This window comes from Pteropus medius, unplaced genomic scaffold (genome assembly GCF_902729225.1).
Source record: "Pteropus medius unplaced genomic scaffold, Ma_sr-lr_union100, whole genome shotgun sequence".
In the NCBI taxonomy this organism is placed as follows: Eukaryota; Metazoa; Chordata; class Mammalia; order Chiroptera; family Pteropodidae; genus Pteropus; species Pteropus medius.
Window position 1 is genome coordinate 9,391,743 of NW_024345601.1, and position 72,089 is coordinate 9,463,831.

At 39.8% G+C, this 72,089-nt stretch overlaps 1 long non-coding RNA gene across 1 annotated transcript; it reads right to left on the reverse strand.

Annotated features, from left to right (window-relative positions):
* Positions 1-35,520: 35,520 nt before the first annotated feature.
* Positions 35,521-52,080, reverse strand: LOC120611901 (uncharacterized). The gene is made up of 3 exons (XR_005655316.1): positions 52,069-52,080; positions 51,863-51,867; positions 35,521-35,864 (listed from the first exon to the last, which is right to left on the reverse strand). It is a non-coding gene; the product is annotated as an uncharacterized LOC120611901 (long non-coding RNA).
* Between the last annotated feature and the right edge of the window lie 20,009 nt (positions 52,081-72,089).

Genomic DNA, 72,089 nt, shown 5'->3' on the forward strand with positions numbered 1-72,089 from the left:
TACAAATTCCTTCGTACCAGGCTCAAATAATAGCCCTGTGTCTAATCAGCAGGAATGTAAAGGCCATGGGCCTGAAGATGGCCATTCAATATCAAGCCAGCCTTGAAGTTATTTTTTTTTAATTGTGGTAAGAACACTTAATATGAGATCTATCCTCTTAAATTTTTAAGTGCACAACACAGTATTGTTCATTATAGGCACACTGTTGTACAGAAGTTCTCTAGAACTTACTCATTTTGCATAACTGAAACTTTATACCCACTGAACATCAACTTCTCTCCATTCCCTGGCCCAGCTCCTGGAAATCACCATTCTATTTTCTGTTTCTCTGAGTTTGACTATTTTAGATTCCTCATATAGGCGAAATTGTGTCGTATTTGTTTTCTGTGATTGGCTTATTTCACTAAGCATAATGTCCTCTAGGTTCCGCCATGTTGTCACATATGGCAGGATTTCTTTCTTTTTAAGGCTGAGTAATATTCCATTGTATGACTATACCACATTTTCTTTATCTATTCATCTATCAATGGACATTTGGGTTATTTCCACATTGTGGCTACTGTGAATAATGATACAACGAACAGGGGGATGCAGATATCACTTTGAGATCCTGATTTCAATTTTTTTGGATATATAACCAGAATCTAAGCACATTAGATTAGAACTCATTTGTACAAAGTGATAAATGCCCCTGCTCTACCAATAGCATTGCTCTCTTATTCCCTGGCTCCCTAGAACATGTCCTGCTATATTGTTCTGTTCCTCTAGTTTCTACTTCATTCATTTACTGGTTCATTCAATTAATTAATATTTATTGAGCATCGACCAAATGCTGGTCTCTGGGCTAAGTTGGAGGTGGTATTAGAAAGCAAAATGGTAACATCATCCATTCTCTTAGCGGTTGCTGAGTAGTTATGAAACTCAAGTTCCACCTCCAGCCCAGTCCCTGTGATCCATTCCTTCTCCCAACCTCTCCAATCCTACCTGACTTTGCCTCAGTTCTCTGCTTCTTCTGACGCAAACCTTGATGGCCCTACCACCTTCCTACTCCTGTGATCATCCCATCCTCCAAATATAACCATTTCTCAGACCCTTCCCTACCTTGCCATCTTACCTTTAAAAGGACACTGGCATCTAACAGAGGTGTAGGATTAAATCTCAGCATAAAGATCATATCTTTCTCTTAGAACAGTCTGCTTCCTGAATTTAATTATAAATGAGGAAACTCCTTTGGCATAGATGCATTGTGGCTCTTTGTGCAAAGTGGAGAGCTTGGTATTAGATTTTCTTCACACATCATAACAGGGGCAAGAGGGCTCCAAGCCCGACTGTGAGAAGAAGCACTGCCCTTAATTCTCAAAGTCTCATAAATAATCAGATTCCAGGAGAAGCTGGGTAGAGAGCCTCAAAACCCATGTATCTCCTTGGCTGCCTGAACAATACCTCTTCTCACTGTGAAAAGATGGCAGCTATTAACTTACTGATGTCAAGATTACGTGTGTGTATATGTGTATGTTATTTTATGTTCCTAACACAAGTCATCAGAAGCCTAAGGATTCACAAAATCCCTTGCACCCTATGCTGTGACATCTATTGCTAGTGAATTTTTATATAGCCTCATTGTATAGCAATGGGAAAGAATCTCCAAATCCCCTGGGAAGCTTATAATAAAACCATATTCATAAATCTGCTCACTCTTTCTACTACTTTGCTTTTACCAGAATTCTTATAAATGTGCTCTCTCCAGCTTACAGTTAATAAATTAAAGGAATAAGTAACAAAGGAAAAATTAGGGCTCAATCTCAGAACACATCACAGAGACTTAAGGTGGAGACGGTTGTAAGAGTAACTTGTGCTTGCCACTGCCAAAATCTGGAATATGGTTGCAGCAGCTGTGACGGTGCGCATGGTGTTAGAAGTGGTCCTACTCCCTCCCTAGGGTCTTGATTCCCTGGGCAAAGGCTTCCAGCAATGTAAGGGAACATAACATGTGTCAGCTACCAAGTCTATGGTTTATGTTTCATATAGTCCAACTCAAGGCAAATAAATAAATATTTCGACAAAAGATACGATTGTGTGATATGTGTGAATGTCACTGAATTAAGAAAGCCATTAAATTCAATGCAGTTAGACATAAGTGAGAGAAAAGGACAGAAGAAAATAGGTTGATTCATTCTCTCTTTGGCACTTTCAGGATCTTTGCTTTTCCCTCTGTTTTATCTTCTTATACTTCTCTATGCCTCTCTTCAAATGTTTTCCTTGACTTCATCACCATTATTTTTATTTTTCTTATATAGATTCCTGAAACAGAAGTAAGAATAACATGAGTGAGAATTTGTGCACCCTTCTTTCCAGGGGAAAACCTGGGCACCAAACAATAAAGATTTTTCCCTGCCTCTTTCAGACCCCCTCCCACACCAACCTAAGAGTTTCGTATATCTCGGGGATTGCAAAAAGCTTTAGTTTATTTAAGCAGAGACAGGCAGGGCACTGTGACTAGAAATTGGTAGTAAATTACACAATTAGGGAGCAGAGCTGTTAAAAGCTCTTACTAAAAGGGACCCAAGATTATACTGTGAACAAATTAAATTGCCTGCTGCTTCCATTCTCACTGGGCGACTAGGGACATATGGTGACAAAAGATCAAGCAAATAATATTCAGTCCAGTTCCTGTTTTTAAAAAAAAAAAAAATGTTGAAAAAAACTTAGAATCCAACATAGAATTTGAAAAATTGCAATTCCCACCAATGGAGGGGAGGGAGACCTGATATCTAATGCTTTTTCAGAACATGGGGATCTGTTCTTTGGGTAACCTGCATTCCATAACCACAATCTGGCACTCTCAAAAGTGGAGAGTTACAGCCTCAAACTTCCAAATAACTAAAACCTCAAATTAATCTCTCCAAATCTTCCCTGTGAAGCTGCATTCTTACCTGGCAGTATTTTATAAGTGATATAAAGTTCAAGTGAGAGGGCCAGGTGAAACAAACATCCATTCAAGGATCAGATGACAATGGGACACCAAAGGTGGCTTTACTTGAAGATGCTCTCCAGACATTTTAATCATACTGAATTGCCAAGAAGAGCTCAGGCCAACCAACAAAATTTCCACATCATCAAATTAGATGATCTTTATGCAGGAAATTCATAAGCTAAAAAGGAGCCCAGAATGAAATCTAATCATTTAATTAAGGAGTTACATCACCTTTGCCTCCTGGATAACAGCAGAAAACTCTAGCATTGCATTCACCAAGCAAAACCGCCCAAGGGAATCTGCCAAAACTCAATGTCATGTGGACTTGTCAAGGTCGCAAAATGATATAACAATGAGAGATATAGCTGCACAGACTAGTTGGACCAGCACAATGCTAGAAGTAGGTCAACTCACAGTAATAGATGAGAGTGTCACAATACAGTTTCTAGCCAGAGCCTCCAGGAGCTGAAGAGAGCATCCCACCATCAGCCTTTTAGCCATGAATTCCTAAGGTCACACAATTCCTAAGGCTGATTTCCATGTCTGGTTCCCTTTCTGCTGCATTTTCCTCTGACCCACAGGGTGTCTTTCCAGTCTCCAGAATACAATATGGTTTCTCCAGAAGACCCCCCACCTCTACCCCACTGAGACACTTACTTAATTCTTATAAATCACTGCAGAGAAAACATAGGACAACAAACCAAATTAAATAAGTCAGCAATTTATACAGTTCTTTATACCCTATCATCATCGTCTATGATGTAATCCTAAACCCATTCTCAGTTGCTCCTCCAAAAGCTTTTTTGACTTTGTATTTTCTTTCTTTTTTCTTTTTTATTTTTTCTTTTTCTTTTTCTTTTCTTTTTTTCTTTTTTTTTTTTTTCATTTAGAAGGTCTCTAACCTGCACTGCTTCACACTCATGATTTGAGGGTGATTGTAACAATCATCATCTTTTTTTATAGCTTATTCAGGACCTGGTCCCGAGTGCCCTCTTCCTAGGGAAAGACCTAAACATGCAATCAGGATGGTACAATAAGCAATATTAATATCATGGGCTCCTCTCTGGCTCAAGAGGGTAACTGAATTTGGAGGACATCCCAGGCTGAACATACTTCTCAAAATGGCATTGAGGTCACACCCTCACATGCCAATAAAGTAAAGTACACCTTGGTTATATATAGGTAGAAATGGTTGGGATACTATATATAAGTAAAAATTCACTCTAAATTTTAGGAGCGGTCTATGTAAATCTATTACTTTTCATCATGTAACCTTACACAAACATATCTAAACCATAAAAATAATGTGAATTTACCCATAAACCCTTCCTCTGATCTAGCAATTTCACTGTTAGGTTTTATTCAAGAGAAATAAAAGCATATGCCCACAAAAAGTCTTATATAAGAGTATTTATAGCAACTTTATTCATATTAGCCAAAAACTGGAAACAATTCAAATATCCATCAATGGGAGAGCTGAGGAAGAAATTTTTGTGTATTCATACAATAGAATTTTATTCAGCAATAAAAAGAGAGAAATTTGATATGTATAACTACATAGATGAATCTCAAAAAACAAACATAATACTGGGTAAAAGAAACTAGATTAAAAAAATACACCCTATATGATTCCGTTTATATGAAATTTAATAACAAGTAAAATTTCTATAGTAATAGAAAACATAAGAGTGATTGACCAAAGGTGGGGAGAGCTGACTAGAAACAGGAGGGAGGGAGTTTCTGAGGGTGACAGAAATGTTCTATATCTTGATTGGAGTGTATGTTACATGGATAGCTACACTCTTGACCTATAGGCTTACTATCCATGCATTTTGCTCTTTGTAAACTATACTTTGATTATAAAGAAGATTTACTTAAAAACATAATTTTGGCATATCTGGAAAACATATCCCATAAACCAAATGGGATTTTATACACTCAATGTGAACTCAACTTTGTGCTGTTAAACAATAAGTTCATCATTAACTCAGTCCTTCTGAGTGTCCTTGTCACCTTCAGTTAAACTAGCAACCCAACATCTTGGCAGTAGATTTGAATATCAGGAGAAATTAGAGAATCTTGGGTGGTACCCCAGACCTTTCCTACCTATGCACACTAGCGGAAAACACACCCAGTCAAATCAATTGCAAGGAAGAGGAAAGGGACTGTGGGCAGTGTTTGGGGGATCTACAAAATATCTCCATATCGTTGAGTGCATCTGAAACACTCCCCAGATCCACAACTAAAAACCAAAAGAGAGAAAGAGCTGGAGTTAGCAGCATTCAATAAATCATTAAATACTATCAGTATAGTTGTCTGCTTGGAATGAGCACTAAACCTTGATTGAAATTTCTTCAATAAATCAGATGGAGCAAGGTGATTTTGTAATTACACATAAATAACATTTCCACCCTTATATCTTAGAAAGAAAAGTAGGATTTGAGACCTGCTGGAAATAAGACAAGCCTCAGATGACAATGCAGTAACCATGTATATGGTTCCGGCCTTAATAAGAAAAAAATAACCACAGTTTTTTGTTTGTTTGTTTGTTTGTTTTTGTTGTTGTTGTTGTTGTTTAAAGAAAGAAGTACTGTCATTGTCAGAGAAAATTCTCATATAAAGCAATGCCTCCACTCTTAGGCCTCGCCTTGGAAAGGTAAAGGGCACAGAGAAGGACAGGGATAGAGAAAAATCTAGAGAAGAGACCAACCATGTTCATCTCCATTGGCCAAATTTTGTGAGCAGGATAACCATGATGACTTTTAGTCCCAATGCAAATGAACTGAATATTTTAATTCACATGTCTTTGTCAGATCTAATTGCTCCTCAGCTTGAAAAGAGAATGTTTGTAGGAACCTCATTTCCTGCCAATGAGATAATATAGGCTTAAAATGTCTTAATTGGATGAACTGCATGGGTCTTTAACTTCTTGGTCAGGACCCAGCCACTCAATATTTTCAGGTAATAGCAAAAAAGATTTAGAATCTTAATTAAAATTATTATTTCCCTTCATATTGGATGAAAAACAGAATGCTAATCAATGAACAAATTTACTGTTTGTCCTTTGCTTAAGAATATAGACTTAATTATCTTTATGAGGTCAAGTTAGAAGCCCTAACCTATTTATGAAATAAAATTGTTTAAATTAGGATGTGAACTATTTTTCTCGAAGTTTACTGTAGCAGATGGTGTTGGTGGCCCAGAAATGATGACCTACTGCAAGCAGCAGCCAGCTCCTTGTCTGAGGGCTTTCTGCTCCCACTAACAGGGCTAGTTAGAAGTGCTGGAGAGTTAATACCTCCAGAAACCAGCCTCAGCCAGTGAAGGAGGGGTTGAAGTTGGTGGGTAACTACTCCTTCTCACCACTTAGCTGTGTTCTATAATGCCCTCTGGAGGTGCCCTGTGGTACTGATCCATGGTTGTCCATGGTGTAACTTGTCATTAACACATATTAGGCTTCCTTCCCTACTGTCTCAACTCTTCATTCCCCTCTAGGTACTTCCTGTGATCACAACCAACATAGCTGTACCCCAATCCTAATCTCAGAGTATACTTCCAAGTAAACCTAAGTTTAGATAGCCACCAACATGGTTTTGGTTAAACCCAAGCTTGGCTGCCCACATCTTGATAAATCTCTTTTTGATAGGAAAAGTAAAAAGACTTTCCCACTGATGTCTAGGAAGTATAAACTGCCTATGTAATAGACCAAAAAAGGAGAAGTCTGGACTGACATTCTGATTACAGACAGTGGGAGACTGTCTAGTTGTCTGATATTAAGATCAGAAAGACTAGGAAAATTATTTTCCTTTGCCCATGTGAAAAAAAAAAAAAAATCCCCATACCGTTAACCCTACTTAGGAACAAATGTATGGCATGCCAGCATGAAGTCAGTTGTTTACCCCATCTCAGAGTAATTTTTCAAAGCAAATCTCTGTCAGGATATTTTTTCTCATTCCTGCCTATCAGCTCTACGTGCCCATTTAATCTATCAGCATAGTCAGTGGATTCCTATCTATGACCCATCACTGGTGTTTGTGTTTGGAAGTCTTTGTGATGCCTGTGGAATTCTGACTGGATTGAATCACAATAGAACACTGGAGGTGGATTATGTAGTACTGGCACTTTATACTCACTTTCAAAGAAGAAAACAGTAACCATTCAGGGTTCTAAGAGATAGGGACATTTCAAGCAACCTGGAGGAGACCCTGTTCTCACGGTCTTTAGGCAGGGCCATGCATGTGGGAAGGAAAGTGAACTGGGAGTTAGGGGATGTAGGTGTTGTCACCCCACGCAGCAGTGGTGAGCTGTGTGACATCTGTAGGTCAACTTGACATTTTCTTGGCCTTGGTGCCCTCTTCTTGGAAATAAGAGGAAATGAACTAAAGAATTCCTCAACTCTTTAATTTTATTCTCTAAGAGTGATGCTAATTTATTATTCAAGTAAGCAATGGTGCTTTTAAAAGAAAAAAGGGAGGCTGTGATAATCTTTTAAACTTGAATGTGTCCTAGTTTATAATATTGGTTTAAAACATTGTAATTTTGTAACCTAAACTCTGTAAGAAATTTCCGTAATAGTCTTGCTGACGGAGTTCAAAAAATACCTTTCTTTCAGGAAGATAAATCCAGAAACTAAGAACATAAAATGTAAAGAAAAAAAAAAATTCAAGAATTTAAAGGATTAGAGGTTAAACAATAAAGTTAAAAAATGTCATTTTGAAAGAAAGTGTGCTCTAATCACTATGTTAGTTGGGAATAAATATAACTAATATTTTTGTAGCCCCAGACACTAGCAGTGGAGGCAAGAAAAGTTTGGAGTGGAGGTGGGGCTTTTGGCTTATACCTAATCTCTGGCCTCCTTATTCTTCTTGTGAATAGACACATTCTTAGGTTTCTTATTTGTTTGTAAAATTGCTTTTGAAATCAACTACAAGACACATACCCTAAACCTTATCCCACCCTTCGTTTCTCCACAGTTTGCTGTATCTGCAACTCTTCAATATAAAAATTCTAAACATATAATTACCTCAACCATCAAAGATAGATGTTATGTTCTTTTTATTATTACATATATAATAATGCTCATTGCAATATAAAACAATAAAAGATGTGTAAAATATAATAACTGTCTAACTTTAGGCTTGATGTTTTTTGAAAGGCATTTATGTTATATAAAAGTCTTTTATTTCTATGAAGTGATACACATCTATCTTTTACTGGACAAATTTATATAGATATTTCTCTAGAATTTCCACTAATTTTTCTTCTTTACATTTGTATATTTGATAAACTTGAGACTTATTTTTGTATGGTAATAAAATATGGATCTAGGTTTATTTTCTTCTATAGATAACCAGTTATCAAATAAAGCATCTTTTCCTAGTGAATTGAAATGCCACCTTTGCTGTAGATCTAGTTTCCATTTGTACATGGTTCTACTTCTCAACTATTTTGTCCACTGATCTATTTGCCTGCTCTAGTAGTAATAGGTTTCAATTACAGTGGCTGTGGTAAGCTAAAAAACGGCCCTCCAAAAATAGCCACACTTTAATCCTTAGAATTTGTAAATGTCACCTTTGGGGGGAAAAAAGACCTTTGCAAATATGATTCAGTTAAGAATGTGGAGATGAGGAAATTATCCTGAATTAACAGGATGGACCCTACATGTCTATCATAGGTGTCTTTATAAGAGAAGACAGAGAAGGAAGTCACAAAGAAAGAAAGTACTGTGATCATGGAGGCAGAGACAGGAGTAGTACAGCCACAAGTCAAGGAATACTGGTAGCCACCAGAAGATGGAAGAGACAAGGGCAGATTCTCCCCTAGAGTGTCCAGAGGAAGCAGAATTCTGATAGCACTTTGATTTCAGACTTCTGGCTTCCAGAATTGTGAAAGAATAAATTACGGTCGTTTTAAGCCTCCAAGTTTGTAGACTTTTATTACAGCATGTATAGGAAAATAATATAACAACATTTTACATTTTAATAAATGCCATGGAAAGTCTTTACTCATTACTCTTTTTGGCTTTCTTAATCATTTAGTCTTCCAATGGAATTTAATTATTTTGAACAGGTTCAATTCAGATTGAACTTGCATTAAATTTATATATTAAATTGGGATGGATTGGTATATATATTTTTTGATATCTGTCCTCTCATAAGGCATATGATTTTTTCTCTTTTATTTTTGTCTGATTTTATATCTTTACGCAAGATTTTGTAGTTTTTCCCATTTCTGACCTATATTTTTCTCATTTTATTTGTTCCTAAATATTTTTGTTACTATTACAAATAATAACGTCCTCTTACTTCTAACTTAATATTTCAGTTATGGAGAAAGGCTATTAACTTGGTACATTTACCCAATCCCTCTCACTCCCAATTTCCATGTTCTCTTAATGATTTTAATAGTCATTTTATATTTTCCAGTCAAGATAGTGAAGTAGGTAAATGCTGTGCTTGTCTCTTTGCATGACAGCATCAAAATTACAACTAAACTATAGAACAATCATCATTGAGAATCACCTGAAATCTAGCTGAACAGAAGTTCTATAACTAAAAATATACACAAGAAGCCACCTCTAGACTGGTAGGAGGAGCAGAGATGCAGAACAGGCTGGTCCAACACCAGCAAGTGGTGGTTAAAAATTGGGAGGGATATCTCAGCTGCAGAAGTGTCACTGGAGGAGTGTAGTGTTCCAGCCCCCAAACCAGTCTCCCCAGTCCAGGGTTCCAGTTCTGGGGAGAGAAGTCCCCACAATTTCTGGCTGTGAAAACTAGCAGAGATTGTGACTGAGTGAGATGGAGAGCAGCTGGAATCTCAGGCATTTCTCTTAAAGGACCCAAGTGTGAACTTACTCACTGATGGACTTGCTTACTCAGAGCTCCAGTGCTGGGGCAACTTGAAAGGCACCAGGGAAATACAGAGAAAAAACTGAATTGCTTGGCTTCAGGGTGAGGGCGGGAGGAGCTGCTTTCTCCTAGAAAAAAATGCTGGTAGAAGCCATCGTTCCTTTGTTGAGCCTTCTCCCCACCTAGCCTGCAGGTGCCATATCTGGGTGCCCATCAACCTGGCTAACACTGGTTGCCCTGCCCTGGTGATTCCCTGAGATCCCAAACCATCCAGCTTGTGGGCTCACCCAAGCGACATTCAGTGGCTTTTCCACATAAAGTGCCTATCTTGGCTCATGCTGTGGACTTTCCTATAAGCTCTCAAAGGTTCACAAAACCCAACAGTCTGCATCTGGTTTTGGTGTCCCCCATATCTTTTGCTAAGCAGCCCCAAGTGTGGCACTAGCAGCAGCTAGCTTCATTTCATGGCTTAGCCTCCTGAGACACCTCCAAGCCCAGCATGTGTGGCAGCTATCTGCGAATTTCTTGGTGGCTCATGCCAAGTAGCCCTGGGCAGGGTACAAGCTGCAGCAGAACTTAGCCTGTGGTGGGGCCCCTCCCAGGAGACCCTGAGGCCAGAATGCAAGATGGCCAACTTTGGCCAAGCCTGAGCACGACGCAGGTCATGCTCAAATTTGAGGACAACACACCCAAAGGGCAGACTGGAATGACACCAGACCCCTGCTAAAGCAAATCCTGTTCTATAGCATCAGACCCTGCACAACAGCTCCTCCACTGTAGTCATCGGCCAGTCCTCACAACCAATCAGCCCAAGAGTCAGTCCCTCCTATTGGCATTCAAACAGCAACCAAAGCTCAGATACAACAGGGAGGCATACACAACCTACATAAAGGGCACACCTGGAGCACCCGGTTTGGGTGACCAGGGAGACTATGCTGCTGGGTCCCACAGGGCACCTACCACATAAGGCCACTCTACTAAGACTGGGAGACATAGCAGCTCTACCTAATACATGGAAACAAACACAAGTAGGCAGCCAAAATGGGGAGACAAAGAAACAAGTCCCATATGAAAGAACAGAACAAAGCTCCAGGAAAAAAACTAAAAATGGAGGCAAGCAATCTACCAGATGCAGAGTTCAAAACACTGTTTATAAGGATGCTCATTTAGGAGAAGAGTAGATGCACACAGTGAGAACTTTAACAAGGAGATAGAAAACATTAAAATGGAAATAGAAAACATTAAAAAATCAGAAATAAGACTACAATAACTGAAATGAAGAATACATTAGAAGGAATCAAGAGCAATTTAGAAGATAAAGTAGCAGGAAACACCCAATCAGAATAGCAACAAGAAAAAAGAATCCAAAAAACTAAGGATAGTTAGGGGCCTCTGAGACAATAGCAAACACAGTAACACTCACATCACAGGAGTACCAGAGGAGAAGAAAAAGAGAGCAAGGAACTGAAAACATATTCAAAGAAATAATAATAGAAAACCTTCCCTAATCTGGTGAAGGAAATAGACATAAAAGCCCAGTAAGCACAGAATCCCAAACAAGATGAATCCAAAGAGGCTCACACCAAAGCACATCAGAATTAAAATGCCAAAGGTTAAAGACAGAGAATCTTAAAGGCAGCAACAGAAAGCAATTAGTTAGTTACCTGCAAGGGAGATCTCATAAGACTGTCAACTTATTTCTTAATAGAAACTTTGCAGGCCAGAAGGGATAGGCATGAAATAGTCAAAGTGATGAAAAGTAAGGACTACAACCAAGATTACTCTACCCAGCAAAGTTATCATTTAGCATCAAAGGACAAATAAAGAGCTTCCCAGATAAGAAAAAGCTAAAGGAGCTCATCACCACCAAACAGTACTACAAGAAATGTTGGAAAAAATATTAGAGAATATAATATATAAGTATCTTGCTATACATTTTATCTGGAGAAGCATAATCAAATAAAATGAGTCTAAATTGTATAATATTCCATCATTTTCCTATAGTCTCTAATTATCTAAATTACAGAGAGATTTTTATATTTTTAAAAGTTAGATCAAATTTGACTATAAAAATATCTGAACCTGGTGATTTTTAAAAAGATATTTGTTTTTTTTACCATCAATCTACTGTTTTTTGGCCTTACCAAATATTTTAATTCTTATTAGACTCATTTTATTTGATTATGCTTCTCCAGATAACAAAATTTGTGGCAAGATACTTATACATAATCTCTTCCAATAAATTTTTAAATTTCTCATGGATCTGTGGTTTCTCTCTTTCCTCAAGCCACATATTACACATTTTTGCCTTTTTTTTTTCAAACATGCTTGCCAATCTCTGTTATTCATCTCTTCAGTGAAACTGGGTTTTGTTTTTGTTTCCTTTCTATTATTTTTTCTAATACTATTTTTTGAGAATTTACAGTTGCATCTTTCCTCATTTCTTTTGGTTCACTTTATTTGTCCTTCTAACCTCTTAAGTAGAAATGAAAATCACTTTATAAGTAATAAAAGCAATAAAGACTTTTTGCATAATATAACTAACTACGTACCATAGTTTTTTGTACAAAATGTTTTTTTTTTTACTATTTTCAAAAACTTTGAATGGTGTGTAATGTCAGTTTAAATTCCTTATTAATTCGGTAATTATTCAGAAGAATATTTTTAGATTTCATGTAGTTCATGTTCTTTCTGTCCTTTTTATTACTGATTTTAGCTTATAACATCTAATCAGTAAATATGGTCTATGAAATCTATTTAGAATATTTTATTAAGATTTTCTTTGTGACTAAATACATGATCAATACTAGTAGTTGTTTCATCAAAATAGGGATGAATGTATATTTTCTGGTTTGCAAAGAGAAAGATCTATATTTACTATTCATAATGTCCATATCTTAACATGTTTCTACTAAATTGAGTGGAATGATTATGTTCTTCAATATATTGTTTCTTATTTTTTGTTTATTTGTTATTTGGAATTCAGAAAGCTACTTATCAACAGATGTATTATAATTGTACTTTGTCAAATTTTCTTTAAGTTTCTAGAATATTTTTCGTTTTAGTTTTTGTTTTGTATTTGGCCGATATGTTTGATGCATAATTTTTGCAACTATTATATTCTTTTGAAAACTTTTAGTATAATGTATCTTCTTTTCCTTGTTTAATGTTTTATCCTTGTATTTCATTTTGTCTGACATTAATATTCTCATCTTCACTTCATTTTGATTTGATTTCGTGGTATATTTTTTATAAACTCTTTATTATCCATATTTTATTGTCATTTGATTTTATGTATGACAATTCTAAACAGCATGTAGTTTGTTACTTTTGATTTGCACAATTTGATAATTTACTCTGAAAGAATTAAGCTGATTTATATTAATAACTGATGTAAAGTTTCTTTATCCAAATTATTTTATTGGCTCTATTGTATTGTATTGTTTTTCCTTTTCCCTGTAGTTATAAATATATAAAAGCCAATGTTGGTCTCAACTTTCTATATTTTGCACATCTTTAGATCCATGTTGTAAATCAATTCTTATTTACTCATCTTTAGATCCATGTTGTAAATCAATTCTTATTTATTAAACTGTATCCTTGAATATTTTTCTCTAGGTTTATGAAGTTTTATTTTCTAGGTATGTTTTCTCTATGCTATTCTCTAGGGCTTTGAAACTTTAAAAATAGATGGCTATTGCTGGCCTTTGCATATGATATCTTGGCTGGGTATAGAATTCCAAAATCCTAGTCCTTTTTTCTAAAATGCTTTTTAGTTAAAAGTCCAATGCTGACCTCTCTAGGTGCAAGTTCTAATCTTTTCTTCACATAAGGGCCAATTATAGTCTAAACCACCGGTAGGTGTCTTCTAGGTTTACAGGGTCACAAACTTAGAGAGTTACTCTAATGTTCACAGGCCCCAAGACAGTAAGCACAACCTCTCCCCAAGGTGTCTGCTGGATGGACCTCCCTAGGTGGCAACAAAACCTATAAACTTCAATCTGGACCTCCAGAAGAAGCCGGCCACCTCTGCCTGAGTTCCTGGGCTCTCCTTTCCCCTGGCTCCCCCGGAAAGTTCAGGAGCATGTGTGGCCTCAGATGCTCCTTCTGGCTCTCAGCCTATTTTGTTTCTATAGAGAGGAAACAGAAGAGGCTGGTGGGGGTACAGAGAGGAATTCTGATACATGGCCCCAGGCTACCATTTTTCCAGGATACTTCATATTTGTATGACTTTTGTATACATTTTCTCATTTTATCTTCATAACAACCTTCTAAGTAGAGAGAGATTCTACAACCCCATTTTACAGAGGAGGACATAAGCAACTCAGGCAGTGGTTGACTTATCCAAGGTCATATGGCTAGTGAGTCAATAGGACAGAACAGAACAAGGGTTCAAGTGTTCTGACATTTACTCCAATAATTTCATTAACCTAGGGGTTTTTCAAAAGTGCAGTTTACTTTACTCAATTCCTAAAAACATCAAACAGAATATACCATCAGAAATAGAGATGTGTGTGTGTGTGTGTGTGTGTGTGTGTGTGTAAATCTCTTAGCAGCAGAAAAGCAAATGGAATTCTCAGATATTCAATAGCTGTTCTTCTTTTTAGCCCACTATATATATATTTTGTTGTTGTTGTTGTTGTTGTTTGTTATATTCTGTATTCCCACTCAGACAGGTTTTCCATTCTATACATAAACTTGCGAGGGGTTTGCAACCCTGTATAATTCTTTTTGAATCATGATCAACTTCTTCTTGATCAAAGAGAACTGTGGAAATATCTCTTGCATCACTAGTAAGAAGATTTGTCTCAACATTTGTTCTTTTGTAAGAACTGCAAGGTAGGGGACCACTGGAGCACAGTGAAAGAGAACTTGTATCACTTCACAATGTAAGTTTTCAGCACAAACATTGTAAGTACATTGAACAATGTAAGTACACAGTCATTAAATTCTCATTATGCCAGAAGAAGTCTAATATTTTATAAAATCATACTACTACTTCTACAGAGAAGTTGAAAAAAAAATCGGTCTGAATCTGATTTAGAGCAGTGTTTCTCAAACTTCAATATGTATCAGCATCACCTGGGGGGCTGTTGAAACAGATTTCTGGAGCCCACTTCCATAGATTCTGATACAGCAGTTCCAGGGTGGCCTGAGATTCTGCATTTCTATGAAATTCCCAGGTGGTGTTGATGCTGCCACTAGGCTGACCATACTGTAAAGACCACTGGCTTTAAGGATATGCAGCTGGCCAGCTCGGAGTGGAGTAATGAATAGCTGAGGTTTGTATTCCTAGGTCTTTTTGTTCTGTTATAGTCCCTCTCATCTCCAAGCCCTGAAATCTTTTCACTTTTTACTATCCCTTAACAATGCCTGATGAAAGTGAGAATAACTGCTGAAGGTTGCACCATTTTCCAGAATGCTTTTATTTTAATAGGATTCGCTTGAATATCAAAACCCTCAAAAATTAAAACAAAAGACTCTGAAGAAACTTTTGCATTAATGGAGATTCTACCTGCTTTGCACCATCTAAACTGTTTTGTGAAGGTAACCGTATACCTCATGCGCAATTCAAGCTGAATCTTATTTGTTTCAGGAGGGCTTAGCATACTAGATAGGTAAGAAAAGGATGGAGAGAACTTATTTTTTTTTAAGTTGGATCTTCCTGAAAGTGTGCTGTCTTATGCTGTCAGCTATAGCATTGATAATGCATATTTTATAAAAGTGAAAAAGAGACTACCTTGGGATGGGGATAGGGGGAAACATGAGAAAGGGAAGTAGAAAAGTACAAATATATGCAAAAACACTCAATGTATTGCCCTCAAAATGCTCAAGTCCAAAGAGACTTCACAAAGACCTGTGAAAACCTCGGCAGGAGATCTCTTTTGTTCTGTAGAGTGAAGGTTCTAGAACAGTTTGGGTATAGGGCATAATTGAGAGATGCTGGGGTAATGATAGGGTTGTCTCCAACCGAAAATAATCAAAATTGTAACAACTATGAGGGGTCAGACCTTGGCTTTATTCTTTAGCTGGCAGAGATATCAAACCATAAGGTTAAAAGCTCTGTAATATCCGGCTGTGTCATTTTACTTTTGGCTGACCCAGAGAAAGGCCTTGGGACATCTCCCTTACTTTGGGAGTGCACCTGATTTTGATTTTGAAGGCCAAGAGCTCTTGAGAGTTCTCAAAAAAGTTCAAGGGATAGAGGTCTGGGAGATATTTGCCCCCTTTGTTCAAAGTTAATAGTCAAAACATTTCTCTCAATCAACTTGTTTTTCAAATTCTGTTGCTAGTAGCAAAATTCCTAGTTTATACCATATCATAAAAATCAACTATATATTTCACTCACCCATTGTTCTCTGAATTCCTTGAAGGTAGTAGTTGTGGCTAATTTATTTGACCCTAGTCTCTAGTAATGCAGCTGGAACCACAGAGGGGTGAATTAACCCTTCTCGTTGTGGTTCTGCTGGGCCAAGGTAGTATCCACATATTAAAGTATTTCTGATGTGTGTAAACAAGAAGGGATACACTTCTGTTTTACCTAGAAATGAGAAAATGGAAATGCGCTATATTAATAACCCTCATCTTTTGAGTGACTGTCATGTGTCAGGTACTTTGTACATATCATCTTAAAGAAATTTTGACAACTCTGTGAAGCATAAGTGATACTGCCATGTTACAGATGTAGAAACTGAGGCTTGGAGGCATGACTGGCCCAGGGATACAAAGCTAGGAAACAGAAGACCTAGGATTTGTCAACAGAGCTCTGCCATCCTTCCCTCTTACTCCATGAGGGTATGAGGACCTGGGGAAAACAGCAGAAAAACATGTCAGGGATGTCCCTCAACAGTTTTAATAACATGGCTATAATTAACAGCAGATTAAGCCAACAGCATTGAGCAAGTCGTCCCCTCCTTAACTTGAACCAGTTTATCCTAGCATCGCAGCCTTTATTCAACCCTCATTTATTAAGTACCTTCTTCATAGCAGAGATTGTACCAGAAACTGGAGAAACACCTACACCAAACAGACACTTGTCCCTACCTTTCAGGATTTCCCAATTATCAAAGGAAAAACTCATAGGTAATTTGTAAGCCTGAATGGTGTTTTTAAGTACAATAAAGTGCAGTGTATGAGTCCAGGTTTCAGAAAAACTGGGCTTCCCAAATAAAAACATAAAATGTCATATGCTCCAAATCCTTCAGATTTCTCAAGTAACATTAACAGGAGATCAGTGAGCTCTGGACAAGCCAGAGGAGTCATTCTCACCCCAACTGCATCCCCGACCAGCACATATCCTGGCTCATTCATACAATAGTCATACAGGTAAAGTTACCTGAGAAGGCAGAGATTTCTGCTATAAATTTTTGTACCCATTTACTTCTTTTGATGGTAGATCTAGATGATTGAATTAGATAGTGCTATAGTGCTCACAGATGACAGACTCCTACACTCTACAAAACTTCAAGAGTACTCACCCCCTTATGTCGGCCAGATATACAAAGGGATAACAATTGGGAACAGACCACTCACTGTCAAGGTTAATTATATTTCCTCAGTAAAAGAGGGGGGCAGGGGTGTGCTGGAGCTGGCTCACACCAGCTCGCAAGAACCAATTGTTATATTTTCAGGAATTCCAAGGGCCAGTTGTTAAACACAGTCATTGTTAAAAGTTTAATTATATAAACTTAAAGTTGAATAAATAATAAAAATAAAAGTAACAAAGACTCAAAACTCATCAGTCCCTAATTGTTTCATTACATTGTACTATCATCATGTTCTTGAGGTTACTTGCAGCTCTTGTATATGTCTGGTGGGAAACTTCCCAGCTCTGTGCTCTTTGACAGCAAGTTGATGACTTGAAATTGGCTATGGTGGGTGCATTCATGTCATGACATTCAGCCAACACTACAAAGCAGGCCTTTTGAACCCAGAGAGCCAGATGTTACACATTTACCAGCATGGCACTGGGGAAGAGATTTTTCTCCCAGAGAATCACAAGTAGTATAACTTTAACCACAGGTTAAACCAAAGCAAACACAGGCAGACAAAGCTGTGAAAAACCTGTAAAGAAGACCAATGCAGGCCAGATAACCTGAGGATGACAATAATGCCTGCAGTGTCGATATGACCAAGGGCAACCTTCTCAACCATGACACCCAGACCGGCCTGCAGTCCCTGTGGTTGAGTCCCCAGTAAAGAAACTCTGAGCTTTCCCAGATTTCCAAAGACATATTACTCAAAACAGGTTCAACACTTGCCACTAGTAGAGAAGTCCAGATGATCATTAAGACAGAAATAAACCAAACTGTCCATGAGCCAGAAATAATCCAGACACAGACTCAGTAAATGCAAAATCCCTATCATCTCAGGGATGACAGAATCACTCTGAGAGCTGAGAAAAGTGGGCCTGGATGCTAGGGCACATAAGGCAAACTTTTTTTTTTAGGATTAAATGTTTTTATTCAGTTGACAATTAGGTTTTAAGTTTTTGAAGAAATAATCTCTAGTGCAGCATTGTCCAATATATCTTTCTGCAATGACAGAAACATTTCATCCATATGCCCTACCTAGAATAGCAGTCATTTTATTGGGCTGTTTAGCACTTGAAATGTGACCAATGCAGCTTAGGTACGGAATTCTAAATTGTACTTAATTTCAGTTACTATAAATTCAACTTTACATGACCCTGTGTGGCTAGCGACTCTCATATTGGACAATGCAGCTCTAGTGAATTTGAATCTTGGAAACCGTCAGCATTCAATCAGGGTGAATATAAGTAATAAAGTTGAGATGATAATTAATAGAACATAGTGTAGTTTCTTGGTGTGACTGGGTTTACTGAAGTATATTCAGGCTCATTTGGCTGGCTATACATCTATAATTATGGATCCCCAAACGGTCTACTCTCAATACTAAATTTCTGTTAGAAATTTGCACAAGATAAAATTGGACTTTGGGCCACCCCCTGAAGGAGAAAGGCGGCCCTGTGAGGTGCCCTCCTTGGCTAGCGTAATAGAAGAAAAAACATAGACTTGGCTGCAGGGAGTGAATCCTCATGCTTATCTTGGGGCGCTTCCATGTTAACTTTTAAAATAACTGAGATGATTTTTGAGACTAAGTGGAGCTTTATTTGTAATAAAGCGTAACTGGGATTGCAGAACAAAGAAGGCTGTACTTATGTTACTTCCATTATTAAATGAGAGTTTGCAATTTTGATTGTAACTTTTTTTTTTTTTTGAAGAGCTGGTATCTTCATGCTCTTGTTTATTTCTCTGTAGTCATATCTATTAAGGTATAAATTATATACAATAAAGTTCACCTTTTTTGACATATAGTTCAATGAGTATTGACAAGCACATACAATTATGTAACTACCACCAGGATCAAGACGTAGAACAGTTCTATGCAATAAACAATTCCCTCATGTCCCTTTGTAGTCAATCCCTCAGCCTACCCCCAAGCAACTATTGATCTTTTTTCTTTTTTCTGTCTCTGTGGTTCTGCCTTTTCCAGAAAGTCATATAAATGGAATCATACAGTATCTAGCTTTTTAGTATGATGTCTTTCACTTAGAATAATGCATTTAAGAGTAAAATTTTCAATTTTGCTTTTTTTTTTTTTACAACCTAGCTAACAGTTGCTGGGCACTATGACAAGCGATATACTAGGTATGCCCAATAACATTGAGAACAGGTCATCTCAGAGGAAGAAAAATTTGACTCGCGTCAAAGAAGAAGACAAGCATCCACTGCTAGGGTAAGAAAAGAACCTTACAAGTAGAGGGCCCATGGCCCAAAGGTGAGGAGGCATTAAAACAAGTGAGTGTCCTACCTAAAAGAAGTTACTAAATAGCAAAGGGTCCTATGCTTTAGTCTAGAGACCAAGGCAAATCTAAACCTGCAACTCTTTAAGACTCAAGTGAAAGAAACACATCCATCTAAAAACTGGTAGCTCTGAACCCAAGTAAAAATAATGCTTCCTTCTAAAAAGCTAAGTTTCTAACTACATCCCACATACATCCTCCATTTGCTTCAACTGTGATAAAGATGCAGAAATCTTTCAAGTTGGAAATCCATCATTTGGACAAAGAAATTCTACAGTAAAACTCACCTTGGACTGACAGTTTGGGGAGGTGAGACAAGAGACTGGAGAAGAGTTCTGAGCTCCAGCTCTAAAATTTTCCCTGACATGTAAATGGGAGAAAATTATTTATCATTTAATGAAATTATATGTTCATTCGCTTTCCCATGGGAATATTAACAGGACAAAATCGAAAAAAAAAATCTGCAGTGTTTTGGCCAAATGTTTCCATATTTAGTGGCAGCATATCAGGTTTGTAGTCAATAAATCTTGGACAAGTCTCTTGACTTTTTTGGTCCTATCTTCTTTTCTGTTACAAAATTTTAAAAGAGAGAGAGAGAGAGAGAGAGAAAGGAAGGAAGGAAGGAAGGAAGGAAGGAAGGAAGGAAGGAAGGAAGGAAGGAAGGAAGGAAGGAAGGAAGGAAGGAAGGAAGAGAATAAAGTTGGAATATAACATTTCAGATATTTCTTCTAGCTTTTCTATGATTTTATAAGTTTATGTCAAAACCATTGCACTTAGGGAAACTTGCAGCACACTCAGAAATGGGGCTGGAATAAAGGCTCCATTCATGGTACCCAGGTTCAGTGAGTACAATGAGACTTTTTGTTGGGGTGAAGGGTGGAGGAGTAGAGAGAGAATCTGGGAGATCTGGTGTTCACTCTCCCCACCACAGTGAGTCACTAAAATTGTGATAGCAATGGTGAGAGTGAAAAGAAAAGAGAAAATAGAGCAACCATCAACTCTAAAAAATTTCTTGTACCTCTACTGGGGACGTCAGAAACAGTCTGGAGGTCACTGTACCTGGCAAAACTCTGTCTTTATTAAAAGTCAAATTCAGCCACATCTATTCTTATCAGCTCAAATCCTGTTCTAGTCTGTTTACCTGTGAACTATTTGAAACACTGTTATAAATGAGGCTAGAATCATGAGTCACGGGTCCCAGAAGACATAGAGCTGCTCCCAAATAAAAGACCATTCTCCAATTCTCCGTTTTTACTAGTGCCTCTCTGCTGCCCCACCCCCACCTTGTCTCTGCTTTGTGTCTGTCCCCTGCCCTACAGATACCCTACAGATACATCACCACAAGGAGCAATGCCAGGAGCACCCCTCTCTCCTCTAGGGGATGGTACAGAGCCTCTTCCCAGATCCCTTTGCACATAGGTGGTACTCTGACCTGTCACGGATCCCACTACAGTGGAAGCTGTGGTCATAGCATGAGCACAGATTCCTGGAATGTCAGGGCTAAAGGAGACCCCAGAGAAACTAAGTTCACTGGAATTCAAATCTGTTTATAAGGTGGAACAAATCCTCTTCTCAAGTAAACTCTGAATAAAAAACCTGAAAAGAAAAAGTGATAAAAGCTGTGGAAATGAGGTATAGAGGTGAAATGGAGGAGGATGGAAATCTTAACATGCTAAGTCCCTTATCCTCAACACAGGCACACTACAGTACATGTGTGTGTGCGCATACACACGCACACACACACATACACGCTGTTAGAGAATATAATTTTTTAAAAAAAATTTCCCAATCCAGAAATCCTAACCACAAAGTCAGTAGAAAAGAAAACTTTTATTACTGAATAAGCATTAAACCAGAATATGATGCACATCACAGGCGACCTGCTAAAAAGAGATCGCACTCTCCCTTTATATAGACAAGCACACACAACCAAGTACATGCACATTTTCAAGATAAATAATGAGTCCTCATGTAAAGTTAGGATAAACTGCGTGACCAGTAGTACTGTTGAGTCCTCTTATGCGAGGACTCAACAGTACGTTAGCTAATTGACTTTAACCAGAGATAAAAATAGTAACTCCTATCTTTCGGCCAGGAGGTGGTTTTACAACTCCAACTCAGAGCTAGGTGGCCACAGAAGTCTGGCTGTTCCTGTCCCACAGAGACTGGGAGGTAAAGTGTTTACATTCCAAAGAGATGGCTTTCAGGCCCTTAAGAAAGACATCCCTAGATCAGAAAGCTTATTTAGTTTCTAGGTAAATGTTCTGACATTTTCTTTCTAAGGTAAATGTTCTGACAAAAAGGGAAAGAAGGGAAATCTCTTTTATTTTCAACAGGGGGAATTAAGCCTCTTATTTTTAATTTGTATTTTTCCTTAGAACACACGTACGCACATTCACATACTCACACACAGCACTTATTTAAATCATCAATAATCCTCAACTATATTGTCTGAATCCTGCTGTTCTGAGACAATCCAGTCTCATTCCAAGTGAGGACTTTATAGGCAGTGATAAGGTCAGAGTCAGGGCCATATTACAAACCAGCTTGTCTATCCACTCTGCTCTCGGCAGAGTTAAGAATTAGAGCAGTGATTCCCACACTGGCTACACATTGGAACAGTGTGATGTTTGGGACCCAGTCCAGATCAATTAAATCCGAATCTCAGGAGATGGGCCTTGACCACCGGTATGGTTTAAAGAGGAAACAGGTGATTCTAATTTGCATCCAGGGTTCAGAACCACGTAGAAACAGACTTGATGAGACTGTGGCCCTCAGCCCTGACTTCACACTACAATCCTGGAGAGCTTATACAATCTCGATGCTCAGGCTGTATCCCAGACCTAACATATCAGCAGCAGTCAAGAATCCATATTTCTTAAAGCTCCTCGGGTGAGTCCAGGATCCAGCCAAAGCCAAGAACCACTAGATAAGAGTTTGTCTCTGCAGAGCAGCCTGTTTAAAGCCTGGTTCCATGGCTGTGGATTAATGGGCAAGCCTCGCCCCAATCCTGATATGGGGATATCTGTAGTAGCCACTGAGTAGTGTTGACCTCAACAAATGATATATGTTTGAATTGTGTTTAGTGTAGTGCATGTCATTTCTTAATAATAAAATTATTTTTAATTATAGCCATTATTACTATGGGTCCATGTGATATTTAAATAAAAATTGAAAATTCTTAACTAATTTTTGCTCTGGATATATATTTTATTATCTAATGGGAAGTTTCCCTTCTGCATAACTCTATTGGCTTTGTATGTTTCATTTCTGTCTGTGTTATTCCTTTTGTCCTTACCTATCCTGGTCTCACATTTGTAATTCCAACTAAAGAAAAAGATTCCCCAGGAGAAAAGGACCCCTGTCCTTCTACTGTGACTCAACAGATGAGACCAGCCTTGTACATCTGGGCATCCATGTCCCCTAAGACTGGTGCTGGGCAACAGAGATGTAGTATTCTTATTGAGGGAAAAAAAGTAAAACTGTCTGTCCTGGTGATTCTCAAACTTTAGCATACACTAGAATTGCCTGGTAGGCTTGTTAAAACACAGGTTGCTGGACACACTCCGAGTTTCCAGCAGACCTGGAATGGGGCCTGAGATTTTGCATATCTAATGTTAACGTAAGAAACGTCCAAACCTGTAAAGAATTTTTATGAGTTTAGTTGAGCCAAACTTAACAATTGCCAAGAAGCAAAATCTCCATGGATTGAGAAAATGCTCTGACAAATGCAGTTTTGCACCTTATTCTATACATTAGAATCAAAGTAGGAGACATAAAGAGGGTTACATGAAATCCATTGGTGGTAGATGAAGGGGGCAGGAGAAAGCAAAGCAATCTCTGGGATTGAATAAAAAGTAAAATGAGGAGACACATACTTCTTTTACATTGGTGAGTTCAGGATAGTTAATTAACATTTACAGCGCATGGAGATGGTATGCGGACAACCATTTGACCATGAGGGTTCTGTGCTGTTCTGGTCCTGGCAGTTGTGCCTTGAGGGGTCTGGAAAAGGAGATTACTCTGACATTTCAAAGGTATGTTATCTTAGATGCAAAAAAAGACAATAGACAGGCTCAGTTAAGGTACAGATTGACCTTTGCCAAGGAAGCGACAGGCCTAGGACTAGGACGTAACTACCTGCCATTACCCGCTTTTAGTTAGGAATTTTTATGTTCAGACTATCCTATATGGTTATTTTGGGTCTCTGAGTTTGTAAAGCCTGCCACACTGGCCTCCCCTGAGCTTGTCAGTTTAGTGTGTGGCCCCTAATAAGTTCACAGGTGGTACTGATGCTGCTGGCCTAAAGACTACATTTTGAGAACCACTAGTATATCCCATTCCCCCATTCCTCTCTCTTTGTCATGCAAGCGAGCAAAGAACATTCTGGTGCCTGCCCCTTTGTTCTTTCTGTACCTCTCTTATCACCCAAGCCTGGGAACCATTTGGAGCAGCTCTTGAGAAATACTTCACAAGGCTCCACTCTAGGCGGTTTTCAAAAGAAAATAATATCTACATAAACAGAGGTAGTGGTTTTGAGACAGTCCCGCTTGTTTACCATCCCATCTGAAAAAGCTCTTTGTAGCCAGCACAGGGAGAAAGGGGTGCTGGTAGGGGCTGGTTTCAGAGAAAATTCTTGTTTTCATTTTTTGTTGTTTTTCATCTCCACCCCCATTTGTTTCTCACCACACCCTGCGCTGACTCCTTTTCTTGCCCCAGGAAATTGTCTATCACAAAACAGAGAAGAATGGGAGCACTTTAAATTGCAAATTTATGGACATATCTCCAATTGTGTGGTGCACTAGATGATGATAAATAAATAAGAGCCATTCTGAAAATACCAACAAATTTGAATTGACTTTAAAAATAAGAGCTTGTCTTTTGTGAGAACTGGAGGATGCTGGGAAAACAACAAACACCAAGTAAAGGAAAAGTTCATTTGTAAAATAAACAAAGGGAAGGCACGGGCGAATGGGGGAGGGAGAAGTGGGGAGAGGCAATAAAATTGGAAAGTGGAGAATGAAGAAAAAGTAGTTCTGATTCAAACCAAATGTACGTAAGATGTCTCAGTTCATTTTAAGTCTTTGCCAAGATTTCTGCCACCTCAACATTGACATTCTTTTCTGATGGCCTCGGGACCTCAGCTCCTGCTTCTCATGATCCAGTTTAGGGTTCATCATAAGGTTGCTGAATTAAGCAAATAAAAATATAGGATACTCAGTTAAATTTAAATTCCAAATAGTTCATATATCATGTAGTACTTACTTATACTAAAAAGGTTTTCTTTTTAGTACCTGAAATTAAAACTGAATCAGGCATCCTACATTTTACCTGGCAACCTATACCATCACTGCACTCTTAATGTATATTTTCTATATAAACTCAGGAACTAGGCTCAGCCCTTATTCTTTATTTTCCATAAAATAAGCCAACCACCTGTCGTCTTCACTGTAGATCTGGGAAGATAAAAGTTTCTATATTACAGAAGCACATATAACTTAATATTCAATGTGGGGTGAAGCTTTTCCCAAAAGCTCCTCGGCCATTTCCACAATTGAGATTCCGCTTGGCTCAACTTTCTTTCTCTGCCATTGTTCTTTTTTGTATTCCTCTCACACACAAACTCCAATTCATTTCAAACGCCAAATAGTTCTAAGGCTTTTGCCATTTGATTCTTCCTGGCCTTTCACCAGGTCTCACTTTGCATCCCCAAATAGTATATCAAAGTATCATAAGAAAACCAATAAAATATACCTAAGGCATCAAAAAGAAAAGTTTCACCTAGAAGCTTTAAAAATACAGTTGACTCTTGAACGAGGGGGTTAGGAGTGCTGCCAATCCCCGTGTCGTCGAAAATTCACATATAACTTTTGACTCCCCCAAAACTTAACTAATAGCTTACTGCTAACCAGAAGCCTCACAGTTGATTAATGCATATTTTGTACGTTATATGCATTATATAGTGTATTCTTACGATAAAGTAAACTAGAGAAAAGGTTATTAAGATACAACACAGGGAATATATTCAATAATATTGTACTAACTGTGTACGGTGCCAGGGGCGTATTAAACTAATCGAGGGGATCACTTTGTAAACTATATAAATGTCTAAGCACTATGCTGTACACCCGAAACTGATATAAATAATATTGAATGTCAACTCTATTTAAAAAATAAATTTTTAATAAAAGAAAGAAAATATTAAGAAAAATAATAAGGAAGAGAAAATACATTTATAGAATGATATATATTTATTGGAAAAAAATCCATAAGTACAAGTAGACCTGTACAGTGCAAACTGTTGTTCAAAGGTCAACTGTATACAGATGCCTGTGGTCACACCCCAAGACTCTAATTTAATTTGCTTAGGGTGGGGCCTAAACATTGGTATTTTTAAAATCCTCTAAGGAATTCTAATGAGCAGGGAGGTTGAGAGTACTCACTTAGATCTGTGCTCCTCAAACATTAGTTTGCACAAGAGTCAGGGAAAATCCCGTCAAAATGCAGTTTCTGGTTCAGTAGATTGAAGCTCAGACTAAAGGTTTTCCTTGCCAACAAGCCCCCAGGAGATTCTGATACTGCTGGTCAAAGGACATTTTCAGCAACAAAATCTTAGAGGGAATCAAGTGCCAGGTGTTAAGAGCCTCCTGTGAAGTGAGGGGTCATCACTGACAGATGGAGCAGATTTGTAGATGCCACAGTTTGCTAGAATGCCAGCTACCCAGGGTGGGCAGTTGGAAATTTGTAACAGCATGAAGTTAGAAAAACATTTCCTGACCTCATTAGCTTCCTTGGTATTTAGGACTTGTAGATCCAAGCACTTCCTTAAATGAAATAACAAGACCCAGTATTTATGTATCTCTTCATTTGTTTCAGAGCACTTTTTAATAGCTACAGCTTGATTACCTCAACTTCTGTGAAAGCTTGCAAGAGAGTTACGAGTCCCCATTCAACAGATGCAAACAATGAGGCCCAAAGATAATAGACCAGGGTCATTATTAAAGTGGTCTACAAATAATTTGAAATAGCAATATTCCTATTAAACCCAGATGAAACCTCTAATTTATAGCATAATTAATTATCAACCAGTACTTCTCAAATGGTAGTATGCATACGAATTTCTGGGGTCTTGATAAAATGCGAACTGATTTAACAGATCTGGGTGGAGCCAAGGTTGGGTTGGGTAGAGACAAACTCCTGCATGATTAGATGCTGCCTGTCCCTGGACCACACTTTGGGCCCCAAGGGACTCAACCTCACCGCAATGGGCTCAGCTTTCTCAGCTCTGACATTTAGTGGATTCAGCTTTCTCAGATGTAGCATTCTTTTCATTATTCTCTTGTGTTACTAAGCATTTAGCAGAACGTAGTGGCTGTAAGAATGGACTGGCAGTTCTGTACTTTGGCATTGTTTACCTCCATTAAAAAATGGGCAACAATGCTTTGGGAAAATAAGAGGTTTTTTTTTTTCCTTATTGTACTCTAAGTTATCCTCTAAAAAATAGATGGAAGTGACATCTAATCTCAACATTTCAGCCTTCATAGTTTTACTTAGATGCTTACCTGTGGGTCTTTAGTGGCAACACTTGCTTGCAGAAGAAAAGATTTGCAAAATCAGTATTGCTTCATATCTTTTACTATCGTCACTTGAACATGGGTCTGTGGAAAACTCACAATTTTTATTTTGCAAAAATAACTAATCCATGTTTTGGTGATGGTGGAGTGTTTGTTTGTTTTGTTAGTTGTTGATGTTGTTCACGCTCACCTTTAAAATAAATACTTTTTCTTGGTTTGTCTCAGAAAAAAAAATGATCAACTTTCCAAAGATAAATTTCAAGTTAAGAATGCAGGCAGCTATTAATGTCAAAATCGAGGTATCAAAAGAAAGGGTGATGTTCGTTCAGGAAAAGATTGCTTAGTTGACAGTGTCCTTAAAATCGTCTTACAGATCCCAAGAGGATAGATAGAAGTCTTCAAAGGTCTTCAAAATTCTATTTGCTCTTGATGTGGGGGAAAAAGAGAAAAAAAATGAAAAACATCATCCTTTCCACACACACATACTCAAAGACACCTACATGCACTGCTATCTGAAAACATTCCCATTCTTTGTTTTTTGAAAGTCACCACATTTTTCAGCAATGACAAAAGAATAATGGTGCCTGCATTATCCTCATACAAACCATCACTTTAATGCTTTTAGTAAATTTATTGCATTAAGAGCCCCAGTTTTCCACTTCTGCCTGTGCCTTTGGAAGTGCCTCCCACACTGCCTCTGTACTAAGTCATGTGACTTGTTTTGGCCAAGAGCAGAAGAGCAAACTTGATGCAAGCAGAAGTTTGTAAAGTGTGGTATCTGCTTCCTCTTTTGCTTCTCTGAGAACAAGCCTTAGTTGTCCTGTTGGAGGCGTATGAGAGATGCATGGAAGACAGTGGAGTTATCTCAGCTGAGGCAGACCTACACCAGCCATTCCCCAACTGAGCTCCCAGCTCATAGCTGTTGACTTTAAAAATAAAACAGTTATTTCACCAGCAAAAATGGGTTTGTTCAGGAATAGCAGAGAATTGCAATTTGGGACATGTAGGCTATGGCAAAACCACAGGCAAGTCTGAAGGACAAAGGAAAAGAACATTCTCTTACAGAGGATAGGGGATGCTTAAAGGAGCTTTTATAAACAAAGAATCCCTGGGAAGAAACCAGGAGTTCAAAATTTAACGAAATGGCTTATCATTGGCTAGGTTGTGAAAATCTGTCATTGGCTGGGCTGTTGCTAGGAGAGAAGAAAAACTTCCCTCCTGTTGCTGGGGTAGTAGAGTAGAAAACATCCTCCTGTTGGAGATGATGAGGGGTAGGACCTGAAAGCTCCCTCTACAGGTATCTTGACACAATCTTTGGACGAAGTCTCCTTTATTACTTGGCACACAACAAATGCATGAGTGCAGCGAGATCAGCTGAAACCAGCTTATATCAGCAGAATAGCCTGGCCAGCTCCTGGACTCAGGAGAAGTAATGCATGGTTGTTTTTTTAAACCACTATGTTTGGGGTGGCTTGTTCCTCAGAAATATACACTGAAACCACATTTGGCATTATCTTCTGAGAGTGGGAGAGTCACGCTCTTTCTAACTTGGAAGATTCTTTAGAGTTTTTCCCATCAAGGAGTCACAAAGTTAAATGCCTATAGACACTAGGCAGGAAATTTTAAAAAGTGAAGCTATCCAGCCATAAGACAACAGAGTAGTAGTGACAGGTGAATCGAAAACATACAGTCTATCTAAAAGCATTCATATTCAGTGTAGCAAAAGTCTTTACACTGTGCGAGCCCAATAAAACTCATCAGTTACCTGAATGTGGCCCATTGGTCCCAGCATCTGAAGTCTGATTTCTAATTTAGTCTCTAAATTCAGTGATATAAATGCCTTGACCAAGTTCCCACAAGTGGTTAAAAATCAGTCCTGGATTTGAACCAGCGCTCTTTCCAGCACACCTGCAAGGTGGTGATTTTATTACCATTTTACTGCCACGATCATTAAGGCTCACAGAGTTTCAGAAACTACTCCAAGGTCTCATTGCTAGCAAGGGGACAATCTAGAATTCACACTCAGACCTGTCTGATGACCACAGTTACTACACTGTCCCTTTGTAGGTTAACCATGGACATTCCAAATGTCGTAGACCACAGGTCAGCGAACTACAGCTCACAGGCCAAATTCAGCCCAGCCGCCTATTTTTATAAATAAAGTTTTATTGGAACATGGCCACACTCATTTGTCTATGGCTGTTGTCACACGACAATGGTAGAATTGAGTAATTGTGACAGAGACTAACAAAGCTAAAAATATTTACTTTCTGGCCCTTTATGGGGAAAGTTTGCCATCCCCTGGCCTAGAAGCCTTCCTTCTACTAGTAACTAGAAGCTCTCCAGGAGAGACAGGGTCTCCAGCTTGCCCATTGATGGGACTTCTAATGCAGGCTCACCATAAGTCCAGGAACAAGACCAGCTCAGGGTCCAAAATGCGCAGTTAGAAAGATGAGAAGACAATGGAAGATCATTTTGACCTAACATTATTCTAAAGTTTCGCAATCTTAAAAGTTTGCGTCACGCAGCGATAAAAACAGCAGCTATAGATAGCATCGATATAAACACACCTGCCTGCTCCTTGGCACTCAGAGCCTTTTGTTTTGCATTTCATTCAAACGTGAGAAGAAACCATCATCGGGCCTCCTAAAAGTTTCCAGAGTCTTTAATCAAACAAATGATGAGGAAAATCTGTCAGTTTTACCGAACAGTGCAGCCCATTTTATTTATTAGAAAAGGAAAAAAATATTGTGATTTGAGCTCATATTGAAGAGAAGGGAGAGAAAAGGCTTTTCAATAAAAATGGTGAAGTGTGAAAGCCCTGTTCTACAATAAGACAAAAAGCAAAGTCACATGTACTGCTCGCTCCTGACAGAAACATGTTTCAGCCTATTTTCTATTTTCATTATTCTGTTAGAGAAGCTAGAAGAGTGCTTACCAGGTCTCAAATCCATCTCCACCCAAACTAGCAAACTCCTGTGCAGGTGTGGGTTCCATTTGTTTGTTTGAGAGCATATCCCAACACGGTATAAAATGAATTTGCTCTGGAAGGAAGAAGGGGCCCAAATCCTGTGAGTAAATTTCCTAGTTTCTCTTCCACCTCCCATTCCCTCCAGGTCTCCTATGGCCCAAGGCATTGTCAAACTCAGAGCCTAACATTTGGCTTTCTGGAGAATTACCTGGGTAGCAATTTAAAATTACGTTTCCCTGGGCCTCATCCCAAACTTGCTGAATCAGAACTTGCAAAGGGTGAAATGTGAGGCTTGGTATTTTGCAAACGTCCTTCAGGTAATCTTAGTCCATAGCCTGGTTTTAGAATCACTCTGAAAATGATTATCCTGAGGTCATCAAAGACTTTATTTAATGCAAACCTACCTACTCTTGCCTCCTTTAAGTTAAAAAAAAGGGGGGGGGGGCGGAGGTAGGTGCAATGAGAGGCAGGTTCTCCCTTGAATAAACAAATAGAAAAATTTTGAATTTCTACTTAAAGCAAATACACAATTACCCTTATTCATACTTGTTAGTTGTTAGACTTTAGAAAATCATTTAATCTCTCTGGGCTGTATTCCCAGCTGTCAGGTGACAAGGTTAGCTTAGGTGGCTCGAAAACTCTCTGAGCTTCATATATCTTTTGTACACCCGGTCAGGGAATACTCTGGACTACTTATTTTCATTTATCTCCCAGCTCTTCCCCAAAGCCCTGCCACTTTTAAAATGCTCTCCTTGAAGATGGATGAGTCATTTCTTTGACTCTTATCCCTGTGGCTCACCTGGTACCTAACTCAGGTAGAAAAAAAAGTGAAAAAAAAAAGTAAAAGAGGGAAGAGAAGGTAAGAGGCAGAAGAATTTTCATTTTCGATTTAAATTATTTCCTCAAGGTCCTGTGTCCCGTGGGCCAGTAACTAAAAAGTTATATGTTTTACATTGCACAGGTACAAGGCACACAAAAGTATTCAGAGAAAACTTGTAGAAAATGTTTGTTTGACTACAACTAGTGAACAACTGCATTCGAATATGTCAAAGAATAATGAAAGCCCAAAAATGATCTCTGTGGAGTCAGAATTTAGTTTGTAGGACAAGGAAATCTGTATCCTTCTGGGGCAGGTCAGCAGGTGTCTCCTCGTGGGTAGTGTGAGAACCAGGCGGAAGGCAAGAGGGAAGAAGTCCTTTCTAAACAAGGGAGAATCCAAAAGGCACTTTGCAATTGGTTATAGAAGGGGATTGAAAAGTCGCTATTGGGATTGGTCATTATTGCTGTATGACATCTGCATGATGTCATCTGTGTTACCAGTTTAGTACTAGACTGTAGTTCTCAAGTGAGTCCAGTGTAAGTTGTTGAAGGCTCAGGCAGGCTTTGGGTTACGCAGGGATCAAGCCTTTCTGTGTATGAACAAGGTTCAAGCAGAAATTTCCCTTATCTATTATGAAACTGAAATAAATAAGATCGTACTATATTTATTGCTTTATAACCTGCCTTTTGGAGCTCACAATAGACTATAGATAGCTTCTATCAAATATATCAATCTTTAACATTATTTTTAATGACTACAAAATATTCCTTTATATGAATGTGCTATCATTTTCACATATCCTGTCGTTGATATCCAGGTCACTTTCATTTCTCTGACATTATAGAGAGAGCTTCCACGCAAAGTCTTCGAGCCACACTGCATACACGCTCATTTATTTTCTTTAAGTACAATTGTAAAAATACGATCACTAAACCAAAAATGATAGTCATCATCAAAACTGTATTTACTTCCAAAATTGTCCTCTAGAAACAGATTATCATTGGATGCTTCCACCGCCAAAAGGCACCACTCATGTGTGGGACACAGGCAATAATAAGCAGAGAACCGAAGACTCACTAGGCTTGTGGGTTTCTGGTTCTTCTTCAATGGGGAATAGCTGACCACTGGGCAGCCTTCTTCTGTTTTAGGTAGAGTTGGTTACTGCCGCACTTAAGGCTCCTCCAGAAACCGACCCTGAGACAAGGATTCAATTACAAGTGGCTTATTTAGGAGGAGATCCCAGGAAATACTAATTGTAGGATGGGTAGGAAGGAAAGGAGGGGAGATGTAAGACAGGGTATGAAAGGTAGTGAACTAGGGGTATGCTATCAAGAAAGCTACCACTCTGAGAAGCTAGAGACTGAGCTTACTGGGTAAATCTAGAAACAATGTAAGAGTCACTCTGCAGCATTATCTCCTTAGAGGGCAAAGTAACTGGGACATCTACACCAATTCTCAACAGTCACTGGTCAAAGGATTCTCTGGGAGGGAGATGATTCTCCATCAACCCCAGTCTGCTGTGAGCATACACAGGCAAACTGATGCTGAGCGAGCCACTTCTGCAGTGGTAAGAGCCATAAGAGCTGCAGTAATATTACGGGAGATGCATGCATGATAGGGCCAAGTGGGGCAATGATATGCTGCTCAACAGTTTCTAGCCAGTCTTTCCTGTCACCGTCCAGCCCTAACACAACATGGCAAAGTTTTACAAGGCTATCGTGAGTGTCCAGGCTATGGTGCAACCTCACAGATGAGAACATATTGTGACATCTATTGAAGTATAATTTACATGAACTAAAATGCACCTACTTGGAATTTCCCCTTCCATCCATGATGGAGCAAGAAAGACCAGATATGCACTGCCCTCACCTTAAACAACTAAAAAAATGGACAAAATGTATGAAACAATGGTTTTCAAAGATTAGACAACAAACAGAACAGGACAGTGGTGCCTGAGAGAAGGAAAACAAACAAGGTAAACCTATGATTTCCCCAGCTTACTATCTGGAGAGAGATTTCAGGCTTCAGCACAGGGAGGGGAACCTATACATACAGTCAGTGAGGAGGAGAAGCCAAGGAAGCTAGAGCTGCAGGGCAGAAGAGAAGATAAAGGAGGCGGGAGAGAGAGAAGAGCACTCCAGAACACTCCAGAACACTCCAGAACACTCCAGAACACTCCAGAGTTCTCCAGGGGGTTCCCATCGAGTCTTTAACTGAATACTGATGAATATTGATATGCATCTGAGGAAACCACCAAAGGCCATGGAAAGTACCCCTGGAAAGGAACAGGTGGAAAATTACTTAGAGCTCATTCATAACTGAAAATAATAACCATTTCCAACAGAAGAATGCAGAAACCTCAGGATACACAATTGGTTGAGTACTGAGTACTCACCCCAAAAATTTCCCTTGTGTCCCTTTGCAATCATCCCCTGTCCCCCACTCCCACACACCTGTGGCTCTAGGAAAACCCTGATCTGCTTTCTGACAGCATATATTAGATTTGTCTTTGCTTATGTTTTATATAAATAGAATTATATATTAATATTGTCAATCTGACTCCTTTTGTTTAAGAGCACCCCTTTTTACTGCTGAGTACGATTCAGTTGAATGAATGTGCCATCATTAGTTATCCATTTACCAGCTGATGAACATTTGAGTTTCCAGTTTTGAGTAATTATGAATAAGGTTGCTCTGAACATTCACATACAGGCCTTTGTATCAACACATTTCATTTTTCTTGGGTAAATACCTAGAAATGGAATGATTGAGTCATGTGGTGATTGCATATTTAACATTATAAGAAACTGTCAAGCTGTCTTCCAAAGGGGCTGTTCCATATTACATTCCCACAAGCAGCTATGAGAGTTCCAATTTTCTACATCATTGTCAATACTTAGTATTTTCGATCTTTCTTTCTTTTCTGTTTTAAAAATTTTAGACATTCTAATAATTATGTAGTAGTATCTTATGGATTTAATTTGCATTTTTTGTGATGATTTATAATGTCAAACATTTTTCATGGGCTTATTGGTCATTCATATATATTTGTAAAGTGTCCATTCAAACCTTTTACCTATTTTTAAATTACAAGTTTTCCCCCCCTTATTATTGAGCTGGAAGAGTTCTTGTATATTCCACATACTTTGTTAGAGATGCTTAACAAATATTTTCTCCCGCTTTGTGGCTTGCCTTTTCATTTTCTTAATGGCCTTTTAAATAATAGACGTTTTGTTTTGTTTTAATATTTACAATTTAGTTTTACTTTCAAAACAGTTACCTAGATGAGTCTATATTGTTTTAAAATCTTAGAGGTAAGGAACCCCATAGGTTTATTTCTTTGTTCAAAGTCACATAGCTGGTCAGAGACAATATATGAGACCTTCAGTTTTCTGATTCTAGGGCGATTCAAGGGTTTAGCCTCTTGAATGACATCTAAGAGATACCTGCTTCATGTGATCTACTCCCCTGGCAGATGGAGGATTTCAGGGCTCTAGTATAAATTTGTATTCCAGCTGTGACTGTGTCTTCCTATCCATGAAGGGAGATGTGGAGAAAGAGCAGGAGCTACCAGCAGTTTCAAATTCCTTCAAGCTGAAAGCTATTTATTAATACTGATAGATGATTACAGAGCAAGATCATGTGCCCTCTCATTGCCTCTGACCTCCCTTCAACTTCCGTTCCTTTCTTAGACTTTAAAAATATTGTTTTTTAATGATATCTACAATTCATGAAAAGAAATGATAAAATCAAAACATATTACCACTGGCTTATAAACGCCAGTGCTATTAATTATTAACAGACCAAGAAGGAAATCAGGAATAATCCCAAAGGTGAGAGAGAGAAAGACACTAGTGGGGAAAAAAAAGCTGATTGGAAACCCTTGTGCCCAAGGATTCCAATTTAGACCATGCACACTAAATAGAAATGTGATTGCTTTCCTCAAGGAGCAAGCAGAAGTTTAGCTCAAATAAGAGCCTTAGCAAACATGTAATGAACAACCCTCATGCCACAGATGAAAGGACCCTGCAGCCCAAAGCAGAATCTCCCTTGACTTTAATAGAGGGATGATAAGAGAAGTGAATAATGTTTCTTTTTACTGCCAGTCTTATTCTCTAACTCTGCCTCTTTCAATAATGCCACACTTGACATCAAGGGAGGAGGACAAGTGTTTTCTAAAATAAAGGGACGCATTGTTTGCAAAACCTGAGAGTTAGTTTTCACTTTTACTGTGCCAAAGTTCATCACTTCTCCAAGGCAAATAAGATCACTTCCTTCTCCACTAGAGACTGCAAGTGTGAAAAGAGGCTACATAGGTAGGGCCAATCTATAAGTGATTTCCCTAAAGAACATCAATGTCTTCAGTCCCACCCAGCGCCTGAAACTTTTCTAATGGAGACGTATTCTCTAGGGGCATAGAGGTTGCTCCATCTTCAAAAAATTCCAACTAGAATGTGAGTGTTATGGGAACTTGAGACAGTGACTTCTCTGAGGCTCACTTCATCTGTAAAATGGGGCAAACAATATTACCTGCCTCTTTAGGTTATTCTGAAATTAAATGAGATGATGCACCAAAGAGCTGAATACAAGAGGAGAGTTAGTTGAAAACGGCAGAGAACTAGATGAGAGACTGAGAAGGAAAAGAGACACCCAAGAAACTTGGAGTCACCAAGTGAGAGATATATGACTAAACCAAAATCTACTACAGCCTCCTATACAATTTTGCCGAGAACCGAAATTTTGGGGGAGAGAATAAAAGCTGGGTTAAAAGACGATCCTCCCATAGAGGGAATTGCTCCAGCTTCTTGTGAGGACAGGAAGGTCTGTGAAATGGAGCTGAGTTCACACCTCCTACTGGAGAAAAAGGAGTTGAATGAAGTGGGAAGCTCTAAGCTATGCAGGAGACACTTCACTGGGACCCCCGGTTCAGCCAAATCATGCAATTTATTCTCTTATTTTAAACAAAAGATTTTAATGGCATTTCTATCATTTATTTCCCTCAGCATTCGATTTCCACTAGCATTCTAGAGAAGAATCTGTTATTCAACCTAAGGCATATGTTTTCATTTGAGTGGAGGAAAATCAAAATTTCAGAGAAGTTAGACATGAGTGGCTCTTTTAGTCAGAGAGCAAGGGAAAGGTCCTTTGGAGCAAACATCTGCTCTTCTCAGAGGCTAATAGTCTTCCCCTATCAGATTCTTCCCTCTCCAGTAACATCGGGCACCATCTCGTGTGTCTTCTAATCCAAATTCTGCTCTAGAGGTGACTGTGAGATGCCAATATTCTGCTTAGATGTGTTTCAACTGTATAAGGAACATTGGCCTATAACCCAAACACTATTTATCTCTCTCCTTTCTTCACTTTTAACCCAAAGGTAAGATTAACCTAGGATTTTACAACAGAATCTTAGCTCTCAGAGGCAGAAGATTAAGATGTCAGGACATCTGGCAGCGAGGAACCAAGCTTTCACTTCTAGCCATGCTATGATATCCTCTTCTACTTTCATTTTAAAAGTCAAAATTTATTAGATGTTTTTTCTTTATGGGCTCTATTATGATTTTGAAAAGTACACAAATATTTAATAGCACTTTTTTCTTATTCCTTCCATACATGGTTTATATTTTAAGAAGAAAAAACAATTTCAACTAATCACCAATAAATAGATGCAAGTGTTAATTTGGGACTAGACACCCTCCCTCCCCTCCCCCCCGTCCTGCTCCATTTTCTGTGAGAGGTCTGGCATCAGTGAGAAAGATCCTTATATTCTAGGAGTGGAAGTTGGGGAGGGATGGGGGGCCGGGGTTCTGTACAGGGCTTTGAATCTCAGTGATTTCTACAGTAAGTCCAAGACAGATTGTGCCTTCTATTTTTGGATTCACACCGAGAAGCCAATTAAATTAAAAGGCTATTCATTTCACTATATTTGTCTCCAGTCTGCTCAAATAGAAATGCAAACAACTTTTATTGAGTAAGTTTTTCGCCTCAAAGAGAATGAGATTGTAACACCAAGCCCTGTGTACTTCAGAGTCCAATCTGCCCTAAGAAGAAGAAACACAAACCCCAACCCAAGATGTTATGAGGCCTCTTTTGCAAATTCAATTTGAAGTTATCCTAAATGAAAGTGTAGTCAGCGTCTATACTCAGTGGTCCTTAGTGCAGTTGGCTATTCATTTCACTATATTTGTCTCCAGTCTGCTCAAATAGAAATGCAAACAACTTTTATTGAGTAAGTTTTTCGCCTCAAAGAGAATGAGATTGTAACACCAAGCCCTGTGTACTTCAGAGTCCAATCTGCCCTAAGAAGAAGAAACACAAACCCCAACCCAAGATGTTATGAGGCCTCTTTTGCAAATTCAATTTGAAGTTATCCTAAATGAAAGTGTAGTCAGCGTCTATGACCACTCAGTGGTCCTTAGTGCAGTTGTCAAAAATGGGTCTGTGTTTACTGAAATGGACACAACTGGAAGAAAGGAAGAAGAAATTCTTTCCCAGCTTACCTCAGAAGAGTGGGGAAATGACAGAGCCTAAATATGAAAATACTGCTTTCTTGGTGTTGCTTCCATTCACAACAGGCAGAGAAGATAGGTGCCAGCAAGCCCTGGGCTCCAATCTCCAGTTTCAAATCCTATAAAATGGAGACAATCTGCTGTCCCAAGAGCTCAAACCGAAGATCCAGAAATCAGCTGCACTGGCCTGATTGGCCTGACTTACGATGTGTGGTCAAAGATGATTAAATCAGAGGCTAAATTGCCACTGACTTATCCCATCAGAAGCCACTGTGAAATGGTGGGTAGAGATTAACTTGACCAGGTCATTAAGGGTTCTTGAGGAAGGGTCTTGAGTGGACCCCGGGGACTGGCCCTACATGTCTACTACATGTTTATATGGGTAGAAAAGACTTTCAAAAATGGATTAATTGGTGGCTCGTCCAAGAAAAGAACTAGAAGCAGCAAGAATTTGCATTTTTTCCCCTTACAACACATGTGGCATGTGGGACAGAGAACATAGAAGGATTGTCCTCCAGTAGTCCTTGTACAAAAGGGTTTTCAATTTTGGACAGATGACCTTCTTAGAAGGGATAGGACTCTCAAACTATCCTATAAAATAACAACTTGCAACCTGCCATTTGTAAAACATTTCATGGCCTGGCCAGTTCATATTGAGAGTTGCCCATCAACAATGGCAGATGAAATGTTATGTTGTCTCTAATGGCTGGGCTAGTAGGGTCACAATGATGGAGAGGATGTGGGTTATGATGGCTGTCATGGCTTCCATTACTACTTATTGAGACCTGTCTTGCAGGATGTAATAAGCAGAACAAAATTTGAGACAAAAATGTTCTCAATGTTTATGAAAGTCGAAAACTATTTCCCAGAAAAAGAAGCCACCTAGCAAATTGAAAACTCACTTGACCTTACCTTCACTTTCATTTTTTTAAAAATCCCCATCTGAGGATAATTCAACTCAAACTTTGAAATTTATATTAATTTAAAAATGATTGGAAGGAAAGAAGGGAAAGAAGAGAGAAGAAGGAAAGTAAAAAGGGAGGGAGAGAGGAAAGGTTGGGACCCAGGGCCCAGATGTGGAGAACAATTTGACCATCACATTTAACCTGCCCATCAAATTTTAAAATACACTATTTTCTTTTTCTCACAAAACAGAACAAATACAAGCCTGAAACCTAATTTTCTGTCAGGTAAAATCTCCTCTGAAACTTTTTTTTTTGGCACGTGCCCCAAATAATTGGATCAAGATGAACAGGCAGTTTTTTATTCTATTGTATTCCTATTATCCCCTAAGAAAAGCAAAGCCATCAACAAATGCAAGCAAACATGGACCAGACTGTTCATAGCAGATCTATTCATAATAGCCCCAAACTGGATAGATCCCAAATGTTCATCAGGAATGGAACAGATAAATAAATTGTGGCATATTCATACAAGGGAGTACTCTCAAAGAGAATAAACAAACTACAACTAGATGCAACAATATGAGACAATCTTGCAAGCATAATGTTTAACAAAAGAAACCAGATGCAATGGAATACATGTTATATGATTCCATTTATATTAACATTCAAAAACAAGCAACTAATTGATGTTGATGAAAGCCAGATTAGTGGTTACCATTGGGGAGAGGAGATATGTGGGAACCTCTGACGTCCTATTTCTTGATTTGATACATTTTGTGAAAATTCGAGTATGAGTTATGCTTTTTTCTGCATGTATGTTCACATTAATAAAAAGTTTACTTAAAAATGCATATAATATGAGCAAACTTTGGGGGTATTTCATCTGCAATAGTGATCATGTGACCATATACATTCATTAAAACTCACCAAACTGTAAGCTTAAAATTGGTAAATTTTATTATATCTAAACTATACCTAATAAAGCCATGTTTTAAAAAGTTTAAAGAGTTTAGGAAAAATAATTCTACTCTCTACACACCAAAGCAGTTTAAGAATAATTCAGAACAAAAGCAACTGCATGCATTTATTCCTGAGCTTTATTTTGCAGGAGAAACAAATAAATCAATGGCTCAAATACTTAAATGTGTATAAATTATTAGATTATAAGTCTTCAAAGAAAGAAATCCTCTTTATATATAAATCTTAGTACTAGCCAATTGGAAAACTGAGGCTAGGAATTCTCGTTGCAATTCTCATTCATAATCCTCTAAATTTCTCCCAGTGTCACTAATGTGCTTGTGTCAGCACATTATCGTGGCTGTGCACAATAATGCTGCCAAACAAACAACCACAAAACCTCATTTATTACTCACACATCTGGAGTTGGCTGGGGGCGGGGATGGCTGGGTAGCTCTGCTGAGCTTCTGAGGCTTGCTCCCATGCCTGGGGTTAGGCTAGCTACTGGGTGATTTAAGTTGACCTCAACTGGAATGACTGGAGCAACTTGATTGTGATCTTTCAAGATGGTCCTCAGTGATGCCCTGGTATCCATGCCCTCGTGCAGTCCCCACCCACGTAAAATACAGCTGTCCTGTGTAACTAATAGGATATTCCAAAGATGACACAGTCATTTTAAGCCTGTCAGAAAATACATTGTAGCTTCTGCCTTGCTCACTGAGATCACTCAACTAAGTGGAAGCCAGGCACCATGTCATGAAGACACATAATCAGCTCCATGGAGAGATTCACATGGTAAGGAACCAAGGCCTCGACATCTAGCACCAACTTGTCAAACACACACATAAGCCACCTTGGTAGTAGACTCCATCCCCAGACCACAACTACTAAGCCAGAATCTGAGCCAGAACAAACTAGATAAGCTACTCCTAAATTCCTAAACCGCAGAAACTATGAAAGACAATAAATGCTTATTGTCTTATGCTGCGAAGCTTTGAGGTAATTCGTTATGCAGTCACCCTATAGATAACTAATATACTTGACTTTGTACCATGTAGTTCTCATTATTCAATGGGCTACATTCTCACTGGTGCATTCTCATGTTGACAGCAAAGACAGAAGAGAACAAGTGAAGATGTGTAAGCACTTTTCAAATCTCTACTTGCATAATTTCTCCTAAGCCCCCTTTGGCCAAATTAAGTCAAATGACTCAGTTCAGAGTGGTGGGACAGGGCAGTTTAGCTTACTATACCACAGGATGGCTCTGCAAATTTATATGGCAAAAAGCGTGATTGGTGATTTTAAAATATGTCTACAAATTCTTTGACACTGCTCCATTAACAAGGTGTAGCCTATTTTCCCTCCCCTTAATTATAGGCTGGACTTAGTGACTCACTTGTAATGAATAGAACATGGTGGAAGTGATAGTGTGTGACTCCCCAGGCTAGGTCATAAAAAGGATAGCCACGACTGGCACGCGCTCGCACGCGCTCTCTCTCTCTCTCTCTCTCTCTCTCTCTCTCTCTGTCTCTCTGCTCGCTTCTCTCTCTCTCTCTCTCTCTCTTAATCTCTCTCTCAGGTATTTCTTGCTCTGAAGGAAGTCACCCACTTGTTATGAGTACAGTCAAGAAGATCTGCAGAGAAATCTATGTGGGAAAGAACTGAGGCCAGCAACAAACAACCAGCACCAACTTGCTACTGTGTTGGAGGTGGAACCTCTAGCCCCAATCAAGCCTGCAGATGACTGCCACCCAGCCCACATTTCAAGTGCAGTTGAGACCCTAAGCTAAGCTACTCCTGAATATTCCTCACCCACAGAAGCTGTGAGAGATAATATATGATTGTTGTAAGCCACTAAGTGATGATATAATTTATAATGCTGCAATAAATAATACAAGGAAAGATGAAAATTAGAGCTTTCTTTTTAACCACAGGTTCAAGATTCTTAGTTATAAACAACAGGATCCACTTTAGCTAGTTTAAGTGGAAAAAGAGAAAACATATTAAATAGTCCTGAAGAATCTCCAGGAGGGCTGAAGCATCAGGTCTAGAGGCCACAAAGCCAAGAACAATGCCCAAAGCATAGGCACCCGGTGCCTCTGCTCGAGCCAGGCCCCCATTCCTGCTGGAGCTGGATGAAGATACTTCTGCTTATACCACTGAAGTTAGTAGCCAGATGCCTGAATATCCACCATTAATATCCTAGAAAGCTGGATGCCTTCACCACCCCCTTCACCCAAAAAATGGAATCTGTGAAGTTCCAGCTTCATCTTATTGCTCTCTTCCAATCAGAAGTCTTGCACAAGTGCACATGATTGATGGAGTCTATCTGCAAAGGAGGATGGGAAAAATGAGTTGTAGGCTGCTCTCTTGGGGAGGTGTTGTTCATAAGATAGGAAATAGCCCAGTAATAGGAAGGGTGTTCAAATGGTGCTGAGGAGCTAGGAAAGTTGACAAATGTTCACTTCTTGTTCCCATATAAAATCATTTTTACCTTACTAAAATATAGATAATTAAAGAAATTATTGATGTGTCTTTCTATTACCTGGAACTCAAATTAGTAAATTAATTTCATCTCCAGTATCATTTCCAACCAATTGTTAATGACCACCTAGATTTACGTACTCAGATGAACTCTAGGCTTGGTTGAAAAATGATGTGGGGTCAAGTTGCAATGACACCATGCGTGTTGCATATTTGGGTTAAATAACAGGTACCTGCAAAAATAAATGTTTTCTGTCTCTGTATTTTCTCTCCTTTTCTATAAAGACAGTATGAAAATATCTCATGACCTTATATAATTGTTGACATTAAAACTGTTGCCACTGACCAAACCCTCTCTTAGTCATCTATCTGAAATGGCATACAAGCTAATCCATGTCCCCACTGTACCATTCCAGTACTTGGTAGAACCCAGATATATAAAACAACATTTCTGTCTGAATATCATTCTGTCTCTTCCTCACTTCCCTCACCCTGTCATCCTCTGAGGAACCTCTTAATCAACTCCAAATTCCACAACACACAGTTTGACTATTACTGGCCTTGTAGGTTATTGCATTGGTATAACCTACAACTTCCCTCCCAAGGCTCATTCATTCATGCCCATTTCCTCTTTGCTTTCCCTCAAATTCAGCCAGTTGGTATGAATAAAGTGTGGAGAAACAGTCCCTACACTTTAACCTTTCCATTTCCCGGTTTGGATGGTGTAATTTTTCCCCACGTGAGTCAATAACATTCACAGCCCTAGAACTTGACATGATTTGCTAAGTTTCAGTCACCTCACACAGACCAACTCAGGACTAGCTGTGCATCTACATTAAGTTGCTTCATCTTCTTCCTTGTGCTCATAGCAAGAGACTTCCTTATCTGAAGATTGAACATCACACCTATTGTGTAATGGTTTCATTGGGGGTAGATTCCCCATCTTTCTTTCATTCTCCTTAGCCATTGTTGCTCTGAGTGCCCTCAGCAGTCTCATTATTATATTAGGAAACAGGATATTTGCTCATGTCATACAGCTGTGCCTCTCAGACTTTAATGTGCATACAAATCACCTGGACATCTGTCTAAATACAGATTCCTTTTCAGCAGGTGGGGCCATGATCCTCCATTTCCATCAATCTCCCAAGCGATTCTCATGCTTCTGGTTCACGGGCCACCCTTTACCTAGCAATGTTGTAGAAGAGCAGTCCCCAAACTTTTGGGCACCAAAGACTGGTGCTCCCATGAGAATCTAATGCCCGATGATCTGAGGTGGAGCTGAGGTGGTGGGTACTAGCGCTGGGGAGTGGCTGCAAATATAGATGAAGTTTCGCTCACTCACCTGCAGCTCACCTCCTGCCACGTTGCCTGGTTCCTAACAGGTCAGAGACCAGTACCAGTCTGCATCCTAGGAGCTGGGGACCCCTGGTGTAGAAGACCCAGGGTCACACTCAATGTAAGGAACTTACTGCTTTTTCTAGAACTCTACTTGTATAAAATTTCTTCTCATCTCTCTCCTCTGGATCACATTCCTTTACCAACCATCCCCTAGATATGGGTATTCCTGCTATACCTGTGATCACATTAATTGTACTAATTCAATGAATCAGTCATCACTGAGCATCTTCCATGAGCTAGACATCATGCTGGATACTAAGGATACATCCATGAACAAGATTAACCCTGTTCACAAGGAACTTACAGTCTAAAATGAAAGACATTTAACAAATAATTAGTCAATAATCAGTAGTAATTTTAAAGAGACTAGGAACAAAAATTATAGGATGCTATGAGAGCAAATAATAGAGAAAAAACTAACCAAGGCTCCCGGGTCCTTTGGGTTTCCACTTTGTGTGATTCTGTCTGGTTTTGAATAAACTCAGCCTTCTCTATGGAGAGGCAGAACATTAGAAGCTTCCCTCATGGCCCTTTACCTTCCTCTTGACCATGACCACCACTGTATATTTGGTGTTTCATGGCCACGCTGACCTTTGGCAGGAAGATGAGCATGGCACAAAGCTTATGATTGACAGGCATGTACTAGGTTTCCATATGGCAGGCATGTACTAGGCTTCCATAATTCAAATTAATATTGGATTGCCTCATGTCATGCTTGCGCCTTGGCTCTTCTTGATAATGGTGCTGGCCATCTGCAAAGGCAAGCTGTTCCCTCCCAAATTTTAGTCAACACTTCCCCTCCCCTCAAAAATGACAGCAAATGTAATGTCCTGATTTCCTCTCTCTCATGACCTCTTCTGCTTATCTGTTTCCTAGAATGATGACTCAGATTTTGCCATTAAATTACACTGATTAATACCAAAGTCTTAAATATTCATTTATTGAGAATGACGAGGTCTACATCATGTTGCTATATCAGAGATTCTGGCCTCTTTAGGCTCAGAAAGCTTCTCCAGCTGCAACAGTTCCCCTTTCCAGTCTCATGGAATATCAATTCGTCAAGAAAAAGAGAAAAGGCATAAATACTGCAGAAACATTATAACCCATATAAGATAAGGCCTTCCATGGCTTCTGCCCTAAAACTCATTCTTGTTTGGTGTTATATTTAAGGCAATAATAATCCACTCAAATCATATCTATAATGCAAGTTGAATATTTCCAGAAATCTCTTGAAAGAGGATTCCATTTGCCTATTTTAAGGACAACTTAAAGTCCTATTTCCTGATATTTTTCCTTTTTAATATTTCACATGTATAGTAGCTTCCTGAATGTCCTCTCTCTCCTCCCTCTCTTAAAACTGTTCTAACCCACTACACTTCAGAAACTTTATCGCCAACATTTTCCCTCCCTGAATTCGTTTTGCCAAAGCCTTAAGACGAGAGCTTTCTTTTCTCTCCATTATTGGTCAGTCTAGCAGGACCGAGCCCTCTCAGCCCTGTCACTCTCCCAGTGGCTTGATTTAGTCCAGGATCTCATGGCAGATCTAGATTTCTTCCACCTAGAATTTTTCCAACCAGGAGTCAGAGAGAGCAGGTGTACATTCTCTCACTTTGTCCATTCTTGGTTTTGTTACCTATTGTTATATCATTAACCCAAGAAACTAATGCCTTTTATTTCAAAGAAAAGGACCAGGGCAGTTACATTAACATTCTAGTGTTTGCTGATTAAGAAATAGGAAATGGCAAAAAGCTAATGTAAAATCAGTAAACTCTTTAATTCAACTAAGATCTACATTCAATCCAAAATGTGTGTATATACATACATATGTATACATACACACACAAATGGCCACACAATGCTGTTTCAGTCAACAATGTACAACATATACAAGGGTAGTATAACATATAGCCTAGGTGTGTAATAGCTTATAACATCTAGGTTTGTATAAGTACACTCTATGATGTTTGCACAGGAACAAAATCGCCTAAGGATGCATTTCTCAGAACATATCCCTGTTGTTAAGTGGCACGTGACCACAGAGAGAGAGAGAGAGAGAGAGAGAGAGAGAGAAAGAGCGCGCGCCAAGAGTGTGAATCTTCCCATGGCCCCTTTACCACTATCCCTTCTCCACAGCCCATAGGCTGGAACCCATAGATGTCTGTCACTTAATTAACTTAGCTAACACTTACCAGACTATCACCAACATTTTAAAACTTTATCTTAGCATATTGCTTTTCATGAAATCTCCAAAGTATTTGAAGTTAGAAGGAAAGAAAACTCATCTTGGTCCTAAGTATGTCATAATTTGAGGACTCTTGGAGGGATAGAATCAAATCAAGAGTCTTTGACATGTATCTGCCTTTTTGCCCTATAGAAAGCCCCATAAATTCTTACGCTGGGAGTTAACTGTGAGCCATTACTTGTGACTGCTAATTGTACACAACACGAATGAAAAATGAGGATGACACTGGCTTCCTAACCTGAAGCTTTGTTTCGTAATCCCTGGTTCGCCAGTTGGGACTCTGATGGAGCATTTTACAACATAGCCTTTGCTACCCTCGTGAAACATTATAATCACACAAAATGTTACTCTGTAGAATTGTAAGCAATATGGAGCCTGCTCTTGGCATCTGTGCCTTAATCACCTCTTTTCATCACTTCACTGCCCACTTAAAAGTCCTTGGAAGGCTTCTTTCTACATGAGTAGGGGTGTGGATTTTAATCAGGCACGCCTGGCAAAGACACCTTATTTCCATTTCCAGTTCCAATTCCAGTTCGACAACTCACCAAAGGTGGTGTCTGGAAGTTCTCTCAGCTTCCCTGTACTCTTATTTAATCGGCATTTCCTCAGCCTCCAGAGCAGTCACTTCTCTCTCTCAGGTATGAGACACTCTGGATGGCCTGTTGAAGATGCTAAAACCAACTTACCCATTTACCAATCAAAACTGGAGCCAAAGGCCCATAGTGACCACTTAATCTGCTCTGAGTGCTACAATGAGAATTTTGGCAACAGAAAGATATTCTAGTTCCCACCATGGAGAGATATTTGGCCCAGATGTTTCTGGGCCAAATATCAGAATCAATGACATAATTCTTGTCCCTATACAGTTCAATAGTGCCTATAGGTAAAATAAATTCCCTAGCGTCTCTCCAGGTTTCCATGCTGACTGTGACCCCAGTGCAGACGCAGTGTACACTTTCCCCCACTGTCTGAAGTCAACGACTAATTGGTTTCACCCAATTTCCTGGTCCACTTTGAGCATCAACTTCTACAGAAAATAAAAATAGGCTCACTCAAAAATGATGGGCTGATTTCACTGTATTTAGGGACTAGCTCTGCTACCCCTGGCTCCTGCCTAAGGCATCTGATGGCCCTTGTGAGGTGATCCCCCAATGTCAGGCAGAAAGGTGGTTGTGTAGTTGATATGGAGGAAAAGCCAATCACGTACTGCTGGTGTGAATGATATCACTGATGTAATCAAGGTCCCCTTGATTCAAAATAGACCATGTCTCCTTTATGTGGATACCTTTGATTTTGGCAAATGCATAAAAAGTCAAAAGTCAACCGTCAGGGGCAGGAGGGGAGGGAATGCAACTCCTTACCTTGTTCATCAAGCCTAGACTCTCTGGTGTTCTTCTAGGCTCTCAAAAGCTCAGAATGCTAAACAGCACGGCACAGTGCCCTTGCTCTCCAAATTTGCTGTACATTCCAATCATCTGGGAGCTTTCAAAAATCCCACCTCTCAGCCTACCCCGATTATAGCCAAATGATTAAGAGAGGGAGCCAGGCATCAGTAGTTTTTAAAGATCTACAACATGAATGGACCTAGATGGTATTATGCTAAATAGAATAAGTTGGGCAGAAAAAGCCATGTGATTTCACTTGGATCCTAAAAAGCAAACAAAAAAAATAAAAAAACAAAACAGAAACAAATTCATAGATACAGAGAAAAAATTGATGGTGGCCAGATGTGAGGGGGACTGGGGGGATGTGAGACAAAAGTGAAAAGGATTAATTAAGAAGTACACTCAATAAGGGATGAATATCCAAAATTTATAAAGAACTCATACAACTTAACACCAAAAGACAATCCAATTTAAAAATGAGCAGAGGACCTGAATAGACATTTTTCCAAAAAAGACATATAGATGGAGAATAGATATATGAAAAGATGTTTAATGTAACTAGTCATCAGAAAAATGCAAATTAAAACCACAACGAGATATCGTCTCACACCTGTCAGAATGGAGTCCTCAATAAACCAACAAACAACAAGTGTTGGGGAGGATGTGGAGAAAAGGGAACCCTGTGCACTGTTAGTGGGAATGTAAATTGGTGGAGCCATTGTGGAAAATAGTATGGAGGTTCCTCAAAAAATTAAAATTAGAACTACCTTATGACCTAGCAATCCCACTTCTGGGTATTTATCCGAAGAAAACAAAAACACTAATTTGAAAATATGTCTGCACCCCTATGTTCATTGCAGCATTATTTACAGTAGCCAAAATATGGAAGCAATCTAGGTGTTCACTGATAGATGAATGGATAAAGAAGAGGGGGTACATATGTACAACGAAATATTAATGGGCCGTAAAAAATGAAATCTTATCATTTGTGATAACATGGATGGACCTAGAGGGTATTATGCTAAGTAAAATAAGTCAGATAGAGAAAGACAAATACTATATGATTTCATTTATATGTGGAAACTAATGAACAAAACAAACAAAACAGAAACAGACTCAGATACAGAGAACAGAATGATGGTTGCCAGATGGGAAGGTGGTTGGGGGGCTGAGGAAAAATGGTGAAGGGATTAGGAAGTACAAATTGGTAGTTACAAAATAGTCGTGGGTATGTAAAGTACAGCGTAGGGAATATAGCCAATAATATTGTAATAACTATGTATAGTGCCAGGTGGGTACTAGACTAATTGGAGGGGATCATTTCATAACTTATCACAATGTTGTACACATGAAACTAATATAACACTGTAAGTCAACTGTAATTGAAAAAATAAATAAAGATCCCCAAAGTGTCCTAATATGCAGCAGTTTGGATCCCACCAGCAAAGCGGTTATGAGCACAGACCTTGGGGTCAGACTTGGATTTGAATTCTTGCTCCATGATTTACCAACTGTGTCACTTTGGCCAAGCTACTTAAGCTTTTTGTGCCTCGACTTTCTCATTTGCAAAATGTAGTATCTTACAAATAATACTAGTATTTACCTCACAGTGTTTCTATGAGAATTAAGTGGTGTATTATTTGCAAAGTGCTTAGATCAGTTTCTGGTACTTGCTAAGAGCTATAAAAGTTTGCTAAAAAGAAAAATACACAGGCCAAACTCATTCTTGCCTCAGGGCCTTTGCTCTTGCTGTTCTCTCTGTCTGGACTTCACACTCCCTGTCATGGCCGAAAGGGAGCCCATCTACCCTAGTTACACTCTACCTTAGTACCCTTTTTTATTCTAATGTCTTTAGGTGTGTATTTATTGAATGTATTTTGGTTGTCTCCTTCACTAGAATGCTAGAATGTAAACCCAGTGAGAGCAAGACCTGCCTGATCTTTAGAACAGTACCTGAGGAAATCAGTGTAGGGATGCGAACACCAGGAGGGTGTAATTCCTTGGTAACACAAAGGGCAGGCATTAAAGGAAAGACATCAGCCTTTTGGACGAAGACACTTCCATGGGCCCCTAAATGTTCACAGTTCAGATACAACCTTTTTGTTTATCGTGGGTGAGCCATCACAGCTGGAAAGAGGCACCCTCAATTAAACCTTGTGCAATAAGAACCTTGCCTGTAAACAAGAAAAGTGGCCTCTCCCTGAAAATCTAGACCTGATGAGATTGTGCGCCAGATAATTACCTCATTTGAATTCTCTCATTTCATTTCAGTAAATAGTCTATATCTATTTTATTTAGTTAAAAGCTTACCTATTTTCATTTTTATAAAATGCTGTCCCCATCCCAACTAGGGTCCCCAGCTCTTACTCATTATGTGGGTATGAAAGAATAATCTTCAAGAGTTTGAATCAGAATGAAATGCAGGAGGACCATATTGAAGGTGGTGAAGAGATTTATATCTCATATAGATAGCATAGTGGAGATGAGCAATAAGATTTTATAGGTATCAGAGCAGTCTCTGTATCTCATTAGGATCCCACATTTCCATTTATGTTAATCATCCTGTAGGTTGTGTTCCATTTTATGGAAGATGGTAAATCCTAACCCAAGTCGTCATGAGAGTGATTTGAATTACAAAGTCACCTACCTTTATAGTAGGATGCACTGTGGACCCCTGCAGACTAAAGCCAGCACATTTCAGATCATAGTTGCAAAGTTCCTGACGATGAAGTTGGTACCAAAGAACCTAAGTCAGCTGAAGGTCCACTGGACATGACAAAGATTCTCTCAGTATGTTTCTATAGGATTTCACTGAAATTACTAAAATATTGATTTATGGTAATGTTTTCGGAACAAAAATGTAAGTTAATTTGAACTGTTAGCTCTGATTTCTTACAAGTGGCAATGTGGTCCTCACAGATTGGTCCCTTCTCAAGGGTCTGCAGCAGGCTTGATGGAATTAATCAAAAGAAACTCCACAAAGGGTCCCCAGGTCTCAGTACAGGCTCTTCCTGCCCTGTCCCCCTCCACCTCCTCCACCTATGGTGCCCAGAACAATTGTCCTTCTCCACCTTCAGACCCTCAGCCATCAAGGCAAGGCTCTGGCAAGGCCCACAAGTTGCTTCTATCTAAATCAAGCTCCTCATGAACAACATTCAACAGGGGCTGAAAACCAAAATGTGTTCTGGGTGGATGCCATAATGGCTGACAATTTGTCAGAGCATCACAGTTTGAAGTTTTCCACTAACCAGCATTTTGCTGATAAAGATTGCCTAGCAGATGTCATCCAGGCAATATCACACTTACCTTCATTACTGTCTATTGGAGGTCCAGAGTTCTGTCCCATTGAGGCCACCAAGTGATACTGCTATTGATCTAAAAGCTGACCGACCCATGGTTAAGGATTAGGCTTTGATCTTTCAAGCTGCTTTCTGCTCTATGTACATTTTAAGGACTTTGCCTATATTTCCCGATTACGTGTGCTTCACTCACCAGGCTACATTATCTCTCTTTGGCCCTCTTCCCTCTCCCTACTTGGCTGCTATATGGCCCCATTTCAGTCTCGGACACCTAGATCAGTGCTTCTCAAATGTTAATATGCACACAAATCACATGGGGATGTTTTAAAATGCCCATTCTGATTTAGTAGGTCTGAGACAGTGCCCAAGCCTCTGTATTTCTAACGGGTGCCCAGGGGGTTCAATGCTGCAGACCCGGAACCACACACAGAACAGCAAAAGTCTAGAGTTTCTCTATTCTCCCTCATCAAAGCCATAAAATTGTTGAAATACAATTGTTGAAAGTGAGTTTTGACCATGAAGTTTCCACTGAGAAGGGAGGCTTGGTATGTGTCCATCTTCATAAATATTTGTCATTTTACAAGACTAAGAATGTTTTGCCAAAGGAGTGGTGGTGTTCTTGTGGAGTTCTAGTGCTGGGAGTGGTTTGAGTTGGGCCCAAGGGACATCCTCCTCAAATCATCTGAAATCTGACCATTGTTGATTTAGGCATACCTCGGAAATATTGCAGGTTCGGTTGCAGATCTCCACAATAAGCAAGTGTCATAATACGATGAGTTGTAATTTTTCTCCTGGTGGAGGGTCTTGCCTTCAATTTGCAAAAAACACCACATCTGTGAAGCTCAATAAGAAAAATGCAATAAAACGAGGTTCTCCTATATTGTGAGGCCCTGGGCAGGGCTAGGTATGAAGCCAGTGCCACACATACATCTGTGTGGCTAAGGCAGCCACTACAGAAATGTAAGGACCCAGGCATGCTGGGGTGCAAGGTCTCTCTTCCTCCACTCGATCAACTATCTGGATCTGTGCTGCTAGTTTCTTCTACACCAGCACCACAGAGCAGGAAGACAAACATAGCCATCTCTTCCACAGGCTCAGCTGACCATAAATTCTGCTTAAAGACATATTTCCTGCAGAGACATCAGCAGCAGAAAAGGCAGTAGGTGGGAGAGAAGTGGTTAAAACCAACTACATTATCATCCAGAGCAGCTGATGGGGGGTGTAGCAGGAGCGAAGCTCCCCCAACAGCTCTTTCTGCCTTGTTCTTAGGATTATTTTATTTATAGCTAGGAAAAAAAATAATTACCTACAGCTGTGTTTCTCAGTTGTGGGGCGCTTAAGGCACTTCCGCCCACCAGGTCGCTCCTCCCTGAGTACTCTCCTGGGAGGCATCGCCAGGTCTCTTTCTCCAGAGCCCTGTGACCTCCCAGCATTTTCTAGTCCTGAGAGTTCTCAGGTTATCTATGACTTGTCTGAGATCATTAGATTAATGTCTTTATCCCATTCCATTACCAGATGAATAGATTTGAAGACAAATAACTCCCTACTGGATCCTTCTTGGGTTTGTGAGAGATCTGGGTGGTGATTAATTTAGCAGGCTCCAAACTGACCTGGGTCAACATCCTAGTCTGCTGGCTCCTTAACTTGTTTCCTCATGTGGGTGACAATAGTACCAGCTCTGCTGGTGCAAGGATTAAACGGATGCATACAAAGTGTTTACTCGCATGTTTGAGCAGAGGAGGCATTCAACTAAGAGTAGCAATTAGTAGATGGGTGGTGGTGAGGAAGGGTTAAATAGGCACATAAAATTAAAGCTGAAAGCATCCCTGGAGGTCACCTAGGCCAGTGTATTGCAAGGTTTACAGAGAATGAGAATCACCTGAAGAGCACAGATTGCTGGGCTCCACCCCAAGATGATTGGATTCAGTAGGTCAAGGGTAAAGCCCATAATTTGCATATCTAACAAGCTCCTAGGTCAGGCTTTTAGTACCAAGTAGCTAAACTAACTCATTTTCTGACAAAAATTCCTAGGCCCTCTTCTCCTATTCCTGTAAAAATGTCTTATAATCTCTGTTGGGCAACTCTTATGATGGTGGAAGGAAGGAAATGAATCCTCGCTGGTGATTTATAAAGAATCATGGGCTTTAAATATATTACTTTAACAATAATTTATGGAGTTACTTATAGTTGGTTTTTGTTGCTGCTGTTGTTGTTATTTTGTTTTGTTTTCTTCTTCTTTTTTTTTTTTTTAGGTTGATAAAACTGAGGCTAAAGATAACTTAGGTGCCTTAACACTTTCACACAGTAAGAAATTGAAGAGTCAGGATTCGAAACTGGTCTGAGAGACCAGAGTTCTTGTGTCAATGATGTTCACTAGTGTCTAGAAGCCCCTACCTCACACCACGTTTAATTATTGGACAACTGTTAAAAGTTAGAATATGTTTTTGAACTGAAATCTGCTTATGTTGATTTACTGGTTTTAGTTATGGTTTCTGTATCTTCAGTAGAATTGAAAAAGACTTAACATTTGGGTAGGGAGAGGACAATCTTTTACTTTATTGCAAATTTGATAATTTGATAAATCCTGACTCTTACTCTTAGCTATATAACTATGAGCAAGTTTCTAACTTCTCTGTGCCTCTATTTTCTTTAAATCTGTAGCATGGGAATAGTATTAGTACCTTCATCAGAATGTTGAGCAAAGAAAACAGTTTAATATACGTACAGAGTTACACGGCAATTTTAGCTTTGTTACTGCAATCCCTAAAGCCTTTGTAAAGTCTTCATAACGTCCTTTGGAATAGAGGTCTTAAAAATTAGAGAAACCAGACTTTTTTCTCCTGCTTATGATACGATTATGGTGCATTTAGCAGTGTCTTCTTTAAAGTCCTTGCTGGTGATTAGAGGTGCTAGATAAAAAGAATATTGAGAGCAGGTGTGCATTTCATCAGCAAGGTGCCCCTTAGTTAAACCAACCAAGTTGCTATGTAGTTACTTTGTTTTCTTGCAGAGGCAATTCTGCTTCTTATATATTAAGGTAGAGAGATGGGGTCTTCAAGGTGCTAAAGGAGACTGCTCATGCATGTCTCAGCCAGAGTGTCCTAAAACTGCAGGAGAGCCAAAAGAGGGCAAGATAAAAATACCTAGCCCTCAAAGGCTAGAGAGTTTTAGTGCTTCTCAAAAGTCATTTTGAAGTTAAAGAAATAATAGAAATGATGAGGCAAAAGAACACAAATATTATTTATACTTCCTGCCTTAGATTGGGGGAAAAAAAACAAAAAACAAAAAACAAATGGCCTGAATTCCCCTCCTTTCCCTGTATGCTTACCCTTGGGAATGTGGCTTTTCAGCCCCTCCCATCAAAGGGTAGAATCTATTTCCTCGACTCTTAAATCTGCGTATGGCCATGTAATTTGTTTTGGCTAAAGGGCTTCAGGAGAAGTGGTACTATGCCAGTACCAAGCCTGAGTTCAAGAGGTTTTGCATTCTTCTTGGAACTTGATCATCAACTCATGAACAAGCCCAGGCTAGCCAGCTGGAGGATGAGACACACGGCCCAGTCATCCCCATTGCCCCAGACAAGTGAGTATGGCCATGTAAGGCCAGCCAGCCCCCATCCGTTCTATCAGATGATTACAGACTCATGAGCGAGCCTAGTCAAGATCATTCAGGTCAGTCTAGAATAGCAAAGCACCCAGCTGATCCACAGACTTATGAGAAATAATAAGGTTTATTGTTTTATTCCTCTGATTTTTTTAGGGTTTTTTTTTTTTCAAAGCAGTAGCTAGCCCATGTACCCCCTGTGGAATTGGTAGGAATAAAACATCAATAACAACCATACTGAAATAGTACTACTCATACAGTTTGAACTGAAGAAAACTGTTAGTTCAGACATTGTTGACTTACAAAAATAGCAATTTCATATCGACCAACCCAACGTTAGTAAGTACTTCTCACATGTTAGGCGGTGTTTTATATGGATTATCTCACTTAATCTTTACAACCACTCTATGGGATAGATATTACCATCTGCACTTTACCAATGAGGAAATACAGAGTCCATAAATATCCGCTGAAGGAATCAATTTAAAAAAGGACAACTTTTTTACATTGTCCAATACTTGGTAGGACAGGAATTTGAGCTTAGATTGGCTTGATCCCTCTGCCAACATACTTTCTACAGTAGGAAACAGACAGTAATGATATTTATAAAGTATTCACTAGGCATCAGGCTGTTCTAAGAACTTTACATGCCTTATCTCATTTAATCATCACATATAACCCCCTGAGGTTAGTGTGATTTATGCTAGGGGAAGCCAAAGTACTCCAAGGTTCAGTAATTAACCAAAGTAATACAGAAAGTAAATTGCCAGACCAGAATTTGAACCCAGGCAATGCTCCAAAAACTGTAGTCAGCTATAGGAGGCATCTTTTAAAGAACCGAGGAAAGAGAAATGAAAGGAGAAAATCAAGTTTTTTATTAGCAGAATCCTAGTAAATGTTTTGCATTTCTGAACTTCTCTATTACCTCAGATTCATTGTAGTAAAAAACCTTAGTTTTATAAAGGCTCTTCTTTCCCAAGAGGACATACATAGCCTTTTCTCATCTGTCTCCACATTGTTACACATCAACTTTTAGAAAACCAGGTTAACCTCCTGCGAGGTCCTTGGTGAAGCCCCACAATTCTATACAGGAGCTGGCCACTGTGGCCTGAGATTTTCACCATCGGTAGTATCACATCTCTGAATTAAGCCAGAAAGCACTTGTGAAAATGCAAGTGTGTTACCTGTGAAGGTTAATATTATGCAAACTTAAATATTAAGGTACACAAACTTAGGGGTGGACAGCAACCAACATATAAAGGAAAAGATGAAAATGGTCCTGGTGTAGTAGGGGAGGGGTTGGTGGAAGCTGTGGCACATCGAAGACTACATTTCCCCTCTAAATGAGGATGTTTATACTAATGTCAAGGCAATTGGTACCATTGACAACGACAAATGTTTTTATTTTATAAAAGAAGACAAAACATCTAGATATTTTTGGGTAATTTCCCTTTAAAATATTACCGGGGTGGGGTGGGTGGACTGATCTGTGTGCTGGAATTGGACTGTAGGAGGCCAGTTTGAAACCCTGCGCTTAGATCTACGTATCACTTCCTTACTCCAAGCATAGTCCCTGTACCAGGGACATCAGCATCACCTGGGAGTTGATTAGAAATGCAAGATCTTGGGCTGCATCCCAGATGTCCTGAATCCAAATTTCTGGAAGTATGACCCAAGTTTCTGGGTTTAACAGACCCTTAGGTTATTCTTTTACACACCGAGATAGGAGTGGTTCAGATGCAACAAAAACCAGATATGTATATAGTACATGCAAGGAGTTGAGGACAGGCTCTGTGGCTGATGGGATGGAAAGTCTCCAGTCCTCAAGGTCACAGAGAGGAAAAAGAAGGGTGCTGACAGGACCTGAGAAGGTATTCTGTAAGCTCTGCAAACAGGACCGTCAGCCATGGAGCCCCAAAGTGCCTTGCACAGATTCTCATCTGCTCTTCCTCTAAAGCCAAGATACCATACTCTCTGAGACTAGTACTTCCTCCCCTCCCAACTACCAGGAGAGTGACACCATGTTCCCGTATTTGCAAAGCATCGTCAGTGTCAAATCTGTTCTGAAGCATGTCTCCAAAGTTGTCACCATTCTCAATCAGTCAAAGGCTTCCATCTGCCTAGAGGCTCACCTCACTTTTCATATTAATTTTTTATGCAAATGTGGTGATTCTGGGGAGCAACGATGTTAAGCAGAGTGTTAGATACCTCGCTTAAACCAGAATAGGATAAATCCTCAATGCACACACAATCTACAAAATCTCCAGAAAGGTCATGTTGAACTAACCTTTTGTATTTCAGCTTTTCTGAAGCTTTAAAATAACTTCAATTAAAGTCATCAGAGATGTCCTAGATATATATATGATATTGACCTAACTTCCTTACTATAATCTTAACTGGATGAGAAGCTGGCCACAAAGCTAATCATTGAAAGCACAGTTCAATTAATTTCTCCTTTCTTCTTTTATTCCCCTTCATTTTTTGGCTCGGCCATGTAATTTTATTTTATTCGTTCCTTCTTCATATTATTTGCTGCCTTCTTTTTTAAAAAGCTGAGTTATCTTTTAAGAACAAATTCCATTGTAGCAGTGACCTCGAGGATGATAAGGCAGTAGATTAAAACCCAGTAGTAGCATAAAATGCCAAGGATGATTTGAAAGAAAGGGTCAATTGTCTAGTATTAATTCAATAGTAACTAGAGAGACATTATTCTCATTGCCTCCTTCCAGGCAGAACTCTCTGGCGTCTCATGAAGTTCAGTGCCATTGCAAGGGAGAGTAAAATGAAAATTGGATAAAGGCTAATTCTGACTCCAATACTGACTGACCTCACATTCAGATTCTACTTACAGATGTTTGTTGGAATAGCAATTAGACTGAGGGATTAGATAATTTCCTTCCCCCTGTATCAGATAACTATTGCCGTATATAAAGCATGCCAATGCTTAATGGTTTAAACAACTATTTGTTTAGCTAACAGTTCTGCGGGCCTACCTCATGGTTTTACTGATTCAGGCAGGGCTCCACCATGCAAGTCCACCATGTGTTTGGAGTGTGGGTTACCTAGGGACTCATGGGTCTAAAAAGGCCTCACTTTCTGAGGACCACGGCTGCCCACACAGATCTTAGGTTTTGGGGAGACTGATTAAGACGTTATGAGTGCCATCACTGGTGCCCTGACCAAATTGCCAAGGATCCCTTCTGCTGGTGCTGTGTCTTTTTCCCAGGTTAGCAGGGCTTTGCTGCTAAGAAGTGGCCCCTGTGAACCTTTTCAGAGGGTTTTTCTTAGGCTCCTGGAGCTTCCTTATCAGCAAGGGAAGCTGGAAGAAGTTATATCCTCCTGGCTGGCCTCTAGCCAAGAGTATAAAAACCAGCTTCTTTACTTTAATGGAGATAAACTCTGGGACACAATTAATGCTCCAACATCCTCAGGATCAGGCAGAAGCTGGGACTTTGTATGAAACGGCACGTGTGCTTGGATTCTTCCCAACCCCATCTTGCTTTCCTAACTCCTCACTGAGCGCACCTCCCTAAGAGATCATTGGCTCATATACCCTCCTCTCGGGGTCTGTTTCCAGGGTCACAACCTAAGAAATATGGTCTGACCCAAACATCTTCACACTGAGCACGGTGTATGTAGCCTTATTCATCTGTGGGACAGGTTTCTTCATAAAAGTTCACATGAAGGTAGAATTTCCGAGCCAAAAAACAAAACAAGACAAAAACAGAAACAAAAATCAAAAACCCCACCTGTGATATAGCCCAGCCTTTTTCTGGAGGTGAAAGGACAAATACAGAAAGAAGTGAAGCGACTCACTGGAAGTCACACAGCCCTCGGGGACAGAACAAATTCAGGGTTCCTTCGATCTGAGTCAGATTCAATTCTGTCACTAAACTGGGGATTCCCACTGGATCCCCCCGAGTCCACGCCCCTGAGAGATGCAAGATGGTTGTGCAGAGGAATGAGCAATGGTGTGCATCCTGGGGAACTTGGGCTTCGGAACGGCCCTCTCTTACCCAAGGCCCTGACTCTTCTCCACTCACCCTTCCTTCTCCTTCTCTTTCACTCCCCATCTCCTCCACATTGCTTATCCTTCCTTCCTCCACTCCCCCCCTCCTTTCCCTCTCCCTCTTTCTCCTTGTCCTCCTCCTCTTGCTTTTGTTGCCCTCCACCCTTTCTCCTCCCTCCTCACCTCTTCTCCCCTCTCTATCTTCCTTCTCTTTCCCTTGTACTTCTTTCTCACTCTCTTCCACTTCTTACTTTTCCTTTCTCTTTCTCCCTCTCTCTCTCCAGCTCATCATCTTCATCATCATCCTCATGATTATCTTCTCCAAGTTCCCTTCCCTCTGAAGAATTTCTCTGCTACTAATTTCTGTTTAATTTCACAAGTAAAGACTTATGAACCAGGAACTTGGCACAACACACAAACTTGGACTGACAGTTGTGGGGTAGCTGCTCCAAGGCATTGACTTCAGCTGGAATGCCATCACAGAGATTCACAGGAATTGGAAATGCAGAAGCAGCCTCTCTCCACCATAGGAATCCTATTAGTGTTGCAGTTCACAGACCTGCAGGGCTTGATTTATCGAATGGGAGATAGGTGTAAAAATACTGCCAAGCCTCCAGAACTAGGAAGATATTTAGATCACTCCATTCACATACATCATATTTATGAAAGAAAAAGGAAATAGGTGGATTAAAAATTAGAAAAACTGGGAAGAAAAAACTTGATCTTTCCAAACTCAATCTTTGATAAACTTCTTTCCAAAGGCTGAGCTCAACTGTAAATTCCTTCATTTGTTAAGTATGCCTTAAGGGCTTCCAAATAGCCCTTTGTCAATAAGGCAGCTTTTAGGAATTCCACGTGGGACTCCACCTAAGGGCAACTGCCAAGTTCAACTCTTACACTAATTGAGAGCTGGAAGAAGTCAGAGCAATCATTGTGTCTCTCCATCTTTCTGTAGATAAACTAAGGCGCACAAGGGCAAGAGTTATATAGAGAATCCAAGAAATAAACTAAGGGCCAGTCCAGATCTGAGAGTCAAGAGTGCCCATTGTAAGACCCACCTTTGCTAAAAGTTTCCTTTGTGACCTTAGGCCATCACTGTATCCATGTGGCCTCAGTGTGACTGATTATAAAAATGGCCATATTTGTTGTAGTTTTCCCCTTTACACGTGATTCTGCTGCATCTCATCAAGAGAGAGAGTCTTAGTCTAGGCTAGTCTTGTCATTTGCTTTGGCCAGTAGAATGCAGAAGTGTGCCAGTTCTGAGACTAAGCCTCCAGGGCCTTGTACACTATGGCTCCCTTTCTTGGAATCCTATCCAGCCATTATGAGCAAAAGCTCAGGCAAGCCTTTGAGAGGATGAGGGACCACATAGAGCTGGGACAAGCCATCCCAGCTGAGGCATCCTAGATGGGCCAGTTCCCAGCTGAGCAGGAGCTGCCCATAAATGCATAAATTTAGACCAGGAGACAAAGAAACAAACAAACAAAAAAACTACCAAGCTATGCCCATCCCAAATTTGTGACCCATGGTGTCATGAACTAAATAAATGATGGTTATTTAAAGCCACTATCTGGGGATGGTTGTTATACAGCAAAATTTAACTGACATACCTGGTTTCTTCATCTGCACAAAAAAGGGTGGGACATAAAGAGCTCATTTTTTTAGGTGCTTTTTGAAATACCAAGTCACAAAAGGTGAAGGCCTAAAACTGAGCTGGCCAATAGGGTATCCACTAGCCACATGTGGCAATTTAAATTTTAACTTAAATGAAATTAAATAAAAGTAGAAATTCAGCTCCTTAGCTGCACTCACCACATCTCAAGTGCTCAGTAGTCACAAAGGCCGCTGTATAGAATGGCAGAGGTACAGAATATTTCTGTAGCCGCAGAAAGGTGCCCTGGATGGTGCTGGCCTGGAGCTGCCATGGGAGCGAGTGTCAGGGCTGAGCCTATGAGGAAACCAAACCTCCTGACCTACCACGTCTACACTCACCCTTCCAGCACATCCTGCTCCACGGCGACTGCCCTCATATCTCCTTGAAATTTTCAATCTATATTTTAAGTCTTCTGCTTTACCTACAATATCTAAATCATCAAGGAGTCTTTGAATTGACCGCAAACAAAATCAGTATTTTAGTAAGAGAGCGGAAGGGAGGCTCTTAACAAGGTAGGAAAGTCTTCAGACGGATGGAAGATTTCCCTCCTTCAGGGGATTGCCCTAGTTTTAATTTTAAGAATCTTTTTTCCATGTTGATAAGGTTGATAGCTGACTTTATCTGCATTCAACTCTTAAAGAGGATTGACGATTGATTTTTTTTTTCTGTGTGTGTATGTAGGCGGTTTCCTCTCAATTCTCTTTCCACTTTTTTCCCCTCTCCAATGCCCAGGGCTTTCACTGACTTCAAAGAACTAGAAAAGACTCAGAGGAAAATGGGTATCCGACCTAATTAAGCATATAGATTGAGATGATTTTTCTCTCTTGGTTGATAAAAAATTCCCTTTTCTTCACAAGCCTCATTCTGATTTCTTGGGTGAAGAAAACTTAAGAACCGCCTTCCTGCTGCCCCTAAAAGAAGTGTTGTTCCTGGAAGGAGCCCAAGGTTGGGAAAGTAAGTGGGGCCCATGGGACAGCAGAGGCAAGAGGGGACCATTAACAGAGATGGCTGGGGACTTCAGTGCCTGGGTTTGAATCTCAGTTCAGCCATCTCTTACCTCTGGTGGCTCCTGGTCTAATTACTTAATCTTCCTGTGCCTTAGGTATCACATTCATAAACTGAGGATGGCAACTGTTCTTATCTGGTAAGGATCTGATGAATAAATACAAAGGAAGCCCTGGGAACAGTGCCTGGCATGGAACAAGGGCTCATGGTAGCCAAAGGGGACTTTTCAGTGCCCCATCCAGGTCCTCTGAGTCCCAGGGTACTGGTTCTGGGTGCCCACCCTCCAGCTTGTGTGTGCTTTGGGGCTAACAGCTTGTACCTGAAACCTTCTTCAGAGGCCTGTCCCTGGGCTACTGAAGCCACTTTACCTGCACAGGCAGGGAGCCCACCTGCCAGGTGTTAATCCCAAACAGACAATTTGGGGTCAGCAGTCAGAAAGCCTGGTTCCCTTGCCCTTAGGAGCAGAGTGACGCCAGGGACTTTGCCTGTAATTGCCACCTTGCTTGGCTTCCTCCCCTTTTCTGTCCTGCTTCCCTTCCTCTCAAGTTCCCCCTGAGAGTAGATGCTTAATAAACCGTGGCACATAAATCCTTATCTCAGGCTCTGCTTCTGCAAACCCAGACGGAAGAAGATAACTATTATAATTATAAAACAACTATTATTATAACTATTTGTATTATTGCACTCATTTGATTCCTGAATGAGATGACGATCATAATTTCCAAGTTTACAGAATTCAGCCTTTTCAAAGCACCTTCCCTTTTCCCTATTTATTTCACTGTTATGACAAGTTGCTCCTGGAAACAAGATATTAAATACAAAATTGAGTCCAATCTCCCTTCTCTCCCTTTCCTCACCCCTTCCAGCACAACCACAACCTCTTGTTCAATGAGACAGATGCATCAATCCAAGTTTATAACTAAACTTGATCATCTCCCAACCCTCTTCCAAACAGCCATCTCCTGGGCTCCAGGCTGTTACATTTTAGCATAGTCCATCATTAGAAGGACAAACCCTATAGACTCTGGGTAGCAATGGTTCTCAGTCGTAAGCCTACTTAAGAATCCTTGGAGAGCTTTGTTAAAACATGAATTCTTGGGCCTCATTCTCAGGGGTTCTAATTCACTAGGTGTGAGGCGAGACTCATAACTTGACACACCTAACAAAAACCTAGGTGATGCTACCACTGCTGTTGTGCAGACCAAATTGGAGTAGCATGGGTCTGAAGACCCCTGGCTCTATGCAGAGGAGTATAGCTGGAGAGGGGCCAGAGAGAGACTGTTTCTGAGGTGCAGGTCCAAAGCAGGACCTACCTGCCTGGCTCTTGGGTGGTGATGCTCTCGGCCATGCAAGAATATCCACAGCCATCCCAGGGACTTATGAAAGGCAGAGTCTGCAACATGGCAAGAACATGGTATGTCAGCTTACTGTTGCTGCTGTAGCAAAGTACCACAAACAGCAGCTTAAAGTAGCACAAACTTATATTATAGTCCTGGAGGTCCCAAGTCGGAAAGGGGTCTTTTGAGGCTGAAGTCAAAGACTGTATTTATTCTTTCTGGAGACTCTAGGGGAGAATCTAATCCTTGCTTTTTCCAGATTCTAGAGGCTGTCCACATTTCTTGGTTCTTGGCTACATCAATCTGACCTCTGCTTCCATCATCATGTCTCCATCTCTGACTCTGACCCTCCTTTCTCCCTCCTGCCTCTAAGTATAGGCTTCAAATTTTGCCATGTACCATGTGAACAAGCCTGGTCTAACTTGCTGGAGGATGAGACACCACATGGTGCAGAGATGAGCCATCCAGCTAAGGTCATCCTAGACCAATTAGCTCCCAGATGACCTTATAAATGTCTACAAAGGCTTATGGGAGCCTAGCTGGATCTATGGAAAATAACAAATGTCTATTATATTAAGCCACTGCATTTGGGAGTGGTTTGTTAGACACAGTGGTTAACAGATACACCCTCCCCCAGTGGAGGGACTGCTGGGCAGCTTGGTTGCCTTAAACCAGGGCTAGTCTACAAATGTGTCTTACATGTCTACAACACAATATATTAAAAATCAGGGAGAAATACTTTAAATTTATTTTGAAATATTAGAAGATCTGACTGGGAGGGAGCATTGGGAAGTCTTCTGGGACACTGAGGATGCTCTCTTTCTTGATGTGGGTACTGGCTGCACTAAGTCTGTTTAGTTATAAAAATTCTTCACGCTGTACACTTAAGATTTTACCCCTTTTTGTAGATATGTTATAATTGAATTAAAAGAAAAAAGAAAACAAAATTAGTTAAAATAGGGCTTTTGTTCACTCTGGACCTATGACATGAATGGAGGGGTATGATGAATTTAACTAACTCCCTGCTTAAGAATCCTGAGATAGCACTCACCAACTCACTGCAGTTCTCCTTTTATCCCTATTGACCTACACATGACTCATTATATTTAGTCACCTGTTTCCTATAGGCATCTGAGTTTGCCAATTATTAAAAGAGGTCTCCTGTTAAAGCATAGTATGGAAGAACCTGCTACTCAAATTATCATCTATTCAACCATCTCTAAGTTTCTGGCTCCTTCCTTTTTTTTTTTTTGGCTCTTTCCTTTTAAAAACTATTTTGGCAGTAACATTCAGCTCCCTCTTTCCTAGTGTGCAGTTGAAAGGCAGATGCCTAATGAAGGGTCTTATTTCCCAGCCTCCCTTGCACTCAGAGTGTGGTAATATGACTAAGTCTCTCTAGGGGAATATGACTGGAAGTGGTGAGTGTCCCTTTCCTTCCAGGCCGGGGATTAAAAAGCAGTTGGGCCTGAGCTACAAAAATACCAAGGCCCAAGTTATATTGGCTGGACATAGCCTGGGTCCATGAATCAACATGTGGCAAAAGCCATCTGCTGATTGGAACAGCCAAAATGGACTCTTAGGTAAGTAAGCAATAACATTTTATTCTGGTAAGCCATTGAAATATATTTGTTTCTGTTGCTAGAACTACCTTGATTAATACGCTATTTCATCCCATGGTTATTCATGTATTCACTCATTCAATAAATATTCATAAAATCTCATATGCAAGGCACAGTGCCAGCTTTCTGTCTTCAAGGATCTTATATGCTGGCTTAAAAATCAGGACAGGCTACTAATGTTTGTTTACCTTACTCTGTGGCAGACCACGTACAAACTCCTTTACAGACATTATAACATGTGATTTCACACTTACTCTACAATATAGGTGTGATAGTTCCTAACTTATAAATGAGGAACACGAGGCTTACAAAATCTGGGATACAGAACTTTCTGACTTAAACACCGATGTCTTCCCTCAGATACCATACTGCTTCCTAGAAGGGAGATAAGATGTACACGCAAGAACTGTTAGGCGTGCTATTGAGGATTAAATGGCACAAGAGAGCAATGTTGAAATGCTGAAGATGTTCAGAGATCACTATTTTGATATTCACACTTTCCCCAGGTAATGTTGCCCACGATACGCCTACTTCTGTCTGTGTTCTGGCTGAGCCCCGTCTTTGACTTCTCTGCTGGTAATACTTTTGGGGCTAGAAAGATCCAGAAAAGTCCATGTAGTCACCAAAGTGCAATACGGCCAAAAAGCAGCATGTATAAAGATTCAGTAAATCAGTGCCTGCTGCACTGAGTGACTGCTTTCTGTGTTGCTTTTTAAAAACGCCCTCTCTCCCTCTGTGAAATCATCTTGGTAAAGTATGGCTGGATGAGACTGCATTTGAAATATGTAAAACCATGAAAAGCATAAAGCAATCTTATGAGTTGTTCTTATTCTTTTGACAAATAGTAATTCAATACCTCCTCTGTTCCTGGTGATAGGCCCCAATTTTCTCCCTACTGTAATTAATTTGAGGCACATTCTCAGGAATAGTCTCAGAATCCTAAGTTCACAGTAAAAACAGAGGCTTTGAATTGCCTTAGATGTAAATATCAGGGGGAAAAAAACACATGCAGTTAACAGCACACAGAATCTTCAGATCTGACACCTTTCCCCACAGTTGGTTTGGGGTCTGTGGAAGAGGACAGCCCGTAGACTTCAAGGCTTCCTGCTTTCGTTAAAAGAGATACAAATTGCTTCCCCAGTGCATCTTCTCAGGGGAGCAGCCCAGGATAAAATGCTGAGATCGCATGAATTCGTCTCCAAACAGAAACCTGAGGCAGATGCCATTATTTTTTCGTGTCATTTTAATGGGCTTACTTAAAAAAAAAAAAAAAAAAAACAGCGGGCATGTTTGTGCCAGAGTCCTTGGTGTTTTAAATTGGCTTCTGTAATGACTTTTTATGATGGCAGAATATGCCAAGTGAGAACCAAATGTTACTTAGACATTTAGCAAGAGTTCTCTTTCACATAGTTACTTACCCTTCTCTTCTGACACACACCTTGGCTTTTTGCCCAGCTCAGAACAATATCTGTTTCCTCTACTTGAGAGGCAACAAATATTTACCGACCACCTGTTTTGTGCCAGGCTCTGAGCAGGGCTCTGGGGACGTGGTGGTGTGCGGATAGCAGTCTCTGTCCTTGCTTTTTAAGGGGCCATGTTCTGGTAAAGGCATTTCCCCATCCTCTAATTCGTGCATGCCGCCTTGAGGACTGCCTAAGTCTTCTCTCCTTCAATGTCTCCAGTGAGAATTATAGTGCCTGGCTCGTGGGGTGAGCTCAGCTCATATCTTTAAATGAATAACTGAATGTTTGACCGGATAGTTCGCCTGGATACTATAAAGGAAACAGTCTACTTTATATTTCACGCAAACAGCCTGAGTTTTATTGCCTGGAGATGAAGAATAAAAGAATTGAAATACTCTCTCAGAAACTCTTATTTCTGCTCTACAAGGGGAAAGACATTTGTTTTTTCCTTCATTCAACAAATATTTATTGACCGCCTGCAATATGCCAACACTGTTCTAGGTCTGGGACAGACAAGTCCCTGCACTTGCAGAGCTAACCTACATGTGAGTAGGGATGATAGGCTACGAATAAATAAGTCAACAAATAAACAGTATAGTTTGTGACAGTGACAGTGATAAGTGGTACTATGAAAAACATTATAAACAGGGTGTTCCAATTTCTATCGCATCATGACAAACCCCCAAATCTAATGGCATTAAACAAAGCATTTAATTATGCTCATAGAATTTGACAGTGAAGATTATCTCTGTTACGATACCTAGGCCTCACTTGGAAAGATTCTAAGACTGGGGTGCTTGATGGCTGCAGGCTGAAATCATCTGAAAGCGTCTCATGTGCATGTCTGGTGGCTGAGGCTGGTTGTCACCTGGTACATAGGCTGTGAGTGCCAACTGGAGCACCTGCCTGTGGCCTTTCTATGTGGTTTGGGCTTCCTCTTTGCATGGCAGTCTCAGGGTAGCCAGCTGTCATACTGGCTCAGGGCTCCCGAAGCAAGTATCCCAGCAGGCAATGCAGAAACTCTATCACCTTTAATAACTGGACCTCAGAAGTTATATGAGTTGTGCAGTGTCATTTCCCCTGCATTCTGTTCCTTTGAACAGAGTCTTCGAGGTTGGCCCATATTTCAAGGAGTGGGAGGTTAGGCCCCATCTCAGGATGAGAAGAGTGTCAAAGAATTTATAGATGTGTTTAAAACTGCCACAGAGTAACATGATGGACGGTGACCGGGAACTCAGAAAAGACCACTCTCAGAAGGTCAATTTGAGCTAAGTCACAAGAAAGCCATCCATACAACAATATTGAGAATATGCTTTCCAGAGACAGGAAATGCTGCTTACGAGAAGCAAGCATTTTGTTCAGTCTCTCAAGGGCTGTGAGCAAACGTGAGCCTCCCCAGTGTATTCCACCACCTCTGCGTGATTAAGTCTGCCTAGGTCTGAGGTTCAGTATTCAGAAACCCACTTTCTCCCCACCGATATAAGCCACATTCTCCGAAATTAGCTTTATTTTAAGAACTCCACTTTTATCTGCCATTTTTCAGAATCTTACTTCTCTGTTGGTTTAGAATTTGGGTGAGGAGGAGGGATACTCTTTATTGGTCCCCCTTAAAAAACACCAGCAACTGGAGAACTGGCTCAGAAACCTGAGGATCATTGACAGAGTGTAACTGGTAGGTCAAGTAACAAATGGAGAAGTTTAGAATGGGTCTGTGACATAGGCATGGGCTTGTGAACATAGCAAGTTACAAATGTCTAGGTTGGTTTTGTCATTTTGCAGTTGGATCTTTCAGTGCTACTATCCAGGCAGGTAGCTTTAAGGATAAGGTGCCAGCTTCACAAGGCTTTCACGTTAGTGGAGGCTTTGTCCACAGATGAATAGATGTGTCTGTGGAGGCAAGGCTGTGAGCAAACATGAGCGCTTCAACAAAGTTGCTGACCTTTGCTCTGAGGCAAAATCTTAACATTGTATGGACCACGAGCATCAATCAATGGTCAGGGGCCTGAGAAGCAAATACTATCTTGGCCTAAGCAAGGAGAAGCCTCAGTAAAGGCATGGGCTGCATGAGTGGCCGTTGACGAAAGCTAAAGGTTCCATGTAGCTTGTTCCCGTAAAATATCTGTGTATCCAATAGCCACTTGGGGAAAATACTTAGATACCTGTAGTCCATTTTAACCCATGGTCACTCTATCACAGTAACAGTTGTATATCACTATACAACCAACCTGAAAACCTATGGATTAAAATAGATACTTATTATTTTTCACAAGTTTATGGGTGGTTCTATCAATCTGGGTTCAGCTGATCTCAGCATGGCCTGCTCATGTGTTTCCAGTTGGCTAACTGGTTAGCTGGGGGCTGGTGGCTCTAAGATGGCCTCAGCTAGGACAACTTGCATTGATCCCGTGTGTTTTTCAGATGACTCCAGGAGGGCAGCCTAGGCTTGTTCTCTGAGCTGTAGTAAGGATTGAGAAGAGGTGTGGACATGTACACATGCTTTTCGAGTCTCTGCTGGTGTACCATTTGCTACCGTCCCATTGGCTAAAACAGATTGCCTGGCTGGGTGTGGAGCCAGTGTGAGCACTTATTGTAATCAGTGTTCCTTATGAGTGGATGGAATATAAAGAGCAGGGTAAAGAGACTCCATTAGCAGTGACAGTTATTAGTGGAGCTGATTTATTGATAGTGGGAAAGGCTTGATGAGCATTTAAGGAAACAAACTTTACTGGGATGGAGAAACGATTCTCTCAGGAAGGAGAGGAATTGTATGCATTTGGCTGATGACAGCCCAAGAAAGGAAGAGGAGATTGGTTGATTTGAGATGGATGCTGCGCCTCCCATTTTCCACTCTCTGTTGTCATGCCTCCTGAGTGAGGCTTGATGAAAAAAAGACCTCAGGATTGGGTGCTTAGCCTTGGAGCAGCTAAGGAATAATGATGTTCTAGGCCCACTTTTTCCTTAATGTGGAAAAACTTATGCTGCAAGTTGGATAGCCAGAGCAAGTAGATACGCAGCTTCTGAAATTGGATAGAACTTGTGTCAACCGAATTAACAAATGACACAGGGGGCTCGAGTGCAGGGATGCCACATACAGGTGGATATGTTGTGCCCGCGTACGCCCTGCGAGAGCCATTCACATCACAGACTATGTAAACAGTACTCGCTGATGTTGTGCAGCATACAAACTGCACAGCTGTACATGGCAGCCCTGCATGATGGAAACCTGTAAATTATTAAGCTAATGTAGAAATCCTCAGACATCCTTTGCTATTGGCTCTTTGTCTTTGAAACAGTGACAATCTTCTCTAAACTAGGCCTAACACACACAAAATTTGGGGTAGTTTTTCTGGCAAACTAATTTTTTTTCCTGAAAATTAAGGCAGATGTGAGATTATGTGTGATTTCTGATGCTCTTTTAGAGTGTTTCCATTCATGTCTGATTTCCGATCACAGTGGAGTGAAAATGACACCATGTCTTCAGAGTTGTATCAGATGTCCTTACTGCAACTGTTGATGTTAAGGCTGTACTCTAAACTTGTGTCTTGAGTTCAAGTAGACCAAAAGTGCTTCTTCCTACTTTTCATTTGAACTTTCTACTTTTCACTTGAAGGTCTGTGAATAAATTAAGGTGAAGAGTGATTCCGACTTAATTAGCAAGGGAACTGTCCTAGGGAGTCCTTCCTTATATGACTTGCTTAATGCTTCACAGCCATTCAGTACCACAACTGGGTTTAGAAGCTATCTATGCCTGGGCTCCTTCCCAGGGTTCTTTCTACTGGAACTTGAAACTATTAATATATTATTTGGACAATGGTGACTGCACTAAGTGTTATATGTCAATTCATTGTTTAAATAAATGGTGAATAGACACTCAACACTGGATAAAGATAAGTCTCCAGGTCCTTTGTGAATCCATAAATTTTTAAATACTACTAAAGTTATAATTCTCAAACTGGGTGAGGAGAGTGTGAGTTCAATGTCCCCTAGAAATTATTGTTGGCATCATGAAGGATTGTGTACAGTTTAAAAAAGCATATTCAACATACCAATAGTATTTTTAATATAAGCCATAGACTGCAAAGGTCAACAAAATCTTGACTAGTGGGACTAGAAAGAAAATAAACTGAGAAACTTTCAAAAGACATATTTTTTTAAAAAAGCTTGAGTAACTGTCTACTGAAACATGTAATTTTTTCCATAAGAGACAGTAAATTATAACTAAAAATTTTAAGTGACCCTTTCAGACTCTTGAATATTCCATAAATATAGGATTAAAGTCACAGATGTGAATTTCTGTTGAAAAAGATATTTCAGTCTTTATAGGAAACTTTGACTTTCTGACTAAGAGCTGTCCTTTGCAGATGGGCATTCTCCTTGCTTCTGTAGAAGCACCAGCAGCTGAATTCCTTAGGGGAAGGCAATTTTAAGGGAGAAGAAATAGCTATTGTTTTGTTAAATGGCAGTATCACTTAGGTGTCTCTTTGTTTCAAAGAGAAAATTCCAATCACACAGGCTGGAATGATATCAGAATTTACTGGCACAAGTATCTGTAAATCCCAGGGGAAGTGTTGGCTTGATCCAGATGTCCACATGATCAAGAGGGCTGTGGCATTTTTCTTCTGCAATTCTTTGGGTCTGTCTTCCCCTGTGGGTTGTCCTTGTCCTCAGGCTAGCTTCCTTCATGATACCAATTAGGCTGCAAGCAGCTCTGAGGGCTTCCATGTACTTCCTACTTGATATCCAGACATGAGACAGAGAGAAAAAAGAGGGGAGGAAAGGGGAGCAGGGAGAGAAAGAGTCACTCTTGATCATGACATTTCACTCTGACTCTGGTAGACTGATTGTAAAAACACCCCTAATTCTCCACTTCTCCCTGAAACCATGCCCTTTGTGATGTGAGCTTGTAATTCCTCTCATCATGAAGTAGAGTCTGTTTCTCCACTCCTTGAATTTGGGCTGGCCTCATGACTTGCTTTAGCCAATAGGATATGGTGGAAGTGACAGGGTGCTAGTTTTGAGCCTAGGCTTCGAGAGAATTACACATTTTCATTCTAACTTGGAATCCTGTCTCTACTATAATGACAAGCCTTGGCTAGTCTGATAGGCAATGCGAGACCGCAGGGAGCAGAGACAAGCCATCTCAGTTGAGCCCAACCTAGATCAAGCTGTAGCCAAGCACTCTCCATACACATGACAGAATCTGGCTTGGAGTAGCAGAGCTACTTCCTGACTTGCCATGGGCTACAGACACATAGGTAAGCCCAGCTAGAAGAACCACACAACTGACTTGTAGAGTTGTAACAAATGCTTATTATTTAAAGCAACCGAGTTTGGGGGTGGCTCTTTACATAACAATAGCTAAATGATACACAGATCTTCTAAGTTTGCCTTGATTGCATTGTTTTAAGTCACAGGTCACCCTAACCCAATCGCTGTGTTTGGATCTAATTAATCAAGGCCATCTTAAGCTGTAATGGGGAGTAGAACTGGAACCCTAAAAGAACTTCAATAATTATTATGAAGGGTATAGGAGAATGGTGGGGAGTGGGGATGGATGCAACCATTGTGGGCAAACAACCTATCTACTACCATAACCTCAAAAGAGCTTCCAAGTGGGTGATGATGGAATGAGATAAGAATGATGAGGTGGCCCCGCTGGGTTGAGTAAATGTTACCCAAAAGTCAGCTTCACAACACATTCAGATGAACTGTCCTGCCTCAACAAAATTACAAATTACTAAGTGCTCTGGAGTTTCAAGTTGCTTGAAGATTCTTGATACCACAATGTCAAATCCACCAATGTCAATGTTTTAAGTACTCATGATTTCTCAAACTCCACATAAAAAACATTGATAGACCAAATCCCACGCTGTTTAAGCTCAGAAAGCCTTCAGAGAAGAGAGTCAGCTACTGTCCACTGTAGACTTTCAAGGCCTGTGACTCACCTGTAACTGGTTTTCTCCAGGTGCTCCTATAACAAGGAATTCCTTCCCCAGTACCTATGAGTGTAATAAAACAACTTCATAACTCTGGAGTTCAGTTAAAACACTACCAAGTTTTGCTTAAATATGCTTTTCAGATTTTATGTTCTAAGTTTTTCTGAAATGCAACTGGAAGGGCTTAAAATTATCCTTAATTTAAAAAAAAGGAAAAAGAAAAAAGAAAGCCTATGAAATATAAGCCAACCTGACAGGTATAAATGTTTCAAAAGAATCATCTAGTACAAAATAGGCAGTTGGACTTCAAAGGGCAAAAAGCTACCATCAAGGGAATACTATTTCTTTCCAATGGAGGGAAAAGATAATCATGGTGTTTCTGCTAGCAAACATTCTGCATTTTCTTTTTTGAATATCCCTTCTGCTTTAAAAAAACAAAGAGAGAGAGAGAGAGATAAGAAATGTACGTGCTGGGAGAAGTGATTTGCAGTCCTAAGTAAACAATTTAATGGCATTTTTAAAATAGTATTTGTAAGCAGTCAGGATTTATTACTAGACGGCATATCAAAGCTTAGGGGAAGCTGCTGGCAACCAACGTAAGAAGGTAACTAAGGAATTCTGGTATGAAAACTGGCCAAATCGATTTAGGATTTAACATGAAAAATTCTGTGTACATTTAAGGAATCATTCATTAAAACAAGGAAAATTGGATTAGATAAAATAGTGGTGGAAAACAGGGACATGTGAATAAGGGGTTTGTCATCCTGAAAATTTTCCTATAACTGGACACATTTAAAGTGACATTAGTAGATTGTTGTGGTATGTAAACTGTATTAATAGCCCCAATTTATCACAATTGCCCATATAGATGCCTCTGAGTATTACCCTATAAGGTGACTTTTTGCTTGGACATGTGATTCTATTTGGCCAATGGGGCAGTAGCAAATGTGACACAAATAGAAGCTTAAAAAGTGCTAGTGTGTTTTCTCTTTATCTCTTGGATTCCCATTACCCTCTTGTTTACAAGCCCAGACTAGCTTGCTGGAGTCACATGAAGCAGAGTGAGTCCTCTCAGATTAGTAGGGTTTGAACCCATGAGAATATTGTATCCATAGAATCTGTGAGAAGACACATTCTTAAAATCTTTTAAGCATCTTTAGTCTGACCTCGTTTCTGGTGCCAAAATATATATTACTTATCTCTTGAGACATAACAAATTACCCTAAATATAGGCTCTTAAATATGATAAACATTTATCATCCCATGTAGTTTTT